Below are 61,791 nucleotides of genomic sequence, written 5' to 3'. Positions count from 1 at the left end.
AACCAGATGGGATGGTGTATCGCTGCAGAATGCTGTGGTAGCCATGCTGGTTAAGTGTGCCTTGAATTCTAAACAAATCACTGTCAGTGTCACCAGCAAAGCACCCCCACACCATCACACCTCCTCCTCCATGCTTCACTGTGGGAACCACACATGCAGAGATCATCCGTTCACCTACTCTGCGTCTCACAAAGACATGGCGCTTGGAACCAAAAATCAGACATTTGGATTCATCAGACCAAAGGACAGATTTCCACCAGTCTAATGTCCATTGCTCGTGTTTCTTGGCCCAAGCAAGTCTCTTCTTATTATTGGTGTCTTTAGTAGTGGTTTCTTTACAGCAATTCGACCATGAAGGCCTGATTCACGCAGTCTCCTCTGAACAGTTGATGTTGAAATGTGTCTGTTACTTGAACTCTGTGAAGCATTTATTTGGGCTGAAATTTCTGAGGCTGGTAACTCTCATAAACTTATCCTCTGCAGCAGAGGTAACACTGGGTCTTCCTTTCCTGTGGCGGTCCTCATGAGAGCCAGTTTCATCATAGCGCTTGATGGTTTTTGTGACTGCATTTGAAGAAATGTTCAAAATTGACTGACCTTCATGTCTTAAAGTAATGACGGACTGTCGTTTGATCTGTTCTTCTTCATTACTTTAAAGGAAAATGTATATTTTCTGTATACCAACCCTACCTTGTCAGAACACAACTGATTGGCTCAAACGCATTAAGAAGGAAAGAAATTCCACAAGTTAACTTTTAACAAGGCACATCTGTTAATTGAAATGCATTCCAGGTGACTACCTAATGAAGCTGGTTGAGAGAATGCCAAGAGTGTGCAAAGTTGTCATCAAGGCAAAGGGTGGCTACTTTGAAGAATCTCAAATACAACATATAATTTGATTTGTTTAACACGTTTTCGGTTACTACATGATTCCATGTGTTATTTCAGAGTTCTGATGTCTTCACTATTTTTCTACAATGTAGAAAATAGTTTTAAAAATAAGAAAAACCCTGAAATGAGTAGGTGTCCAAACTTTTGACTGTTACTGTAGTAGAAATGTACAGTAGTATTGAAAATTTACAGTAGCACTAATGTGAAGAAAATCCAGACATTGAACAGATGTGAGTGAATGATAACTACTGTATTGTACAGTTTTTAAGGAAGGTAGTGTGAGAGAGTGCTGAGAGGGGGCCTTCTTCCTCTCTGTGTTGCTTTAGTTTCCTTCTAGAAATTCTCCCCCTTTTTTTCTGGTCTCCACTAGCTTCTATAGCCACCACGTCAGATTCCAAAGCCACAAAGCCAAAATTGGAAAGATACATGATTTTTTTGGTCTTAATTTATGGTTAGGCATAAGGTTAGCAGTGTGGTTAAGGTTAGGATTAAGGTAAAAGTAATAATAATAATGTAAGATGATCAATTGTAGAAATGGGCAGGGTTTATGAACAAACCTTTTTTCTCTCGCTGGGAAACGAACGTCCTGTCTGTGTCGGGATATGGGGCCAAAATATAGCATTGGAAATATCTCGAGACAATACCTTAGTAACGCAACAAAGGATTATTATTGAGTGGTACTTTTGAACCTGCTCAAATGTCATCAAAGGGGAAGCAGCCAATTAAAACAAAGGCGGGATTTGAAATGTGTCCAATAGCTTTGTGTTTTTACACAGTGACGATAAAGTTAAAAATTAGAGTGGCAGCCACTGTAAATACAGATAAACAGTGAAATATGTTGTTTACAACAATTCAACTGTCATGTCTTCAGTGGTGCCACACCAACAATGGCATACAAGAGTTTACTGTATTATCCTGTAAATAGGATGTTATTTTGACAGATGTATACAAGTAGAGTATATACTTCTCAAGATGTTGTTAAACCAATCTTTCTTTCTTGTCATATTTTCCCAATAACACAACATTACTGAAGATTATTAACACGTTTTTCAATGCTATACTTAGATCTCCTGCTATTGAAGCAAATACAGATTTATTCAATGCCTTTAGAAAGTATTCACACCCCTTGACATTTTCCACATTCTGTTGTGTTACAGCCTGATTTTTAAATAGATTAAATTGAGATGTTGTGTCACTGGCCTACACACAATACCTCATAATGTCAAAATTGAATTGTTTTTAGACATGTTCACAAATGAATACAAAATATAAAGCTGAAATGTCTTGAGTCAATAAGTATTCAACCCCTTTGTTATGACAAGCCTAAATAAGTTCAGGAGTAAAAATTGCATAGACTCATTCTGTGTGCAATAATAGTGTTCAACATGATTTTAGAATGACTACCTCATCTCTGTACCCCACACATACAATTATCTGTAAGGTCCCTCAGTCGAGCAGTGAATTTCAAACACAGATTCAATCACAAAGACCAGGGAGGTTTTACAATGCCTCGCAAAGAAGGGCACCTATTGAAAGATACAAAATTACATTTTTTAAAAAGCTGACATTGAGCACAGTGAAGTAATTAATTACACTTTGGATGGTGTATCAATACACCCAGTCACAAATATACAGGCGTCCTTAACTCAGTTGCCGGAGAGGAAGGAAACCGCTTAGGGATTTTACCATGTGGCCAATGGTGACTTTAAAACAGTTAGAGTTTAATGGCCGGGATTAGAGAAAACTGAGGATGGATCAACAACATTGTAGTTACTCCACAATACTAACATAAATGACAGAGAGAAAAGGAAGCTTGTACAGAATCCAAATACTTCAAAACATGTATCCTGTTTGCAATAAGGAACTAAAGTAAAACTACAAAAAAATTGGCAAAGAAATTAACTTTATGTCCTGAATATAAAGCGTTATGTTTGGGGAAAATCCAACACAACACATCACTAAGTACCACTCTCTATATTCTCAAGCATAGTGGTGACTGCATCATGTTATGTGTGTGCCTGTCATTGGCAAAGACTAGGAAGTTTTTTTATAATAAAAATAAACGAAATAGAGTTAAGCACAGGCAAAAATCCTAGAGGAAAACCTAGTTCATTCTGCTTTCCAACAGACACTGGGAGACAAATTAACCTTTCAGCATGACAATAACCTACAACACAAGGCCAAATATACACTGGAGTTGCTTAATAACAAGATGACATTGAATGTTCCTGAGTGGCCTAGTTACCATTTTTACTTAAATTGGCTTGAAAATCTATGGGAAGACTTGAAAATTGTTGTTTAGCAACTTGACACAGCTAAAAAAATATATTAAAAGAATAATGTGCAAATATTGTACAATCCAGGTGTGCAAAGCTCTTAGAGGATTACCCAGAAAGACTCACAGCTGTAATCACTGCCAAATGTGATTCTAACATGTATTGACTCAGGGGTGTGAATACTTATTATATGAGACATGTATTTTTATTATCAATACATTAGCAAACATTTCTAAAAACATATTTTCACTTTGTCATTATGGGTTATTGTGTAGATGGGTGAGAATATTTTTTTTTCCACTTTAATAAATTTGGATTTCAGGCTGTAACACAACAAAAATGTGGAATAAGTCAAAGGGTATGAATACTTTCTGAAGGCACTGCTGCAGACTAGACTCCTGCTGGACAATTTCAATATTGCATGTGATGAAACTACATGCACATGATAAGTTGTTGCCAATATCCCTACTGGAGTTTTTGGTGTCTAAACTAAAATAACATAAAAACAACAGAAATGCGGTACATAGTATAAGGGAAGGCGTTTACTTTTTTTTTCATTATTTAACAGAAAAATGCACTTTGTAGGTTTACATTGGTGTCTAAGAGAACCAAATTAACTATCAATATTATGCATGTACACACCTGGCAAACAAGCAAACAGAAACAAGCACATTAAACAACTGTCAAAAATGTGTCACTTGAGTTTCACTACAAACTAAAGTACATTGGTCAAAGCTTCTATAGTTTATATATTTTAAATACAATTTTAAAAAAACATCCAAATTCATGCCACTATGACAATTTCTACTATTACTGAAAGCTTTTGCCTAAAATAAACAATTTTGAAAAAGACCTTTATATGGTTTGCTGGTTACATTGTTTATGGTCACATTTAAATCTGTGGTGCACAAAGTTTTGGACCAAAAAAAGCACCATGGAAAATCCTGATGTAAAAATTATAAAATAAAGGTTTACCTAGTCTCTATAGAAAACAAAATATCTATGTATTCTTCAATAGTTGGCTGTACATCAGCATACTTCAACTAAAATAAGCCAACGTACACTGTACCTTTTCCATTCAAAAACTTGTATAGAAAACACAAATAGCAAATCACATTTTCACACTTATATATTTGACAGGCTGGCATTTCCACATATTTAGCCCAGGAAGCAGGGTTGGGGTCAATTCAGAATTTCAGAATTTAATTCAATTCATCCCACGAATTGAAAATTGAATTCACCACACTCGACAGGAAGCAGAATTTGCAATGAATTTGAATTAAAGTAGAATTTAATTAAAAAACAATTCAAACTTAGATATGAAACATCAAGTCTCAGTCCTTTGACAAATATTTTGCCAGAAGCATCTGCCACCTCTTACTAAAGAATACAGATACCATTTCAAATATTTGCTTTATTATAACTCACAGATGTTTGTATTTTTGTCATGAGATGTTCTGAGTGGTTGAGCTAATGCATTCTGGAAAACATGTTTATTTTATCTAATAACATGTAAGTGAATTTGAATTATTATAGACAACCTTCACAATGATCTTACAATATTCCAAACCACTATAATTATGATAAACTCGTTGAAGGATAATGAGTTTTAAATATAGTATTGGTAACCATACATGTCAAAATAAACATGTGCATAATGACGTATGCAATAAATTATCCATTTGAATTTATTTATTTTCATTAAATTATACTTAATTTAATTCAAATTCTGCTTCCTGTGGGGTGTGGCCAATTCAAATTCAACAATGGAATTAAAACACCAATTCGCAACTTAATTCAGAATTTACCCCAATCCTGCCAGGAAGTGCTATATGATACAGATGATTTTGTTTTACAGTCACATATCTGTTAATCAACATTATGTAACAACATTACCTGGCACACTGATCTCTATAATATATTAGTGATTTTAAATATGTCATCTACAATTGTTTATTATTTTGTAACACGAAGAGTGATTATACTCAGTTATCATGAAATGCAACATTGAATGAAATGCAATTCCATATTTTACACTATGTTTTTTGGGATTGCAAGGCTGATTCTGCAGACCCACTGACGAAGAGGGAAGCACTGAGAAAAAGCGAATCACTCAAATTTTACACACACACACAACAACCACATAAGAACTAAGTACTTCCTCATCTCAGTGTGACCTTTTGGACTGCCTACAACACCTCATACTATCTAGAATCAACATCATTCCTCATTAAGGAGAAACTTTGTCAGAATATATGCATCATAAACTATTAAATGGGTGAGATAGGTGCGTGCAACTCTTGAGCTAATTTGAGCTAAGCACAGATTTCCAGTCTGAATACGATTGATAGTGATTACACATCCTGTCACCTCTAGTCCCACCCCTTGTAAGTTCAGTCTCTCAGCAGTAAGTACTCTTTGACCGACTCTGGTAAAGGCAGCTCTTTGACCGCAGTGGGGAGGAATCTCACCCCCAGGCTCTGTCTGACAGCACACCGTGACAGCGCGCGTAGCGTCGGTGCTTCAGCCACCATACTGGTCAGCTTGGCCAGGAGCTGGGGATCCTTACTGAGCTCCCTGGGTAAGGTACCATCTGCCCGGCGGATCTCAAACCTCCCCGCTGCCTTATAGAGCAGCTCCAGACACTCCTCCTCCTGCTCTGCCCCCAGGCCCCTGGCAAGTAGGGCCACCAGGCGAGAGATGGGTGTCTGGCCTTTTAGGTTAGTAACATGGACCTGGCCTCCATATTCTAACAGAACCCTCACACTCTCTAGGTTGCCTTTCATGGCGGCCCAGCTTAATGGAGTGTCATTGTTGTAGTCCCGTGCGTTGGGGCAGGCACTGCTCTCCAGCAGAGCCCTGACGCACTCAGGGTTGTCCTTGAAGGCCGCCCAGTGTAGCGGGGTGTCCTTGTTGCCGTCCAATGCATTGGGCTGGGCCCCGTACTCAAGGAGGAGTTCCACACAGCCCTCGTCCTTCTCTGCTGCGTAGTGCAGCGCTGTGCGGTTGTAGCCGTCCAGGGCATTCACCTGAGAAGACAGGTAGGGGATTCACAGAATACAATAAAACTTTGTTAGTCCATTTGAGAAAGGGAGAGAGAGCATGGTTTATTTTACAATTGGAGGCATTACATAGTAACAAATAGCAGCTATTATAGACCTAAGTTCACAGATAAGAGATTCACTATTATTTTCTGAGATTCAGGTGAAGGGGATTCAAGTGGGAGTAATCAAGAGCAGGTTAGATGTATCGATGCCTGCAGCATGTACAGTATAAAAATAATAAAAAAATATTACCTCAGGATGTTTAACTTCTTTTTTTTTTTTTACATTACAACATAACACCACTAGCTAAGCAAGTAGCTAAATCATTTCAAACAAAGTTCAAGTTGGATGAGTGAGAGTTAAAAACATGCCACCATACATACCTCTGCTCCTTTCTCCAACAACAACTCGACACAGTCGGCATCCGCCACCATACAGGCACAGTGCAAGGGCTTCAGAGTGCCGTGCATACGGTTCACGTCAGCTCCCTGAAGGTAGACATGCAATTGTGTCATTTTCAACAGTATGCAAAATATGAATAGATACCGATACCATACACAACAAGTCATATTCAACTGAATAACATCTCAAATTTGTGGCATAGTTAAAAGATAGCAATGAAACTACAAAACAGCGACACAATTAACAACGTGCAGAGAGAATGTGAGGTTGAGGGAGTTCTTTTACTACAAAGAAGTCAACTCTGACACAACAAATTAGATAAGTACAGTGGTGTTTGTGTTAACATTTCATCTCTACAGTTCAAAGATAAGCCAACCAGCCAACCTACCCTTCGAATAAGATCCTCCACATTGTCGTGTGGGAAAGAGCGAATGGCAGCAATGGTGCGGATGAGCCGCTCGGACAGGGAATATTTACTTTGAATAGATTGCATGATGTACCACATAGTAGAGCTCATGTGGAGCTGAGGAACATTGCACCCAGGCTGGGGTGCACTGACGCCACACGGTCTACAACACCTGGCTGGCCAAGTTGGAGTTAAAGATCTGAAAGAAAACACAATGTTGGTATTATGGTAAAGAATTAGAGGTGTTCACTTTGGAGAGACATGCTTGTTTTTATCTAGGTCTACAATATATTATAGGAAATCAATTACGTGCATGGGTATGGCAATACCCCTCTGGTGAATTTGTAAATGTGACGTTGACTGACATTGACATTATGTGCATCAAATAATAACAACTCTCTTTTGACACCTGCCACACAAACTGAATGGCTACTACTCTGTACACGACAGCTATAATTTCCCAACCTAGCAAAAGTGTTTTTAGTTTTACCTGTGCATCATTTGGCAAAAAGTAGAAACTTTGCAATTTAGCTTGTTAGGTTAAATGGTAACGTTAGCTAGCCTGTTAACCAGCTGTTGCAACACGTCAACTAGCAGCTAATGCTGGCTACTTAGTGGCCAACTACTAGTTAGCTAACTTACTTGCATTAGCTAAGTTACCATTATATACACAATCAAACTAAGCTATCTAGCAAAATTCTTAACCATAATTGCAGTTGCTAACCAAAACACAATTTAACTTAACTAAATGTCGCGACCTCAGCAGCAGTAACGTTAGCTAGCTAGCGTGCTAATCGGCTCGCTGTTTTCCACTCCAAATGACAGTTCACGCTAGCAAAGATGACCAGTATTATACATTTTATTGATTGTGAAGAATGTATCAAATATTTCCATAGTTTGATTTAAAATTCAAGTTGCATCGTTGGTATGTCGATATTTTGGGCCCTACATACCGTTTATGGTCCACAGTTTCAAGGAATGCGCTGTCCAAGCTTGACAAAAACAAGGAAACGGCAACGTCATTTAATTTGCTGCGAAAACATGCGACTGGGCTACGCCCACAAAATATCAGCGGTGGAAAAAGTACCCAATTGTCATACTAGACTAGAGTAAAAGTTAAGATAGTTTAACAGAAAATGACTCAAGCAAAAGTGAAAGTCACCCAGTAAAATACTACTTGAGTAAAAGTCTAAAAGTATTTGGTTTGAAATATATTTAAGTATCGAAAGTAAATGTAATTGCTAAAATATACTTAAGTAAAAGTATAAATCATTTTAAAATCCTTATATTAAGCAAAGCAGACGGCGCCATTTTCTGTTTAAAAAAAAAATGTATTTATGGATAGCCAGGGCAACACTCAGACATCATTTTCAAACGAAGCATGTGTGTTTAGTGAGTCCGCTAGATCAGAGGCAGGGGATGGACAGGGATGTTCTCTTGGTACCTGCGTGAATTGGACCATTTTCCTGTCCTGCTAAGTATTCAACATGTAACCAGTACTTTTGGTTTTCAGGAAAAATGTATGGAGTAAAAAGTACATAATTGTCTTTCGGAATGTAGTGAATAAAAGTAAAAGTTGTCAAAAATATAAATAGTAAAGTACAGATACCCCCCAAAACGACTTAAGTAGTACTTTTCTTTCAAGTATTTTTACTTGAAGTACTTTGCACCACTGTAAAATATACACAGGAATCTTCTCTGACTTAGAATTTTGTGTTTTTGTAATGTTATTCAGCATCTTACATGTGTTATTTTAATAGTAACAGACTTCATGTAGTGCTGGCATTTATCACATAGTAGCTATGCTTCCTCTCCAATAATGGGCATCAGATGGCTCCATTGCTCTCTCTGGGAAGCACTTTAAAGGTTGACTGCTTGGCAGTGCTATGTTAAATACCTTGTAGTGAAATGCAGCACAGGCAATGCCCATCAATGTGTGTGTGTATGTGTCAGATGTTAACATTGCGTGAGCCATGACATCTATCTATCTAGACACAAACGTAATATTTGCTGACAGATTGAATCATTACATACCTTCTCTATTCTTTCGTTTCCATTTCTGTTGAAGCTATAAACTCAGGGGCACTTCACTGTATAACCTTGCTTAATATGGTGCTTATCACAAAATTAGTAAAACATTTTGACAATTTTTTTTAGATGTAAGTGGTAATTTCAAAACTCTTACTACAAAACTGATAACACTTGTAATGCCCTGTAACAACAGTCAATGTAATAACACTGGTTAATGTAATAGCTTTTCTAAGTGTGATAACTTTTAAAATGTTTATGTAATAAAACCGGTTAATGTAATAACTTGCCGGATAACGTAATACACATGTTGAATGGATAATGTAATAACTTTTTCCACTTAATTTAAAACGTTATTATGTTATCTGGTGGTTATTATGTTATCAGGTGAGTAACAACATTTGTTATTAATAACCTAATTACTGCAACTAATCATATAATAACATACCAAAATCAATGTTTTTGTTTATTATTTCACTCATTTTAATGCACATACCACCCTCCACCAATTGCAATCACACATGCAAACCTATGTGTGTACTTATACACAAACACACTCACAATCACACATTGAAATGTACACATGTAACAGTTGTTAAAAGACTGTGAATTTCACCAGGTTCATATATTCATATTAGTCCAGGCAACATGTGAAAATTTAGTTTACTTTATCATAAAAGCATGAAACTTCGTACACTTGTATTTTGGGGCCAATGATGTATATAAACCCTGCATTGCTGACGATATGCATTGGCCATTGAGAGGTTTGAAGCCACAGGTCGGCCATATTGGCACTCCCCAGTAGGAGCAGTCTTCCATAGGAATGAATGAAGTTCTACAGTACTTCAGTTAAATGTTTTCTAAGGGTTAGGATCATTTTCCACCAACATACACAGAACATGGTTGCCATCTTCTCAGAATATAAGACATTAATGTTCTAGACACGTTTCATGGGAACGTTGCAAGAACATTCATGTGTTTAGTTTTCTGAGGGTTAAGAGAATATTCAATCAATGTGTATCAGTCATCAGGACGTCACCTGATGGTCCCAAACCACTGATCCATTCACAGCTCTTAGTTTTTTGGCAAGGTTAGGAACACACAAACACACACACACACTGTCACGCCCTGACCATAGAGAGCCCTTGGGTTTCTCTATGGTGCAATAGGTCAGAGCGTGACTAGGGGGTGTCGTTGCCTCTAATTGGGGATCATACTTAGTGTGGTCCTTTTCCCACCTGCATTTGTGTGGTTTTGTTTTGTTTTGGTTTAGTGCTATGTGCGCTACGAACTGCACGTTCGTTTATGCTTTGTTGAAGGTTCACTTTAATAAATATGTGGAACTCTACTCACGAGGCGCCTTGGTCCGCTCATTATGTATACAACGAACGTGACAGAATATCCCACCACTAAAGGACCAAGCAGCGTACCATGGAGGTAAAGGAGAGCTGGACAGGCGAGGAAATAATGGGTGGATGCGAGACCCTTCCTTGGCGGGAGTCACCAAGGAGTATAGAAGGACAGCGACGACGTCGGGGTCCGCGGCCACAGAAACCAATATATTTTTGGGGGAGGGGGGGGGGGGGGGGGGGGGCACAAGGGGCTGTCAGTCGAGCCGAGGAGAGAGCCAGAGACCGTCGATGGAGCTGTTGGATGAGGGAGATCAGAGAGAGATGTTGGTTAGGTGTATTCTGGCACTTCAGGCACTCGCCCTGCAGAGCGTGTAATCAGTCCGGTGCCTCCTGTGCCGGCTCCACGCACCAGGCCTCCAATGCGCCTCCCCAGCCCGGTACATCCTGTGCCGGCTCCCAGCTCCCCAGTCTGGAACTTCCAGCGACGGTTCACAGTCCGGAACTTCCAGCGACGGTTCACAGTCCGGAACTTCCAGCGACGGTTCACAGTCCGGAACTTCCAGCCACGGTTCACAGTCCGGAACTTCCAGCCACGGTTCACAGTCCGGAACTTCCAGCGACGGTTCACAGTCCGGAACTTCCAGCGACGGTTCACAGTCCGGAACTTCCAGCGACGGTTCACAGTCCGGAACTTCCAGCGACGGTTCACAGTCCGGAACTTCCAGCGACGGTTCACAGTCCGGAACTTCCAGCGACGGTTCACAGTCCGGAACTTCCAGCGACGGTTCACAGTCCGGAGCTTCCAGCGACGGTCCACCGTCCGGAGCTCCCAGCGAAGGTCCACCGTCCGGAGCTCCCAGCGACGGTCGACGGTCCGGATCTTCCAGCGACGGTCGGCAGTCTGGAGCTCCCAGCGACGGTCCGGAGCCTCCAGTGACGGTCGACGGTCCGGAGCCTCCAGCGACGGTCGAAGGTAGACATGCAGCCTTCCTCTGTAGGTAGCCTTCCTCTGTGCCGGTGCTCAGTCCAGGCACGGCGTTCAGCCCGGCTTCAAGGTCAGATCTGCGGTCTGAACGGGGGCTCCGCACCGGAGACGCCACCGACGCTAGTTGCCCACCCTAACCCTCCCCATCCAGGTTCAGGTTTTGCGGTCGGAGTCCACACCTTTGGAGGGGGTACTGTCACGCCCTGACCATAGAGAGCCCTTGGGGTTCTCTATGGTGCAATAGGTCAGAGCGTGACTAGGGGGTGTTCTAGTCTGAATTTCTATGTTGGTGTGAGTATGGTTCCCAATTGGAGGCAGCTGATGATCGTTGCCTCTAATTGGGGATCATATTTAGTGTGGTCCTTTTCCCACCTGCATTTGTGGGGTTTTGTTTTGGTTTAGTGCTATGTGCGCTACGAACTGCACTTTAGTTTATTCTTTGTTTGTTGAAGGTTCACTTTAATAAATATGTGGAACTCTACACACGCTGTGCCTTGGTCCGCTCATTATTTTATACGACGAACGTGACACACACACACAATGCTTTTAACTTGTATATTTGACACACGTTGACGTAAAAATTATTACATTGTGGATATATACAGTAATTATTATCCAACATTTCACAACCTCTCCGTCGTCTTCTTGAAATGCACTTTGAAGAAATTCTCAGCTCTGTTAAAAGTACACATAAGAAAAACGATTTTATTGATCACAGTGATTCAGGAGTAACTGTAAAATGTTTCACCCTGAAAAAGGCACAGTGATGCCGAAACATTGGTGTTTTACCCATTCAATTACTGGGAGTTTATATATAGAGTGTGCGACTCTCTTTATTTATTTTTCTATCTTACAGCTTATTCGCCGTTAGTCAGCATCTCTACACTAAATTATTTTTCTCTGGGTGTGCTCCAGCTTTATAAAAGTACACTTAAGAATAACTATTTTATTGATCATAGTGATTCAGGGGTAACATTAAAACAGGGTGAAATGTTCCCTGGCTAACCAAACGTATGGCTCCTGCCAAATGCCACGCCCACAAACGTTTCTTCTCCACGATGAGTCTGGATTTGAGTCCCTCCTAGATGATTTCTAGAAAGCAAACACATTCTAACCATTCTGATTGTCCCAGAAACCGATGGGTTGGGTCAGAGCCAGAACACACTTGGGTAAAGCGGCACATCGCCATTGGCTTTGATACTCTGATTGGTTAGAGATGATCCAATCGCTGATGACTTTGTTTTGTACAACACCCCTCATTTTGACGTCACCATAAATGACTTCAACGACGGCAGTCTCAGACTGAAGTATGTAGCGAACGATAGAGCAGAGAGCAAGTTAAATGCCCCACCAACGTTAGACCACTATACAGAAAGCCATAAAATTGGTGAATGAAAATCAAATCAATGATGGGTGATTACTCAGACTGGCAACTGACACAGGCATGGTGGTGTAGCAGAAAGATCGGAATGCTGTGAATCAAGAGATTGTGAGTTCAAATCACAGGGGACGACATGTTGAATAATAATGAATGTATATATGAGCATGCACAATGTAATCATGTATGTCAAAATGTGTCAAATATATACATTGAAAACACTATGTTAAAACAACTTTGTGTGTCCCTAACCTGGCCAACAGACAAAGAGCTGTGAACGTAACAGTGGTTCACCAAATCGGGCCTTGATGGGCTCAGCAAAAGTAACAAGGAGTGATGTGTGGCCAATTAGTGGGTGCAGCCGACACACCTTAACACACTTAACAAGATAGAGAGAGTTTTGTTGGCGTTGAGAACGGAATGTATATGTTTTTAAAAAACATTCTCTGAACGTTAGTAAAGTTTTCTGTTTTTTATGTATTTTTTACCGTTCTCTGAACAATCTGAGAACATGAGGAAACCTGTAGGAAATGTTATGCTGAAGTACTGAAATTGCCACAGAAGAACATTGTTTCTTAACCTTCTCTGAACTATTTGAGAACATTTGTATTTGTATTTATTAATGATCCACGTTAGCTGCTGCCAACAACATTAAGGCAGTTATAAACAATTTATTTTGTAATAAAATATTACATGACATTACAATTCATAACACTTTACCCAATACATTCAGTGTATTCCCTCAGGCCACTATTCCACTATCACATATTTCAATACAACATCAATGTGTACGTGTGTGTAGAGTGCTTGTCTTATCATGTGTATGTGTGTCTGTGCCTGTGTCTGTCTGTGTGTGTGTCTCTTCACAGTCCCTGCTTTTCCATAAGGTGTATTTTTGTTCTGTTTTTTAAATCTGATTCTACTGCTTGCATCAGTTACCTGATGTGGCCATGGCTCTATGTAGTACTGTGCATCTCCCATAGTCAGTTCTTGACTTGGGAATTGTGAAGAGACCTTTGGTGGCATGTCTTGGCATGGGTGTCCGAGCTGTGTGCTAATAGTTTAGACAGACACCTTTGTGCATTCAGAAAGTCAACACTTCTTACAAATACAAGTAGTGATGAAGTCAATCTCTCCTCCACTTTGAGCCATGAGAGATTGACATGCATATTATTAATATTAGCTCTCCGTGTACATTTAAGTGCCAGCCGAACTGCCCTGTTCTGAGCCAATTGTAATTTTCCGAGGTCCCTCTTTGTGGCACCTGACCACAAGACTGAACAGTAAAGGTGCGACAAAACTAGAGGACTTGCCTTGTTGATAGTGTTGTTAAAAAGGCAGAGCACCGTTTTATTATGGACAGATCTCCCCATCTTAGCTACTGTTGTATCAAGATGTTTTCACCATGACAATCCAGGGTTACTCCAAGCAGTTTAGTCACCTCAACTTGCTCAATTTCCACATTATTTATTACATGATTTAGTTGATGTTTAGGGTTTAGCGAATGATTTTTCCCAAACACAATGCTTTTAGTTTTTGAAATATTTAGGACTAACTTATTCCTTGCCACCAATTCTGAAACTAACTGCAGTTCTTTGTTAAGTGTTGCAGTGATTTCACTCTCTGTAGTAGCTGACCCATATAGTGTTGAGTCATCTGCATATACAGTGGGGCAAAAAAGTATTTAGTCAGCCACCAATTGTGCAAGTTCTCCCACTTAAAAAGATGAGAGGCCTGTAATTTTCATCATAGGTACACTTCAACTATGACAGACAAAATGAGAAAAGAAATTCCAGAAAATCACATTATAGGATTTTTTATGAATTGATTTGCAAATTATGGTGGAAAATAAGTATTTGGTCACCTACAAACAAGCAAGATTTCTGGCTCTCACAGACCTGTAACTTCTTCTTTAAGAGGCTCCTCTGTCCTCCACTCGTTACCTGTATTAATGGCACCTGTTTGAACTTGTTATCAGTATAAAACAACAAGACAGACAAAACCAAACGAAAAAGAAAAGGGATCGGTGGCAGCTAGTAGGGATCGGTGGCAGCTCGACGAACGCCGAGCACCGCCCACCGCCGCCCGAACAGGGAGAGGAACCACCTTTGGTGGAAGTCGTGACATTTGTGGAGTTTGTGACAGGAAATGGAATTCGTGACAGGAAATGGTTGTGAGATATGCTTCATGCATCGTGCATTTATCCCAAAAAAGAATGTGAGGCAACAAAATGTCAAACCAGTTGGAGAATGTTCCCAGAACATTACCAAAATTTTACCATGTTTGAACTTTTAGGAACGTTCTGGAACTTTTATGAACGTAAATATATTTATTTCGTTGTCAAGTTCTTTAAATGTGCTGAGAACATTCAAAAGCCAACTATCCTGCACCATTCCCAGAAAGTTGTATGCAAAATAACCATAGGAAAACCACGCTCTCACCAACCTCTAAGTTTCTCAGAATGTTATGTGTTAGCTGGGTATCCAGCACAAGCTACCTTTTTGGTTAACCACCTAACTGAGGAACTCAATTTAACCTTGTGCAACACCCTAGATGCAGTCGCACCCCTAAAAACAAAAAACATTTGCTCCCTGGTATACAGAAAATACCCGAGCTCTGAAGCGAGCTTCCAGAAAATTGGAATGGAAATGGCGCCACACCAAACTGGAAGTCTGCCGACTAGCTTGGAAAGACAGTACCGTGCAGTATCGAAGAGCCCTCACTGCTGCTCGATCATCCTATTTTTCCAACTTAATTGAGGAAAATTTGAGCAATCCAAAATGTATTTTTGATACTGTCGCAAAACTAACTACAGTGAGGGAAAAAAGTATTTGATCCCCTGCTGATTTTGTACGTTTGCCCACTGACAAAGAAATTATCAGTCTATAATTTTAATGGTAGGTTTATTTGAACAGTGAGAGACAGAATAACAACAAAAATATCCAGAAAAATGCATGTCAAAAATGTTATAAATTGATTTGCATTTTAATGAGGGAAATAAGTATTTGACCCCTTCTCAATCAAAAAGATTTCTGGCTCCCAGGTGTCTTTCATACAGGTAACGAACGGAGATTAGGAGCACACTCTTAAAGGGAGTGCTCCTAATCTCAGTTTCTTACCTGTATAAAAGATACCTGTCCACAGAAGCAATCAATCAATCAGATTCCAAACTCTCCACCATGGCCAAGACCAAAGAGCTCTCCAAGGATGTCAGGGACAAGATTGTAGACCTACACAAGGCTGGAATGGGCTACAAGACCATCGCCAAGCAGCTTGGTGAGAAGGTGACAACAGTTTCTGTGATTATTCGCAAATGGAAGAAACACAAAATAACTGTCAATCTCCCTCAGCCTGGGGCTCCATGCAAGATCTCACCTCGTGGAGTTGCAATGATCATGAGAACGGTGAGGAATCAGCCCAGAACTACACAGGAGGATCTTGTCAATGATCTCAAGGCAGCTGGGACCATAGTCATCAAGAAAGCAATTGATAACACACTATGCCGTGAAGGACTGAAATCCTGCAGCGCCCGCAAGGTCCCCCTGCTCAAGAAAGCACATATACATGCCCGTCTGAAGTTTGCCAATGAACATCTGAATGATTCAGAGGACAACTGGGTGAACGTGTTGTGGTCAGATGAGACCAACATGGAGTTCTTTGGCATCAACCCAACTTGCCGTGTTTGGAGGAGGAGGAATGCTGCCTATGACCCCAAGAAACCATCCCCACCGTCAAACATGGAGGTGGAAACATTATGCTTTGGGGGTGTTTTTCTGCTAAAGGGACAGGACAACTTCACCGCATCAAAGGGACGATGGACGGGGCCATGTACCGTCAAATCTTGGGTGAAAACCTCCTTCCCTCAGCCAGGGTATTGAAAATGGGTCGTGGATGGGTATTCCAGCATGACAATGACCCAAAACACACGGCCAAGGCAACAAAGGAGTGGCTCAAGAAGAAGCACATTAAGGTCCTGGAGTGGCCTAGCCAGTCTCCAGACCTTAATCCCATAGAAAATCTGTGGAGGGAGCTGAAGGTTCGAGTTGCCAAACGTCAGCCTCGAAACCTTAATGACTTGAAGAAGATCTGCAAAGAGGAGTGGGACAAAATCCCTCCTGAGATGTGTGCAAACCTGGTGGCCAACTACAAGAAACGTCTGACCTCTGTGATTGCCAACAAGGGTTTTGCCACCAAGTACTAAGTCATGTTTTGCAGAGGGGTCAAATACTTATTTCCCTCATTAAAATGCAAATCAATTCATAACATTTTTGACATGCGTTTTTCTGGATTTTTTTGTTGATATTCTGTCTCTCACTGTTCAAATAAACCTACCATTAAAATTATAGACTGATCATTTCTTTGTCAGTGGGCAAACGTACAAAATCAGCAGGGGATCAAATACTTTTTTCCCTCACTGTATAAAGCAGCATTCCCCAAGAGAGGATGGCTTTCACTTCAACAGTGATACATTCATGAACTTCTTTGAGGAAAAGATCATGATCATTAAAAAGCAAATTACGGACTCCTCTTTAAATCTGCGTATTCCTCCAAAGCTCAGTTGTCCTGAGTCTGCACAACTCTGCCAGGACCTAGGATCAAGGGAGACACTCAAGTGTTTTAGTACTATATTTTAGTACCTAGGTTTTAGTACCTAGGTTTCTTCCTAGGTCCTGGCCTTTCCAAGGAGTTTTTCCTAGCCACCGTGCTTCTACACCTGCATTGCTTGCTGTTTGGGGTTTTAGGCTGGGTTTCTGTATAGCACTTTGAGATATAAGCTGATGTAAGAAGGGCTTTATAAATACATTTGACTTGATCAATAAAATTTAAAAGAAGGGTCAGATCCTTAACAGGTTTTAACAAGTCCAGGCGATAACAGGGCAACACTGCTAAATCAAGCTTGGTTTCCAAGTTTCTAAACCATACCAAACCACAGTGGTGGAAAAAGTACCCAATTGTCATACACGAGTAAAGATACCTTAATAGAAAATGAGTCAAGTGAAAGTCTAAAAGTATTGTTTTTAAATATACTTAAGTATCAAAAGTAAATGTAATTGCTAAAATATACACCAGTATCAAAAGTTAAAGTATGAATCATTTGAAATTCATTATATTAAGCAAACCAGATGGCACCATTTTCTTGTTTTTTATTTATTTACTGATAGCCAAGGGTACACCCCAACACTCAGACATAATTTACGAACGAAGCAGGTGTGTTTTGAAGGTCTGCCAGATCAGAGCCATTAGGGATAATCAGGGATGTTCTCTTGACAAATGTGTGAATTGGACCATTTCCCTTTCCTGCTAAGCATTCAAAATGTAACAAGTACTTTTGGGTGTCATGGAGAATATAGAGTAAAAAGGACAGTATTATCATTAGAAATGTAGTAAAGTAAAATTTGGTCTGGGGTCACTAAGAAATGTCCTTGTTTTCCATGAAAACATACATGAAATGAGTTGCAAAATGAATAGGAAATATAGTCAAGACGTTGACAAGGTTGTAAATAATGATTTTTAATTGAAATAATAATTGTGTCCTTCAAACTTTGCATTCGTCAAAGAATCCTCCATTTGCAGCAATTACAGCCTTGCAGACCTTTGCCATAGTTGTCAATTTGTTGAGGTAATCTGAAGAGATTTCTCCCCATGCTTCCTGAAGCACCTCCCACAAATTGAATTGGCTTGATGAGCACTTCTTACGTACCATACGGTCAAGCTACTCCCACAACAGCTCAATAGGGTTGAGACCCGGTGACTGTGCTGGCCACTCCATTATAGAGAGAACACCAGCTGACTACTTCTTCCCTAAATAGTTCTTGCATAGTTTAGAGCTGTGCTTTGGGTCATGGTCCTGTTGTAGGAGGAAATTGGCTCCAATTAAGCGCCGTCCACAGGGTATGGCATGGCTTTGCAAAATGGAGTGATAGCCTTCCTTCTTCAAGTTCCATTTTACCCTGTACAAATATCCCACTTTACCACCACCAAAGCATTTCAGACCATCACATTGCCTCCACCATGCTTGACAGATGGCGTCAAGCACACCTCCAGCATCTTTTCATTTTTTCTGCGTCTCACAATGTTCTTCTTTGTGATCCGAACACCTCAGACTTACATTTGTCTGTCCATAACACTTTTTTACAATCTTCCTCTGTCCAGTGTCTACGTTCTTTTGCACATCTTAATCTCTTCTTTTTATTGGCCAGTCTGAGATATGGCTTTTTCTTTGCAACTCTGCCCAGAAGGCCAGCATCCTGGAGTCGCTTCTTCACTGTTCACGTTGAGACTGGTGTTTTGCGGGTACTATTTAATGAAACTGCCAGTTGAGGACTTGTGAGGCGTCTGTTTCTCAAACTAGACACTCTAATGTACTTGTCCTCTTGCTCAGTTGTGCACCGGGGCCTCCCACTCCTCTTTCTATTCTGCTTAGAGCCAGTTTGCGCTGTTCTGTGAAGGGAGTAGTACAGTTTCTTAGCAATTTCTCGCATGGAATAGCCTTCATTTCTCAGAATAAGAATAGACTGACAAGTTTCAAAAGAAAGTTCTTCGTTTCTGGTTTCGAGCCTATAATCGAACTAACAATTGCTGATGATCCAAATACTTAACTAGTCTAAAGAAGGCCAGTTTTATTGCTTCTTTAAATCAGTATGACAGTTTTCAGCTGTGCTAACATAATTATAAAATGGTGTTCTAATGATCAATTAGCATTTTAAAATGATAAAACTGGATAAGCTAACACAACGTGCCATTGGGACACAGGAGTGATGGTTGCTGATAATGACCCTCTGTACGCCTATGTAGATATTCCATAAAAACATCTGCCGTTTCCAGCTACAATAGTCATTTACAACATTAACAATGTCTACACTGTGTTTATAATCACTTTGATGTTATTTTAATGGACAAAAAATTGTGCTTTTCTTTCAAAAACAAGGACATTTCTAAGTGACCCCGAACTTCTGAACAGTAGTGTATAGTGAAGTAAAATACAGACACCCCAAATAACGACTTGAGTAAAAATACCTTAAAGTAGTACTTAAAAGTACTTTACACCACTGCCAAACCGTCTTTGGTATAATGTCCCCATAACATTTGAATTGAGGAAGTGAGATCATAATCATTAGGATATTTTAGCGAATCAGCCTTCAGCCCCCCAGCCTTTAGATGTGAGCTGAACATTGCACTTGAGATGCGTTTTAAAATATTTTCACGCCTATAAAAAAAACTCCAGGCTATCTTCATAACTGTCAATTTATTGAACAAAAATGTATAATTACAGAGGGCAGTTTGTAAAAAAAACTAATCCCGTCCGAATCGTCCTCTGGAATAACGGGCATTCTGGGGTAGTAATTATATAATCAAAGTTCTCTGGTAATACTAGTCCGAATAGGGCTAAAATAGGGCTAAAATCGGCCTGTGGTGGAAAGTGGCCAAACTACATCAGACCATGAGACATTTCGAAAATCGGTCTTCTCACGAAATCGTCTGTAGAGCCCGAACGATTTGGCCTACAAAACTAATATGGAAAGGGGAGACTCTCACGATGGTGTTCTCCGTTTTGCTCTACGACCCCCACAAGTGTCACGGGACTCGTCTGAAGGTAACCCATACAAACGAACGGAAGTATGGAGGAAGTTGTGTGCCAACAAAAATAAGGGGTTAAAGAGGTCTGCTATCTCTTAGTATTTCTAAGACAGACTCTTCAAAACCGTATTTTTTATGATTTATTTTTGACTGTCCTTTTTGCTATTTATGAATGTGTTATTCAATATGTTTCTATGTGCTATAGTAGTAAAGGCCAACCTCAATATTTTATCAAATATATGTTTTTAATTATGCCTAAAGCGTTTCGAAAAATAGCTAAATGATCCATGGTATGACCATTTTAAAACAATTCCAAATGCTAGTTTAGTACCCCCCCTGGCTTAGCCTTTAAGAGGTTCTGTCTCCCCTTCATCTACACTGACTGAGTGTCACAATCGTTTGCATAAACAGATCAAGTATGTTGAGTTCCACATAATTTATTGAAGTGAAACTTAGAAAAAACAAAACAATAAACGAAACGATAATGCAGTGCTAACAGGCAACTAAACATAAACAATATCCCATAACCCACAGGTGGAAAAAATGCTATTTAAGTATGATCCCCAATTAGAGACAACGATAACCAGCTGCCTCTAATTGGGAATCATACAAAACACCAACATAGAAAAATAAACCTAGAACCCCACATAAAAAATATAAACTAGAACAACCCCTAGTCACGCCCTGACCTACTCTACCATAGAAAATAAATGCTCTCTATGGTCAGGACGTGACACTGAGGTGGATTTACCGGGGACATGAGTAAGGGATCATAGTGTTCACCTGGTCAGTCTATGTCATGGAAAGAGCAGGTGTTCCTAATGCTTTGCACACTGTGTATAGCCTATCGGCTCTATAAAATCTGCGATGAAAAAGTCACTTTCAACGGTCTCCACCAAAAAACTACCAAATTAAACGTTGACTGGAAAGTAGGCCTACCTGGCAGAATGATATCTTGATGATTTGTATCAATCGGTTGCATTTGTTTTGCATACTCTGCTGTCACATGTGCAGTACAGAAACCTGACAGAAACACCGCTAGCCTAACACAAAAATACTGTGACTAAAACTTGGCTGGGACATGCTTTCAATGGTGCTCTCCAACATCTGACAATAATATAGTGGATTAAGGGGGTACTCTGACTGGAACTCAAACCCTGGTCCCTGTGACTGTCATTCCAAAATCATTATACTGTCACAATCCTTGCTATATGAGCCATGATTAGGGTGGCAGGTACCTAATGTTAAGAGCATTGGGCAAGTAACCAAAAGGTTGCTGGTTTGAATCTCCTAGCTATGTGAAAAATCTATGTTCCCTTGAGCAAGGCATTTAACCCTGATTGCTGCTATAAATTGCTCTGGATAAGAGTGTCTGCCGAAATACTTAAATGTAATAATACTATGCCTACCAAGTGGGTTAACCCTATTGGCACGATGCATAGGGTGTTTGCCTTTCACGCCAGGGACCCGGTTTCACTTCCTTGTCCTGCCTTTTGCTACATTGGTTTCAGAAGTGGGATGGCGGCCATCGAAAAGCACGGCTCGGACGTGCTAGGGGGCTGAGTTGTCGAAGCACAGGGATGCGCCTTGAAGTACAGAGGGTGCAGTGTAGCAAACCTTGCTATATGAGCCACATTACAATTACCAGCAAGTGGGTTAACCCTATTGGTACGATGCGTAGGGTATTTGCCTTTCACGCCAGTGACCCAAGTTGTATTCCCTGCCCCACCATTCGCTTCAATGCTAAAAGGCAAAATTATCTTGATGTCACTAGGTGTATCACAAAGATTTAGTATTATTGCAAGGGGTACAACTTTTACTGAACAAAACTATAAACCCAACATGCAACAATTTTAACTGAGTTACAATTCAAAAAAGTCAATTGAAATAAATTAGGCCCTAATCTACAGGATTTCACACAACTGGGCAGGGGTGCAGCCATGGGTAGTCCTGGAAGGGCATAGGCTTACCCACTGGGGAGCCAATTATAATTGATTTATCACCACAAAAGGGCATTAGACAGAAATTCTTCTCGGTGTCATCAGCTGTCCAGGTGGCTGGTCTCATACGATCCCGCAGGTGAAGAAGCCGGATGTGGAGGTCCTGGGCTGGCGTGGTCTGCAATTGCGAGGCCAGGTTGGACTTCCTGACAAATTCTATAAAATGACATTTGAGGCACCTTATGGTAGAGAAAAAAAACATTAAATTCTGGCAACAGCTCTGGTGGACATTCCTGCAGTCAGCAAGTTCCCTCAAAACCTGAGACATCAGTAGCATTTTGTGTGGCAAAATTGCACATTTTAAAGTGGACTTATTGTCCACTGCACTAGGTGCACCGGTATAATGATCATGCTGTTTAATCAGCTTTGTGATATGCCACACCTCTCAGGTGGCTGGATTATATTGGCAAAGGAGAAACTCACTGATAGGGATGTAAATAAATCTGTGCACATAATTTGAGAGAAACACGCTTTTTGTGCATATAGAACATTTCTGGGATTTATCAGCTCATGAAACCAACACTTTACATGCTGCGTTTATTTTTTGTTCAGTGTGCTTTGATGAAACAAAAAAAGGTCAGAACTCAAAAGCCAAATCAAAATAATTTATTTTTTGTGACATTTCATACAGTTTTAGAATTTAGTGTCTCAAACACTTAATTGATCCATTGCCATATTTCCTTGTTGCCACCCCAAACCAAAAATAAAAAAATGCCAACCATGAGAAAAAAGCAATTCCTGTAGATTTTCACAAGCCTGTCTACCTCAATGTCATTACCATATGCTTCTAAAATGATTTCACATTACTTAAACAGTAAGATTTTTTTTTTTTTAACAAGTGGATTTATTTCATTACACTAGATCACTAGCTGCTCAAAACTCATGAAATGGAGAGAAAAAAAAAAGCCTCGGTGATTGTTTAAATCATTTATAACTACATTACTAAACCCCAAGTCAATGCATCAAGTATTTCTCTCAGTTGAAATCTCAAACAATGTCAAATGCGTGATTCTTTGCCAATGTGATTTCACACACAACTTTGGGGAAACCAGCCTACCAAGATTGGGAAAAGCGTTGCACAGTAGGATTAAAATAAATAAAATGTAAAAAGCAAATAACGTTGTCCAGTAAGTCCAAACTGCAAATACCCAAGTCAAATTTCGGTCTTCGTTTTTATCAAATTTGAAAACAGCAAACTCACCCTAAAAAGCACAAAATCTGCAGTGGTGGATAAATGCCAGCCTCCCCTTTTCTGGAAGTTCAGCACTAGAACAAATACATTCTCCCACACACACCTCTAGTGAAGGGTTAATAATATGATATAGCATAGGCAACTACACCTCTACAGTTCTAATGTTCAGTTTAACTGGGACAAAGTTTTCCCAAAGGACTACATTACCTAGCAAACCTTGCCGAACGATTCAACTCTTGTGCGTCGCAAATGGCACCTTGTTCCCTATATAATGCACTACATTTGATCAGGGCCCTGGTCAAAAGTAGTGCACTTTATAGGTAATAGGGTGCCATTTGGGACACAACCAAAGCTTTTACCCTACCAAGTCAACTAGGATCGTAGGCAGCTGGCACATAGCACATAGAAATGGTCTGATATCGTTTAACCCCTTTACTTCGCTGCCAAATGTATTATATAAGCTAGCTAAATCACTCTCAGCTAACAGCATTCAGCCTACTTCTGAATGATATTGCTATACCATCATTTATTTATATTTACAATACACAGAATGTGTTGCTAAACCTGAATATCCTGCATTGATGCGGAGAAACCAACAAGATCTTGCCAAAACCATTCCGGTCAACTCATCAACCTAAGCACAGACAGTCAGGTTTGACTGCATCGACCTTAGCCTGGTCTCAGATCTGTTCGTGCCCTTGCCAACACCATTGCTGTCATTGTTAAGCCAAACATGACAATTACATAAGGAGTTAGGGCAAGAGAGACGAAACAGACTGGCACCCAGTCTACATCAACATATCTATTCCCTAGGTTTCCATAAAAATAGCCTAACTAAGCTACAATCCCATTGTGAATAGTAAGTTGTAAACAGAGAGCCTGACTGATTATCAGTATGTATGATCTGAATCCGTTAGAAGACGGGAAATCCAGACAAATCAGGAAATAAAGATAAAAATAGATGAAACAACTTCAAATAAACAGCATTGGACCAGGAGACTGCGATCTGCGAGTCGGACCGCGCGTTGCGCTGCTCCTACCCAGAATGGATTTCAACTTTTAAAAAAAATATTATAATAATTCACTCTTCCTTCTGCAAACAAGAGCCTTCCAGCTGTGGGCAAAAACCACCGACATAAAACTGTAGCTTGATTGTTACCGATCATTTTGTTGACCTTACAGATAACATAGTTGAGACAATAATTACCAAGCCTCAAATTATATATTTTTTATTTTCAATGAATAAACAGAGGATCATCTCTAACGGCCTAATTTCAGGTCATCGATTCTGATTCTAGAATGTTAGAATCACAATGAGCCGCTCGTTCGTTTCATGAAAATCAGTGCAACAGCAAACTGAACTGTAGCACTCTGTCCCAATCTGTTTGCTTAGCAGCAGTCAATGCATTAACAGACATCTTAATTAATCAACCCAGCTTGTCTACAGCCATTTATCCGTGCCAAACCTACGCTCACAAGAAAAAAATAATATGTCTCGTCGTCACTGTGTTGTTAGTGATATCTTTGTATGTGTACACGACATGTATGCATGTATGTTCTATTCTTTAGTGCATATGTTTCTTGCAGACCAACATCTATTCTTTAAAATCAAAAATGGTAGAGGGCCTTAATACAGGGCCCAAATGTCCCACCTCCCCTCAGTTAGAGAAGAAAATGAAACAGCCTCCAAAGAGAGCACATTGATTTTAAAATCATTGATTTTAAATTCCGTGAATACATTTGTTTACGAGGCCTAATTGAGATCTTTTTCCTTTTTAAAAATCACTGTGAAAGTTCACACTTCTTAAGCAGTTTCTTTTTTTGCCCTACTTTCTCCTGGATGTCCCCAGGCTTCCATTTTCATTTCATTGTCATTTCACAAAGCTTTTTTTCCTTTCTTTGGGACAATGCTCCAGGAGGCAGACAGGAGGAGGCGGCTACCGTTAAGATTGTTGCTTTTATATGCATTTCATTTTTTATATATTTATATCCATGTATATATTTCATACTTTTGTTTGTTTTCGTTATTCATATCGGAAGTTTTACTTTGGCGATACCGGGGGGATGTTCTGCTCTTTGCCAGTGTGTCGGGGGCCACCTTGGGGGGAGCTGCGGCAGGCTGGTTGGGGGCCCCGTCTCTGTTCACGGAACTTGAGGCCCCCGTAGCCTCCCTGTCTGGAGGGCCCGTTGCTGCGGTAGTAGCCTCCATCCCGGGAGTCACGGTGGTCACGATCACGGGGACGGGTCTCCTTGCACTCCCAGCCACCGTCCCTATCCTGGGCTTTGTCCTGCCGGTCTCCCCTGGGGCGGTCGCCCGAGCTGGTGGTAGAGCTGGAGCCTGGCTCCTCTACCTTATTGACGCGCAGCTCACGCAGAGGCTGGGCTGGCGTGGAAGGGGAAGCTGAGGCTGGGGGGGCCGGAGGGGGGGCTCGCTGGCACACCTCGGCATAGCTAAGCTTACGGGGCTCCTGAACAAGAGCCATAAAAAAGTAACAATGAGTTCAAAGGAACAGATGTAGATCTAAGAGTTCAGGTAGAGAATGGAAACCAATTACGTTTCATAAAATTAAGTGGCAATCCCAATGTAAAACAAAGCAATCATCTCTAAATAGCTAGATTAGAGGTACAGGATTATCTTTGGTGCCTCACCACTGATGCAGGGGTAGCGATGGTGGCTGGTGTGCTGGGTGTAGCTGGAGTGGAGGACACTGTGCTGGGTTGAGGCTTGGGGCCAGGCATAGCTGGCTGTGTGGAGGGGAGTCCGGATGGGTTGGCCGCACAGGGAGCAGGTGTGGGTGGGGTCACTTTAGGGGCTGGGGGCTCCGCTACCCTCTCCACCTTCTCCCACTTCTTCTCCTGATGGGGTACACTACAGAAGAACAAAAAGCAGGAAGGAAAGGAAAGCCCCATTCGACCCAAAGTTAGTTTTAATGTCATTATGAATGAAGCAGACCTTTGTATGCTTCTTTGAGCTCTATTTATTGATGATTCTAGTCAATTCAGCACAACTTCATTTGCAGATCACTAATTAACAAGGCAAGTCTCTAAAATTCACCTGTGACATTAGCTTTACAGCTCATTGACTGTAAATGAGCTAGCCATCACTAGCCAGTGATCTAGCAATTTCACTTAAAGATTGAAGAATTACCAGCTAACATACGAAAATGTATGCACTCACTAGTGTAAATCGCTTTGGATAAGAGCGTCTGCTAAATAAAATGTAAACAGACTTAACTTCTTTGGGATAGGGGGTGGTATTTTGACGTCAAAATGAAAAGCATGCCCAAAGTAAACTGCCTGCTACTCAGGCCCAGAAGCTAGGATATGCATATAATTGGTAGATTTGGATAGAAAACACTAAAGTTTCTAAAACAGTTAAAATAATGTCTGTGAGTATAACAGAACTAAAATGGCAGGCGAAAACCAGAGGACAAACCATTAAAAAAAATAAAATAAAAAAAAATCTTCCTACCACTGATTTTAATGGCTGGCACTTTTATAATAGGGCGAAATCGTGCCCGATTGCAGTTCCTAGGGCTTCCACTAGATGTCAGTCTTTAGAAAGAGTTTCAGGCTGGTTTTTGGAAAAATGCGCCAGAAATTGTAGATTTTCTAGGTGGCTCCCATTTTGGCTGTAGTGTTTCCAAGCGCGTTAATGAGAGCGGGTTCTTTGGTATTTTTCTCCGGTAAAGACAACGATTCTCAGTCTTACATTTTATAGTTTATTTGCGTATTAGGGTACCTAAGGTTTGATTATAAACGTTGATTGACTTGTTTGGATAAGTTTATTGGTAACGTTTGGGATTCATTTTGTATGCATTTTAAAGGAGGGAACCCGAGTAGATTATTGACTGAAGCGCGCCAGCTAAACTGAGTTTATGGATATAAAGGACATTATCGAACAAAAATACCATTTGTGATGCATCTGGGACCTTTTGGAGTGCCAACAGAAGAAGATCAAAGGTAAGGCATTTATTATATCGCTATTTCTGACTTTTTTGTCGCAACTCCCTGGTTGAAAAGGATTTGTTATGCATGTGTGTGCTGGGCGCTGTCCTCAGATAATCGCATTGTTTGCTTTCACCGCAAAGCCCTTTTGAAATTGACACGGCAGCTGGATTAACAACAAGTTAAGCTTTATTTTGATGTATTGCACTTGTGATTTCATGAAAGTTTAATATTTATAGTAAATTTAAATTCGGCGCTCTGCAATTTCACCGGAAGTTGTCGAAATGCGCTAGCATCCCACTGATCCGCAAGAAGTTAAGTCTCTATACACAATGAAAGAGTGATATTACACTCTAACCCTCTGAAAAAGAATGTACAGACTTCAGCCTATTTTCCCATACCTGGGGGCAGGTGCATGGATGGGGGTTCCGTGGGGGAGTGCAGCAGGTTTGGCTGCAAGCTGAGCAAGATTAGAGACACACACTGCCTCCTCATGTCCTGGGGCTGGGGTCGGGGCTGGGACTGGTTCGGCACCCACTTCCTTGCTCGATTCCTTGTTTGCTTGTTCCGGCGTCTGTAGAGAGTAAGTAAAGACTGAATTAAAGCATATGAGCAAAAAAAAACACCACCCAAACTAACTTGAGATCTGCATGTGAAACTCCAGTTTGTGATTGACGCAAAAGTCTGACTTGATCATATGCATCTCAAGTTAGGATTCTGTCCAAAATGAAGTGATAGGAGTGTGGTAGCAAGGCGTTAACCATAGGGTTTCTGTCTTAACCTTGTCTTTGTTCAGTCCTCGCACCACGTCTGACATCCTATTCTCCAGTAGGGGCTCTCCCTGTGTACTGGCCACACAGCCCGGCAGCGGGGGGAAGTTAGTAGCAGCCAGGTCAAACTTAGGGACCGGCACCTTTACCTCAGCCAGGGGTATGGGCCTCTGGAGGGGAAAACAAAGAGATAACATTTACATTTTGCACCATACAAACTCAAAATGTACATAATAACAAAATAAGCTTAAAAAACAAACAAAAAAGACATGCAAACAAGGAAAACAAGGCAGTCGAGTTGATAACCGGTTTGGTCCTGATTTATATCTATTATGCAAAATAAAAATAAGTCCACATAGTAACTATCATTCGTCTTGCAACGGTACCGTAATCCGCTCATCCTCTCTCCTCCTTCTTGTGCCTCTGTATGTAGTCCTTCTGTAATCGAGGACAGAAGATGTTATTAGAAGTGGTTCAGAAACTAGTACACAAGTGTTCTGTTAACTGACTTAACATTCTCCATATCAGACCTTCAGATCTCATAATCTTAGCGCTCATCGGGACAGGTGTGGAGGATCATAGCTTAGGGGAGAGGGAGAGCGTAGGTAGAGGACGAGGAGGAGAGAAGGGGAAAGACCCAAAGCCAGTCACACTCCACAGCCTGCTTTCCCCTCATGCGCATCAAGTTGTCATCACTAGGTCTGATGAGATGACCCGGAAGAAGAATTCACCACTTCAAAAACAGAATATCATTGTTCCATTAGGGGGATAATACCATCCCTGAGGACCTCAATGTGTTCTGTCATAATACCAGATCGAGATATATATTTTTTACTTTTACCCCTTTTTCGTGATATCCAAATTGGTAGTTACAGTCCTGTCCCGTCGCTGCAGCTCCCCTATGGACTCAGAAGAGGCGAAGGTCGAGAGCCATGCGTCCTCCGAAACACGACCCTGCCAAGCCACACTGCTTGCTTAACCCAGAAGCACCAATGTGTCAGAGGAAACACCGTCCAGCTGGCAACCGAAGTCAGCTTGCAAGCGCCTGGCCCACCACAAGGAGTTGCTAGATCGCGATGGAACAAGGAAATCCCGGCTGGCCAGACCCTCCCCTAACCCAGACGATGCTGGGCCAAATGTGTGTTCCGGTCACGGCCGGGTGTGACACAGCCTGGGATCGAACCTGCGTCTGTAGTGATGCCTCAAGTGTTGCGATGCAGTGCCTTAAACTGCTGCGCCAATCGAGAGGCCCCCCGAGAGACCTTTATGAATACAACAACAAAAAAGTTCTTAAGTGTCAGGCTCACCTTCCGCGTCCAGCCATGCTTCCGTCATCGTTGAGGTCCGAGGAGGTGGAGATGTGGGGGAAGGCTGAGGTCAGGTCTGGAGGTGTCTGGGTCTGCAGAGGTCCAGGGCCAGTGGTGGGGGGCTGGGGACTCCTCAGGCCAGTCAAGCTCTCCAGGGGAACAGGGGCCACTTCGCCTGGTCTCCCCACCTGGGGCTTCACGTGTGCCCTAATAAATACAACCCAGGGTTACAGAGGCTAATCTTGGCACAACTGGGACGTGGTGGGGATACAAATAGCATGCAGCATCTAGGCCTACATTTGATGATATATACGCCAACATGCAACGGATGTGCGAAGAAAACTAAAAGACAAATGTCGGCTGAAATTAACTTTGCATGAATATTACAAACACCGCACCCCCCTTTCAAGTCATGCATTTGTTTTTTCAAGCCCATGCTTAAAGAACTTCAGATATCAATCTTTGCACTTGTCAGGACAGGTGTGGAGATTCAGGGTTTTGGAGGGAGAGGAGTGGTTAGGGGTGAGCACAGGAGGAGAAACAGAGAGACCCATTCCCTCCAAAGACTGTATTCCCTCTATGCACATCAATGTGTCATCAGGTCCAACCAGTGTCAGGGTTATACATGACACAAGAGTACAAAAGAAGCAGCCAATCATTATGTCTGCCAACTACTGATCTTTAGAAATACATGAATTTGTTAAGTGGTGGACGCATTTCTCAATTTAAAAAAAACACCCTGCAAAGTTAACTTGGGTATCCGTACCAATTTTCCAGCTAAAATAAGGTTCTTATTCAGGTTGAAATGGCAGATTGCAAAGGAAAAGTTACCAGTCAATCATTTTTGGCTGACCAAATCTCCATTCCACATTACAGTAGCTAGCCGTCTTATTTATACAGTCATCATATGAAACAGATTAGGTCACAGGAATTTCCCTCACCTCTTAGTAAAGGACATTTATTTGGTAGCATGACTACATTACCAAAGTACAGCTGTACTACGGAAACATTTATAATGAAACTAAGAGATAAATGAAAAGAAATAAAATGGATGGTTAGTCAGGATGAGAGAAACGGTTAAATGACAAAATGGAGAGATAGCTAGATCACTGTGGATAGGAGCCAAGTCATAGTTAGAACTGTTATCTGAGCTATAGCCTATAAAACTGTTATTAACCAGTGGTGTAAAGTACTTCAGTAAAAATATTTAAAAGTACTACTTACGTAGTTTATTGGGATACCTGTACTTTACTAATTTATATTTTTGCCAACTACTTCACTACATACCTAAAGAAAATGTACTTTTTCCCTGACACCCAAAAGTAATCATTACATTTTGACAGGAAAAATGGGCCAATTCACACACTTATAAAGAGAACATCCATGCTGCCTCTGATCTGGAGGACTCACTAAACAAAACGCTTCATTTGTAAATGTTACAAATGCAGAGGCTTGCGGTGCAATTAAACTGAACTTCTTTACTTCGGATCAAAATGTTAATTCACTCATCCAATCCTCACACCTCCGTTCACGTACCTGATACATTCTTAAAGCAACAGTGACATTACTGCGTATTGGAGTGTTGGAGTGTGCCCCTGGCTATCCATCAATAAACAATACATTTTGCCATCTGCTTTGCTTAATATAAGGAATTTGAAATGGTTTATACCTTTACTTTTGATACCTAAGTACATTTTTGCAATGCCATTTACTTTTGACAAGTATATTTAAAACCAAATACTTTTACTCAAGTACTATTTTACTGGGTCTCACTTTAACGCGAGTCATTTTCTATTAAGCCAGCTTTTCTTTTACTCCACCAATTATTAACTCTTCTAAACATCTTGCAAACAGAAGCTGTCAAATGACTTAACAAATCCTATATGTCAATGTTAAAAGTATTAACTGAAATGCGCTGGCTGTCAGAGCTAAGACCAGTTATAGATTTAGTCATTTGGCTGTAGACTAGTATAGTAAGACATGGGATAATGCTCAACTGTTCAATCAAAATCAAATTTGATGTAGCATATTTAGCAGACGTTATTGCGGGTGTAGCGAAATGCTTGTGTTCCTAGCTCCAACAGTGTAGTAGTACCTAAACTGTTATAAACAGCTACGAACTGACAAAGCTGTCAGTGGTATTGCAAGAGATGGGGAAGCGATGAAGCTGATATACAGTATAATGGCTGTACCTGAAGGCATTTATTACATTCTTTCTTGAATAGAGGGGTACACTGCGGGGACAGACAGTAAGAGAACAGGTGGTGAATTCAAAACCTTACCTTGGACTGGTTCATTCAATAAGACTCATACACTATTAATATGGAAATGCAAAATCTGTGGTTTTATGTAAGGATATATACCATTAGGCTACGGCCACAGAGACGCATGGACAAGAAATACTTCGTATTTGCATTCATCAATTGCCTGTTTTTGTCAGTCAAAGGTTCAATCCAAGTAAACCATTTTCCCGACAAGCTGCATAAGTAAACAGGCGAAACTATTGTGCGTTTTTGAACGGATAATCTCAAATTGAAAAACCACTGGATCAATCCATAATTTCTGTGCGGCTGTAGCCTTATTCTACGAAGAAGGAAAAAAATGCCACAAAGTATTTACCAATTTTACTATGGTTTATCCACAAACTGGCATGTACGGGTTCAAAGCATTTTCACCCACAGAAAGACAACTTGAAACCACTCACGGCACTTCAGAGAGAATACAAGATCAACTTTCAACGTACCGGTTTCTGTTATAGGGCCGAGTCATATTAAGGGAGTTGTTGCCAGTTTTGTAGTGTCCAGTAGAACTGAATCCATTCACAAAGCCACTGTTGGGAAATGGTGCCTGGAGATGTGGGAAAAGGAGGAAGAATACTTCATTGTCAATATTCTTAAACTGAATTTTTCCTTTTTGTCTGATCAGCCCAAACCCGAGACACAGCGGGATTGGAAGCACATGGTCAGTCGCAGTGTAGTGCAGGAGAGTTAGTCATTACACAAGTTTCCACCTTACAAATCACATTTATACAGGTCACTGTTGAACAAGAAATATCAATAATATTTTGTAATTCTCCATTTCATTAATAGGAAGATATATCTTCTGTAGGATTTTCTCAATAAGACTAACCGAATTAAATTACAGTTGACAATTTACTAGGATAAAGTTTATAGTGTGCTGAAACTGATCAAATAATTTGAATATTATACATTTATACAACAGTTAACACCATAAAGATAGTATATTGAGTGTTGATGTTCACCAGAGGAGTCTCGAAGTAGGGTGTAGGAGAGGGTGTCCAGGTCTGTGGTACGATGCCGTAGAGAGGGTACTGCTGCTGAGGGCTGTACACGTGCTGCATGTACAGGTTAGGGTTGTACTGGGACTGGGTCTGGGCAGCGTACATGCTGCTGTCCATGCTACGGTAGCCATTCTTAGCAAAGAACGTGTTGATGGCTTTTATCCTCGCCTGGAAGTTAGGAAAAAAATATATATTAAAATAAAAAAAACTTGTGAAAATAAACTAAATGTGGGAATTTGTCTTTGGCTTCACAATATGATTGCGAAGGGAAGAGAGATTAATAAAGGGAAGTGACAGTCTTAAATTACAAGTGATTGATCGTGTTATGTAACTCACCATGATAGGTTTCCCCTGAAAAGTTTTCACCTCTTCTCTTAGATATCTGTGTGCCTGAACAGAGAGAAAGACAGACAGGCAAAAATTCCATAGGTATTCAACAAAATTGGGATTGATAACTGCTTACACCAATTAGAAGCCTGAATACTGCTTTATACACCAATCAGATCCAGCTTACCTGTTGAGCATCAGTGTCAGATTGGAATGTGATGTACCAGTTGTTGTTGTGCGCAAACTCCACACTAATCACTTTTGGACAGTTGTCATTTTTAAAGAGAGACTCCACTTCCTGAGGGGAACAAAAAAAAAAGATAAGAGTATGTGAGTTGTTGCTCAAATATAGCAAATGTGCCAGCATTTTTACTTGGGAGTACTACTAGCAATTCACCTTGTCACTTACAACAATACCACTGGCTACAAATATTGTTGTAACATGATTGCATATTGGTTATAAAGTGGGTAAAAAAAATTGTTTTATTTTAGTTGTAAGAGTAATGTAACCACAGCAGTAACATGGTAATATATTGGTTTTAACACAGTCGTCTGACCTCTACAGGTGTTGTCTCAGGAACCTCCCTCAGGATGATGATGCAGCGTTTGTGATTAGGACGCACTTTCTCTCCTTTCTCATCCACTTGTACCATTGGAGAGGCTGAGAACAAGAACAAACATCAGGGTCACAAATTACATCACTATCCATCTACATTACCAGTCAAAAGTTTGGACGCCTACTCATTCCAGGATTATTTTTTTTATTTTTACTGTTTTCTACATTGTAGAAGACAGCAACACTATGAACACACATGGAATCATGTAGTAACCAAAACAAGAATATTTGAGATTCTTCTAAGTAGCCACCCTTTGTCTTGATGACAGTTTGCACACTCTTGGCATTCTCTCAACCAGCTTCATGAGGTAGTCACCTGGAATGCATTTCAATTCAATTAACTGGCCCTTATGAGGACCACCAAAGGAAAGGAAGACCCAGAGTTACCTCTGCTGCAGAGGATAAGTTCATTAGAGTCACCACCCTCAAAAAATTGCAGCCCAAATAAATGCTTCACAGAGTTCAAGTAACAGACACATCTCAACATCAACTGTTCAGAGACGACTGCGTGAATCAGGCCTTCATGGTCAAATTGCTGCAAAGAAACCACTATTAAAGGACACCAATAAGAAGAGACTTGCTTGGGCCAAGAAACATGAGCAATGGACATTAGACCAGTGGAAAGCTGTCCTTTGGTCTGATGAGTACAAATTTGAGTTTTTTGGTTCCAACTGCCGTGTCTTTGTGAGACGCAGAGTAGGTGAATGGATGATCTCCGCATGTGTGGTTCCCACCGTGAACCATGGAGGAGGTGTGATGTGTGGGAGTGCTTTGCTGGTGACACTGTCAGTGATTTATTTAGAATTCAAGGCACACTTAACCAGCATGGCTACCACAGCATTCTGCAGTGAAACGCAATCTGGTTTGCGCTAAGTGGGACTATGATTTGTTTTTCAACAGGACAATGATCCAACACACCTCCTGGCTGTGAAAGGCCTATTTGACCAAGAAGGAGAGTGATGCAGTGCTGCATCAGATGACCTGGCCTCCACAATCACCCGACCTCAACCCAATTGAGATGGTTTGGGATGAGTTGGACTGCAGTGACGGAAATATGGCCAAACAAGTACTCAGCATATGTGGGAACTCCTTCAAGAGTGTTGGAAAAGCATTCCTCATGAAACTGGTTGAGGGAATGCCAAGAGTGTGCAAAGATGTCATCAAGGCAAAGGGTGGCTACTTTGAGGAATCTAAAATATATTTTGACTTGTTTAACACTTTTTTGGTTACTACATGATTCTATATGTGCAAATTCACAGTTGATGTCTTCACTATTATTCTACAATGTAGAAAATAGTAAAAATAAATAAAAAAACCCGGAATGAGTTGGTGTCCAAACTTCTGGTACTGTACATACAGTAACTATAATTGTATGGGTTATACCACTCCATTGTCCAAAAAGTATTGCCATTGGTGCGTAAAAAAACAAAAAAAGAAATGTATCAATACCATTCAATCACAAGTCCACTTGTTCCTAGACTGGTCACAGAGCTGTTTGTGCCGTCCCACATTGACCATAGGAGTTGGCAAGAAAACACAAACAGATTTGGGACCAGGGTACATGGTTCCACAAAAGTAGCAAAAATGACAAATAAAACAACGGTATAGTTCCTTACACCGGAGTATGTCCAGGATGAGCTCCATGTCAGTAGTGAGGGCCTTGATGCTCTCCATGCTGGCTATGGTCCATATGGGGACAAACTGGTCACTGTCCATCTGGGACATCAGGTACAGGTCCTTGGACAGGTTCTCCCTAGACATGAAATGAGGGTCAAAGGTTATTATCATAAAACATACATGGCGATCAAACATTCACATTTATCCTAAGGAATTAACTTAATATATAATCACATAGCCAAAGCCCCATCAGACTATGGTCATTCAGTAAGAGATAGTGTAGCAAAATGTTTTCAACTACAAAACTAATGTGTGCTTTTAATTGGACAAGTTCAGGTACTATCTCCCAGTTACAAACATAGGAACAATTACACTCACCTAGAGGTAGAAGACCTAACCTAGAACATGTGTACTCACCTTGAGAAGCAGAACTCCAGTTCTTTCTTGAGGGAGTCTCTCAGGTTCTCTGATGAGAGGGGCCTTTCCTCTGTCAGCTTGGTCTCCCCTGCAAACCAACATGTGTTTCATTAGCATGTGCTAAGGTAAGTCCGAAAAGACATCCGGAAAAGGTCTGTCGCAATAATGCATCTGTAAAAGTGTTATAATTTGTCAGTGAGAAACATGCAGCCTTGTGGCTATGATTGACTGATCTTAACCATTTTTATTGTATATGGTGAATTATGGGTAGTGTAGTTTAGTTAATTGTGCTACATACCTGATGTGCCGGTAGTGGTCTCAGTGGGGGTGAAGCCCAGGTCTGGGGGATCCATGCCGTTCACAGTGATCTCAGCTGCGGATGCTGCCGAGGAGCTGCTGTCCTCCAGGATAGTGAAACCAACACTGTACGGTTTACAACTGGGGGAGGACACAGACTCGGAATAACCTGGATGGGAGAGAGGGTACACCACGGGTGTCATTTATTGTTAGATTCTTCAGTTAATAGGATGTGTGATAATTGTAAGAACCTATTAGTAGCCTATTCGAAATTCCACTGCCGAAATGTCTGCACTTGGGTAGAAAGAGTGCAACAGGGGTCGTCATTTATTGTTAAACTCATAACTTTGTGAGAAATTGTAACATATACATTTTGTAAGCTAACGTGGATATTTTGACTGGCTATGTCTGTTGCTGCTGTGTCACTGCACCCTCTTGGCCCCACAGTTGTATAAAGAGAGTTCTCAATAACAATAGGCCTATAGATTTCAGTATATGTGGCATTGATGTCATGTATAGTACAGCATAGGTTGTGGTATGTTCCTTCTGTTGTCAGCCGTAATAGCCCATCAGAGACAAGTAAGGGTTATTTCATTGATGTGGTAGATAAGATGAGCTTTCCTGAATGTAAAAGCGCTTTGAGCATCTGGAAATGTGTTATGCATAGCCAATCAATGATTATAAATGACACCCGATGTACCCTCGCTCCCATCCAGGTTATTCCGAGTCTGTGTCCTCCCCCGGTTGTAAACCGTACAGTGCTGGGTATGGTGCTAAGTGTGTATGCAATCGAAAAAAGTATGCACTCACTTCACTCTAAGGTGCATTGGCTAAAAGATTCTGCTAAACGGCATACTTAATTATGTTGTTAAGTGTCGTTTCTCACCCTCAGTGACGTCAGCCGGGGGCCACTGTGCTCCGTCAGGAGGGACCTCAGCGGGGGCCACAGACACCTGCCACACCTTGGCATTGGGGTTCAGACCGGCGCCCTTGGAGGTGACCTTGGAACAGGGGGAGAGGAAATGCACTTGAAAATGTACAGTATCATACACTTCAGGGTTGAAAAACAATAACATTTGGATTTTTTTAATGCAACTTCAGTTTACTTTCTAAACAGACTAAATCAAAATGGAATTAATCCCAATCCTGACATACTTCTATTGTCTCCCTTTTTCATTCTGCCTGAGGAACACTCATCAAGTCGAAATGTGTTGCGGTAACGCGTCCTGATGTATTGTCACTCTAGGCTGATCTGCTCTGTAAATTATTTGCAAATAGTTCATTAAAATTGGTGCCATCATACAGGCCACCTCTGTCTTTATTTCTTGCCATGTCAAATACAGTGCAATTTTCTTGCCCATCCTAAAACAAGGGAATTACACTCAGCATAACATTTGCGTTTTGATTGTGCACACAACCACACAAAAGACAAAAAATATACTTGTCTGCGCTTCTCACACTAGGTAGACTTGTTTTAGGTAAGGGTTTCCCAGACTCAGTCCGGGGGCAGTGCTCCACGTTTTTCTCCCAGTTTATTTTTGAATCTTTAAAACTGCCCTGTGTAGTCAAACACTTAATTTTCCTGTGATTTAGAGCTGGATATATCTATCTCCACACTGAAAAGGCCACTTGAAATGTGAGCCTGTTGTGGTGGGAAGGAATTTTGGCCTGCTGTAAATTAGTTAATACACCAATAAGAGAGTCCCAAACATCTCTCAATAACATATTGTTTTTAGTTTCCGCTCCACACTCTGTCCGAGCTAAATTATTGCTTGAAAAATTCAGTGGTGTAAAGTACTTAAGTAGTTTTTGGGGATATCTATACTTCACTACTTATATTGACAACTTTTACTTCAATACATTCCTAAAGAAAATATACTTTTAACACCATACATTTTCCATGACACCCAAAAGTACTCGTTACATTTTGAATGGCTAGCAGGACAAGAAAAATGTCAAATTCACGCACTTATCAAGAGGACATCCCTGGTCATCCCTTCTGCCTCTGATCTGGCAGACTCACTAAACACACATGCTAAATATGTCTGAGTGTTGGAGCGTGCCGCTGGTTCTACCTAAATAAATAAAAAACATGAAAATGGTGCCGTCTGGTTTGCTTAATATAAGGAATTTGAAATGATTTATACGTTTCCGTTTGATGCTTAAGTATATTTTAGCAATTGTATTTTATTTTGAAAAATAAGTACATTTAAAACCAAATATATTTTGACTTTTACTCAAGTACTGTTTTACTGGGTGACTCACTTTTACTTGAGTAATTTTCTATTAGGGTATCTTTACTGTTACTCAAGTATGACAATTGGGTACTTTTTCCACCACTAGAAAAATGACTCTACTAAGAAGCCATTTGACCATTTTAATTAAAAATATTCACAGTAAGGTACAGAAATGATTTGATATTGAGATAAAGGTCCAATGCAGAAGTTAATTGTTCATGTAAATACCATGTAATGTGAACATGAATTGTAATTACCCTGTAGTAACATTGGATAACCCCCTAATGTAAATCTAAAAGAAATGTTAATCGTATTCAGGAGAATAATTTGGCAAAAATATATATAACATCAATCTTGATACAAATGTATCAAACGCCTCAAGGATGTATTACATTTACATTTAAGTCATTTAGCAGACGCTCTTATCCAGAGAGACTTACAAATTGGTGCATTCACCTTATGATATCCAGTGGAACAACCACTTTACAATAGTGCATCTAACTATTACATTCGTTTCCATGAGCACAACATCCACATAAAAACGAAAACAGAAAGATTCATAAGCAAGTAGGTAACTAAGCTATTGGGAACCAAATTGAATTCGTGGTCGCTTTATACATTTTATTTTCAGTACAACCACTGATTGATAAATTACTATGATCAAGAATGCCAAAGCAAGCATGGCGCGCTGTCCCCATCCACTATTAACCTTAGTCATTTGCAACTCGCGAGCGTGTTGTCTACATTGTATCAAATAAAGTTGCTTACCTCGAGAATAACAATTTTGTTGTACTTTATGGATAAACGTTTAAAAGCCAAGGATCTTCTATTGCGAACAAGAGTGAGAAGCAGAACTTGAGATACTTCACAGTAGTTATATATATATAAAAAAGACTACCCGTAAAGTCGATTGTTTTCTAAAAATCAACATGCGGTTCTCATTGAACTCCACCTACATCCTTAGCAGATGGACCCACATGACATGTATCCGCAGACCTCGCGCTCTCTTCTGTATGCTTTACCGCCAACCGAAACCCAGAATCGCTGTTGGCAGGCAGCACTGTCAATCTCAAACACAAGCGATACACATAATGATATTTTGTTGCTGCTGCTACCCCTGCTACTGAGCCCTTAACCATTCCTGATGATACTTGAGGCACGTGCCACGTTCTCTCGCCCCCGCCCCCATGTTCTAAAATATAATATAGGAATTCGGAAATTAGTATTCTTCACAAGAGCATCTTGTCCGGTCTAGGGAGGATCCCCAGTTACATGACACCATTTTAAAAACGGGTGTGCATGGGCTTTTGAGGCGTGGCACTAATCCAAAAAGGTGTAGCTAGCGCTACATTTGAGTAATTCAGCAGACGCTCTTATCCAGAGCGACTAATAGAAGCAATTATGGTTAAGTGCCTTGCTCAAAGGAACACCGAATTATTTTTCACCTTATCGGCTCGGTTACTGGCCCAATGCTCTTAACTGCTAGGCTACATGCCGCCCCAGAGCTGTCAGTTACGTTGACTGGATATGACAGACAAAATATGTCAGACTTAGTATGTCAGCTACATGTATCATTAAAGCAACAATGACACAAATAAAAACAATACTTTGAAAACAGATTTATACTACGGCCCATAGCTGGACAAACTACAGCATAAATAAGTAAATACTTAGCTAATGAATGGCCATGCTAGCCACGTACTTAAACATTGTAACATACATATGAAGCATTTGATATTGGTCGTCATCTTGTTTCACCTTTGAGTCCACAGAGCTAGCTTTAGATAATAGTAAAATCTGCCACAACGTTACCACTGGGGGGGTCGTACCTAGTCACCACCTGCTACAAAATGATCCACCCTTCTCGTACTAGTCTAACTGTTCCTCCTGGCAAGAGCAGCTGTCACATCTCAGTATACTTTGTGGTTTTAAAATAATTTGATATATTAAGGAGCACACCTTACACGGTGCACAATACGTCTGACAGTCCCTTTGTCTGGCAAAGCAACTCGAATTAATCTGTAGCAACATACTTGCTGTGCTAGCTTGCTGCTGCCTGGTTGTATCTCGTTACTGTAGCCACAGTTTCTATATAGTCATCTGACACCGACTGTGCTGCATAGGCCAGGTATTTGCAACGCATGTTAGCTAGCTAGGTAACGTTGATTCGGCGAATTTGCTTGCTGGTTTGGCTGCTTAGTTTGACAGCATCGGTGCGCCTGCCCGCCGTCTCCAATTGATAGTCTACTAAATAACATTACAGTTGTCACTGCATAATGATTACTAGGCAAACTACCAAATTAGCTAGCTAGGCTGCTACTGCTAACTAGGTTAGCAAATTAAATGGCTGCCAAAGTAGATGGCTGAACTAAGCTTCAGATAACGTTTGGCTAGCTAGCCAACGTTAGCTGGCTAACTAAGTTACTCATTATTACTTTGTTTGCAAAATAAGATAATGGAAAATATTGTTTGCAACGTTGATTTACCCTGGCAAACCAACTGTTTGGTGTAATGAACGACAGCAAATAAATCAGTCAGCCAAACATATGGCAACATACCTAGCTAACGTGAACTATAAATAACCTCAACCAAGTTCTCGATATGAATCGGATTGGTAGTTAGCAGAAATCATTGCAAATGTAGGTAATATTATCGGCCTCAAGAGCCTATGAATGATGACCCTATTTGGAAAGGCAGTGGCAGGCAACAAATCATGGTGGTAGGAATGGGACTTAGGACGAGATGGGGATGGTGTGTTGTGTGTAGGCTAGGCGACGTTAGCTTAGCTAGTTAGTAAGAGTAGAGGCCGCAACTCACCATGCCGCCTGACCCTCCCCCGATCCCAAGTGGTGTGTCGTCCTCCACACAGGTCTTCGGTCCCGGATCACCCTCCTCCTGCAGCAGCCGCGGCTCTCCACCCTGGTCCGAACTCATCGGCCGCTCCTGGCTCACGACTCCCCCGTCGTTTTCCTCCCAACCCCCCGGCCTGCTTGCCACTCCTAGTCTCTCAAAATACTGGTTTTACTGTCTACAATCAGTCTGCTTATCTCGTGCTAGACTTGTTTAGCCAACACCTAAAGCTAACTAACTAGACAGGGTTAGCAAGTAAGCTATCCTACTTAGCTAGCTAGCCGGGTTGAATCAACGTGTAAGAACCAAACTCGCACGACAATATACTACAGACGAAAACTATGCCAGATCATGAACCTACTTATACCACCTTTGTCACTAATGTTTCTTCCCACACATTTTTACAAGCGTCAAAGGCGAATTCTTACCCGGGCAACCGAAGCGGACACTAGGGACACGCACCCTGCACGCACCTTTCTAAGAGCAGGCAGAGGCAGACATTAGTGAAGTCCGCCACTGTCCCAACTCACATTGCGAGTTCGAAATGACCTTTGGAACTTTGGTGGTACTTTCCGTTTCCGGTTGACAAACTTAAAAACAAACAGCTTGGTCAGGCAGGGGTGTCTTAAAAAAAAAAAAGCTTTCCCTTTATTGTACAATATTTTAGTACGTTTGATCCAAGAAGGGCAATACTTACCAATGCAACTGAGGTGCAGTTTTTGATAATTATTTGCTTATAATAGCGTTTCTAAACCAGGGCTCCAACCTTGGCCATGGAGAGCTAACGTTTTACCGTCCTGTACGTTTTCGCTCCAACGGTAATCTAGCGCATCTGATTCTAATAATTAGCTTGTTGATTAGCTGAATCAGGTTAGTTACAACTGGGGTTGAATTGAAAACCTACAGGAGGGTAATCTCTCCAGGAACATGGTTGGAGAGCCCTGTTCTCAACCTTTATACTTTACTCTATTGGTAGGCTGATGAATCAGACAGGCTGATTCTGGTAGGCTATATACACAGCCTGAAATTAATGACTGCAAAATCGTCAAAGTTTTCTTTAAAGCCAAAATGTTTAATACAATTACATTTGAATTTACTCTCCTGGTAGTCTGGTGTGTTGGTCTTACAGTTGGGTGAAATTTGAGACCAAATATCCACAGGAAAATATTGTTAACCTGTCTTTTTAGGGTGCTGGTACTGAAGTTGAAATTTCTATCACCTGGCACTTGTGCAAAACCATGTAAATACCTTCTGACTTCAGTTAGTATGCATGCATTGTGTTGGCCTACACATGTTTGCTGATGACCGAATGGCACGAGCACAAGATGGACGTACATGCACGCAATGCATACTAACAGAAGTCAGCAGGTGTTTACATGGATGGCAAGGCAATGAAGAGACCTCGAGAGGACCCATAATCAACAATAGAATCATGATTATTCGCCTTTATTATCGCCTTTATATATTATCGCCTTCACTCACTCGTGTGAGTGAAAGGAAGTCACTCTTGAGTGGACAGAACTTTTAGTCGAGCCAAGCGGCATGTGGTCGAAGATGGCGGATGAGTGTGAGTCTGATCCGAAGAATGTACTTTATATTGGGTTATGGCTGGGTCGTGTCGCCGGGGAACTTGGAGGTACTGTGGAAAAAGAAGATAAAGAGCTTAAAGAAAGCAGATGTTGAGTTTGAATCCGATGAAGCGAGCAATAACAAGGGATATGGTGTGTTGAGGAAGATTGGTGTTAAGTACAGAGTGAGCTGTACTCCAGACCGAGTTCTGGAGGTGAAATGGAAGAGAATGAGGGAGAATTACTGGAGGTGGCAGGTGTGGTGAAGATATTGGAGCCTAAGCCTCGCTCCAATGGATAAAGATGCATTTGGTCCAGTGGGAGTGACATTTTTGGGAAAAGTTTTTGTCAGACCCATATGTGATTTCATGGTGGGTGGGAAAAGGAGTTGGGTGCAGTTGAATCGGTGAAGGTAACCTGAAGTGGTCTTGTGATGATTGTGTTTTTTCCCCTCCGAGGGGGCGGACGCTCCGCACCACACAAATGGGGAAAAGAGATGTTACTTGCTTTGCTCCCAAGAATAGGGCACCAATGAAAGGAGTGATTACTGGGGTAGAGGTAGAGGTGAAGATGGAGCAGTGGGAAATTCCTGGTGTCTGTGACGCCTGCCGTTTGGTGAGACGCAGACCCGGTGGCAAGCGTGGTGAAACAGATGAGGCACTCTATTTCAAATATTATTTGTCACATGCTTCGTAGACAACAGGTGTAGATTAACAGTGAAATAGTTCATTACAGGTCCATTTTCAACAATGCATAGTTAAGGATAAGTTAAGAAATAAAATAAAACATTGAAATAGTGAAACAGCGAATAACGAATCAAAATAACAAGTAGAAATATTATGGCTATATATAGGGAGTAGAAAACAACATGGCTATATACAGGTAGTACCGGTGCCGAGTCTGTGCTGTACATATAAACTCAGCAAAAAAAGAAACATCCCTTTTTCAGGACCCTGTCTTTCAAAGATAATTCGTAAAAATCCAACTCCACAGATATTCATTGTAAAGGGTTTAAACACTGTTTCTTAGGGATAGGCGTCCCGTCAACGGGGCAATTGTAAATCATGCAGCGATGTGGAAATATCATTAAGACAATAACAGCTTAAAGAAGGTAGGCAATTAAGGTCACAGTTATGAAAACTTAGGACACTAAAGAGGCCTTTCTACTGACTCTAAAAAACACTAAAAGAAACTAAATGTTTCTGCTCAAAATGTTCTAATCAGCGAATATGAGCAAACTAGAATAAAGATTATCACGAGCACTCACCTCAATTTAGCTAACATTTTCCCAGTCTAATTGTTACCAAATATCCAAACTGAGATTCAGTGAAAACCAACATCTGACATTGATTCATCAAGAGGAGTCCCTCCACACTTCTCGCAAAAAGAGCGCAATGGGGCAGTCACAATCAAAACAGTGATGAAATGAACACACAAGACTGACTTTAAACAATTTGGGAAGTGCATGTATTTTTTATTACTATTTGGTGGGCTGCTCCAATTGACCTGTTGGAGAACCCTGATATAGACATACATCAGAGGCGGCTGGTGGGAGGAGCTATAGGAGGACTGCTCATTGTAGTGGCTGGAATAGAAAAAAGGGAATGGAGTCAAACATGTGGTTTCCATATATTTGTGTTTGATACTGTTCCATTAATTCCATTCCAGTCATTACAATGAGCCCATCCTCCTATAGCTCCTCCCACCAGCCCTCCACTGACATACATGTAACTTAGTACAATTACTCTTCCTCCTCGTGTTTCGTGGGAGGAGATGCCTTCTTCATCAGTGGCGCGGGCATCGACACCCTCTTATTGATAACATGCTCCATGTGGGCATGCTCAGATGTGTCCAGGCTGATGTTGTATTTAGCAAGGATCTTCATGATTGGCCTCAGTTTCAGCCACCACGATGTTTTGGGGATGCGGTGCCTGGACAGGACAGCAGAGGGGGGTAGAGAAGCCTTAATAGGAATGTTATGGTTATGATTTCGGCCCTGTCCAGGAACAACCACTTGCCCTTACCCCTAGACACTTGTGGATATCTGAAAGGATTGGATAGCAATATGGTGATAACAGGTGCTAGGGTTCATTTCTGGAAAAGGCCAATATAAAAAGTGGTCCTTTGTAGCTCAGTTGGTACGGCATGGCGCTTGTAATGCCACAGTAGTGGGTTCAATTCCCAGGACCACCCATATTTAAAATGGATGCACACATGACTAAGTCATTTAGGATAAAAGTGTCTGCTAAATGGCAAATATTATATTATTATAGAATAATCAGCAACTGTCACTTTCAAGATTTTATTTTTGAAAATATGTATATGATTTAAAGGATCTTACACAAAGTCTGTCTGTTCCTTCAGCTCAGCAAGAGGCTGGAAGGTCAGTGCTCTCTTCTTCATGCCCAGCACACAGGCAGAGTCTGGGGTGTTAGCGAAGATACGGCCTGGAGAACAGAAGAAGAAGATTAACTGTCACAGAGACAGAGATTTAAAACCAAGTATATGAATTTGTGAGGTAAAAGCAGTGGTAATCTCACGTAACAGAGGATGGTATCGTAGCGTCTGTCTGGCAGATTTTATACATCACTAATCATTTGGACAAATCACGATTTCACAGGCTTTCGGAAGAGGGGACATTTGGCCCATAGACTTGCCTGAAATATGCAGCGAGAGGGGGGTGGAGCTACCATCCTGCTTCAGCTCCTCATTCTAGTAAATTTTCTAAGACGTCTGCCCCCATAACTTAATCAAGCATCTGACGCAATTATGCAAGATTTTAGTTCTGGGTTTCCGAGATTAAACCAAGGGATACAACGGACACAAAATGTACCATCAATGGACACATTTATTTTTTACGTCCTATCTTCTATGTATGTGTACATTACAATTGCCACTAAGACACATGGGCTATTTGGAGACATCCCACAGCCTGTCTGTCTTACCGTGTCTATAGACCTCCTTGAGTTTCTCTGTTATCCACAAAACAGCCTTGGAACCCATCTTGGTGCCAAAGTTCCTGTCGAAAGGTGTTGGGGTGCCGCCCTGGGGAGAGGGAAGGTTCTATTACTGCATCTGAAGTCGACCTGCTGTATGTTCTGGTAAAGCTATAATATTAGGGACACTCTTCTACTACTTCTAATAGGGTGCCATTTGGGGATGCAGCCTTGTCACTGTTCACAGACCTGTTGCATGTGTCCCAGAACGTTCTTGCGGCAGTCAAAGATGCCCTTGCCCTCCTCAGAGTAGAGGGCGAAGATAAAGTCGGTGGTGTAGTTGGCATTGCAGTTCTCATTCCTGACACACAGAGGAATAATCAAAAGGTGTACAGATGAGATCTAAACATGAATGTAATGTGTATATACACTGTTGAAGTGGCATGGCAGTTTGGGGTTTTGGAAAAGGTACAAGCATGGTAGATAATGAAATGAATGAATGCTTGAATGAACCCCACCTGAGAATCAAACCTCTCTTCACGTCTGTCTTCATCTTCTGCACGAGATGCTCTACATTCATCTGTAAACCAGAGCCAGTGTGTCAGCACAAATTTGTACCATGTAAACTATATAGAGGCCAGTTTGTACCATGTATACTTTTACATAAAGGAGAAACTTAAGCCTAGTCCTGGACTAGAAAGCATGTTCAATGACGATTCTCCACTGACAGCGCCTCTCCAGGAATAGTGTCCATGACTAAGAGAGAGAGAGAGAGAAGCTGCAAGAAAGTGTGTGTCCTGCTTCAGCTCACCTCCAGGTCCCTAATACCAAATTTGTCCTCATAGATGTATGCAGCATCAGCCCCAGCAGCCAGACCTGCCATGGTAGCCAGGTAACCACAGTACCCTCCTGCGGTCTCAACGATGAACACACGACGCTTGGTGCCTGCTGCTGACTGCTTGATCCTGTCACAGGTCTGAGGGGACAGGGAATAGAGAGGAGACGGGGTAAGAGGGGGAGACTGACAGTTTTACAGCATCAGAGTATGTGAGCTGAGCGGAGCTGGAGCGGAGCGAGGAGTGGAGCTTGCCCAATTTGTAACTGGAGCGTGGAGCCTTCTCGCCAGCTCCAATTTCGCTCCAAGTAGCGCTCACTTCACGAGCTCAAGGTATGCCCGTGCCAGCATTAATTCGTAGTCTGCTTGTGTGCTGCTATAGCCTCTTGCTTTATCTACTGTCATGGAGTTCGCAAAATATTTTCATAAAGAAACTGATAAAATACACAAAGTGACTTACAAAGAAGAGGACCAAGAGCAAGAGAGGGAGTGTGGTGATGTAGAGTCCACAACTGAATAATCATTGTGGAATCTGAAAAGACATGTGTACTGAAAACATGATGGTGTACTTACTACGCGCACATGCTAAAAGAAAGGAACGAGGCCGGTAGATAACTAAGTGTGTCATTGTCATCCTCCGAAACACAACCCAACCAAGCCGCACTGAACAATGCACATCCAACCCAGCCGCACCAATGTGTCGCTAAACACCGTGCACTGCGCCCGGCCCGCCACAGGAGTCACTAGTGCGCTATGAGACAAGGATATCCCTGCCGAACAAACCCTCCCTAACGACGCTGGGCCAATTGTGCGCCGCCCAATGGGCCTTCCCGGTCGCGGCCGGCTGCGACAGAGCCTGGGCACGAACCCAGAATATCTGGTGGCACAGCTAGCACTGCGGTGCTGACTGAGGTGATGGTGTTGATGTATTACAGTACTGACCGAGGTGATGGTGTTGATGTATTACAGTACTGACCGAGGCGATGGTGTTGATGTATTACAGTACTGACCGAGGTGATGGTGTTGATGTATTACAGTACTGACCGAGGCGATGGTGTTGATGTATTACAGTACTGACCGAGGTGATGGTGTTGATGTATTACAGTACTGACCGAGGTGATGGTGTTGAGGGCTGTGTCAGCTCCGATACTGAAGTCTGAGCCGGGGACGTTGTTGGAGACAGTGGCGGGGATGACCACCATGGGAATGCACAGCTCTTCATACTTATCTCTGCCCTGCACCAGCTCCAGACCACCCATATACGCCTGGGAGAGGGGACAGGAGGAGAGAGGAGAGGAGAGGAAAAAGGGGAGGGAAGGAGAGGCGAGAGGAGGGAGAAGAGCAGCAGGGGTTACACTACTGAGGTACCGGGCTTATGTGTCTTTTGTAGTTACATGTGAGATTCCACATAGACATTACATTTACATTTTAATCATTTATCAAATTCTCTTATCCAGGATGACTTACCTACTTTTAGAACATTTACTTGTGATTGTAAGACAACCACACATTAAAGAAGACATGCATGTGATGAGATAATCTTCTGAGTCTTACCTCGAACCCTCCAATAATCACCAGAGAGTGGATATTGAACTTAGCGATAGTCAAGCTGATTTCCTCAATGTACTCAGAAGGAAGGACTCTTCAAATAAAGGACGATTTAGTTAGTTGTGTGAAATATCAGTGATTTACCGCATCACTGCCCCAAAAATTATTTTACGTGTGCCCCTCAGTTCCACTCCTGCTGACAACACAAACTATTACACTGTATTCATCCTGCATCCTAATAATCATTCTGAGTAGTACCTCTTGGTGCCCAACTCAGAGCCCCCCTTTCCAGTCCAGCCTGACACTCCAGTCCAGGTGATAGGCTCGATCTGTGGAAGACAACAAAGTCAAGGGGTCAAGGGATTGAGGTTTCCAGATTCACTGGACAAGAGTTACTGTACCAGGCAGAGGAGGCTGCTGGGAGGAGATATAGGAGGACGGGCTCATTGTAATGGCTAGAATGGAATACATGAAACGGATATGTTTGATACCGTCCTCCTATAGCTCCTCCTACCAGCCTCTTCTGGTACCAGGCCACTTATTCTATATTTAGATTAGAGATGACCTGGATCTGTACTCACAAAGCATCCAAGAGTGTTGATCTAGGATCAGTTGAGCCTTTTAGATGTTGCATGGACAAAAGGGACCTGATCCTAGATCAGCACTCCTACTCTGAGACGCTTTATGAATATGGGCCCTGATAAAAGGAGCAGTGTTGGCTGAGAGGAATGGGCTCTGCCTAGTACGCAATGTGTAGTGCGTAGGGTGTATATACCTTTCCTTGAGCGAGACCCTCGAACCCGTCATGAACGGCCAACATGTTGTGTCCCTGAATGATGCCGATCCTCACTGCAGAACGCACAGCAGCATTCATACCAGCACATGGAGCACCAATGTTTACTATAGCCACGTTAATGTTGCTCTGAAGAGGAGGAGAGGAGAGGTGACACGAAGAAAATGGTGACACATTTTTGTCAGTGCTAGAGTCTTAATTTAACAAAACTCATGTGTTCATTGTGAAGCTGTTGTTCCCCACCTTGGTATCTGGAGGGTTGATGTGGGCCAGCATCTTGTATGTGTTCCAGTTGTTTTCAAAGCTCCTGGACACAGCCAACAAAACAGTGATGTGTTAGTAGACTGTGATAAAGTTCATATGTGGCATCTGACTGATTAGTTTCAATAATAGTGAAGCCATTGTAAGAGTGGTAAAAGTAGGGTAGTGTTCTTACTTTCCTCTGAGCTTGATAGCATCCTCCCATCTCTTCTCAGCCATGGCAGTAGTCACATCCTTAGTCTGGGGGGGGGGGGGGGGGGGGAGCGATCATTAATGCAAATTTACATAGAAGTTGAATCATCTGGCATCTCACTCCATGTCATTGTTTTTTTCTGCCATATAATAATCAAAACCCTTTAGTAGTCAATTAAATTCTTGTTGAAATGACAGCAAAAGTGCTCAGATCTATGATGAACCCGTTTGAATGGCACACATACAACAGTTGATGTGGCTTAGTGACTGATACTGACCACTTGGACACACTCCATGAGGGGCAGCCTGACGGCCTGGTTACCGGACAGACTGACCACACAGGCCGGGGTCTCTGGAGTGGCCTCTAACAGGGCCATCACAGCCTCCACACCCATCCTGCTGCCCTGGGGGAGAACACACACCAGGGTTAGACACACACATCACGGTCAAACACAATCACGACACACCATAGCTAGATACACACAAAGACACACCAACAGAGCCATGACCACTTCCACACCCATCCTGCTGCCATGGGGAGGAGGGAGAACACATCACACATTTAGACATGCTCATACGCACAGTGACAGAGACAGAGAGACCTACCAGGATTCTGTCGAAGGCTGAGGGAGTGCCGCCTCTCTGCACGTGTCCCAGGACAGTGGTACGGGTGTCAAAGCCCAAATTCTTCTCCACCAGCTACAAATGTAAGAAGCACACATAAAGAGCAGTTAGCAATCGGCAGTTTAACCGTATTCAACACTGAGGTATTATTTGAGAAATCGGCCCTATTGTGGGCAAAGATATGCTGACACATTGTTCTGTCAGTTTTATAGTCTTTTAAGTAATTTAATGTGTTAATTGTGTAGCCGTTGTCCCCCCTTGGTATCTGGAGGGTTGTTGTGGGTTAGCATCTTGTGTGTCTTCCAGTTGTCAAATTGATCATCAAATTTGCTGACGACATTAGTGGTAGGCCTGATTACCAACAACAATGAGACAGCCTACAGGGGAGGAGGTTAGAGCCCTAGCGGAGTGGTACCAGGAAAAGCCATCCACATCGACAGGGCCCGCAGTGGAGAGGGTCAAAAGCGTCAAGTTCCTTGGCGTGCACATCACTGAGGACCTGAACACTCTTAGTTGTTGCAGAAATGGACCCAATATGTTGTTTATTTTCTGCATCTATGTAAACATTTTAATAAAAAACATTGTTTTACAGTTAGGAATTTTTCTTAACGTTAAGGATCCCAATTTCGTTCAAACGTTTCAACAGTCACACACCTAGCCCTTCACAAACTTTGACAGATGCACCTTTGAGAGCATTCTGTCGGGCTGCAACACCGCCTGGTATGGCAACTGCACCACCTTCATGGCTCTCTAGAGGGTGGTGCGGTCAGCCAAACACATCCTCGGGGGCACGCTGCCTGGCCAAAAGGACCTCAGCCACTCAAGCCACGGTATGTTCACTCTGCTACCACCTAGCAGACAGAGACGGTCCAGGTGCATCAGAGCCGGGACGAGAGACTGAGAAACTGCTTCTATACCAGGCCATCAGACTGTTGCACAGCCATCACTAGCTGGCTACCTGCCAGACACTCAGCCCTGCACCGTGAGACTAATGCCTCATGTATAGAGCTCGTCACATCATATTCTGTTTATATACTGTTGTTTACTCACTGTGTATGTACAGTGCATTCGGAAAGTATTAACTTTTTCCACATTTTGTTACGTTACAGCCTTATTCTAAAATGGATGATTTTTTTTTTATCCTAATCAATCTACACACACACACCCCATAAAGATAAAGTGAAAACAGATTTGACATTTTTGCACATTTATTAAAAATAAAAACAGAAATACCTTTTTTACATGAGTATTCAGAACCTTTACTATGAGACTCAAAATTGAGCTCAGGTGCATCCTGTTTCCATTGATCATCCTTGAGATGTTTCTACTTGATTGGAGTCCATGTGTGGTAAATTCAGTTGATTGGACATGATTTGGAAAGGCACACACCTGTTTCTAAAAGGTCCCATAGTTGACAGTGCATGTCAGAGAAAAAACCAAGCCAGTAGGTCAAAGGAATTGTCTGTAGAGCTCCGAGACAGGATTGTGTCGAGGCACAGATCTGGGGAAGGGTACCAAAACATTTCTGTTTTGGTAACGGAGAAAAGTACAGAGAGATCCCTGATAAAAACCTGCTCCAGAGTGCTCAGGACCTCAGACTGGGGCGAAGGTTCATCTTTCAACAGGACAACGACCTTAAGCACACAGTCAAGACAACACAGGAGTGGCTTCTGGACAAGTCTCTGAATGTTATTGAGTGGCCCAGCCAGAGCCCAGACTTGAACATGATCGAACATCTCTGTTGTGTCATGACTCTCCTGGTCGAGGATCCAAGGCCTCAGATCAGCTTGGCAAATGGCCGACAGATAGCCGGTGGGGGGGGGGCTTGGCCAGTTTTATGACACTTTCACACCCTGTCGTAAATCAAGTGAGAAAGAACTCTCCTTCTGGCTCTCTAGTAGCAAGATTGGAATGACTTTGTTAGAGAGAAGATTTTGCCGCCAAAACTATAACACCCAAAGAGTGAAATTTGGAACATTATAAAGATACGAATGTTAAGATTAGATCCCTACGGACCAAAGAATAATCCTGTCATATTGCTTTCCAAACTATACAACAAAAATTCTGGGATTGAGAAGGAACCAAGCTATGAGGGGTGGCCAGTCCTCTTCTGGCTGTGCCGGGTGGAGATTATAACAGAACATGGCCAAGATGTTCAAATGTTCATAGATGACCAGCAGGGTCAAATAATAATAATCACAGGTGTTGTCGAGGGTGCAACAGGTCAGCACCTCAGGAGTAAATGTCAGTTGGCTTTTCATAGCCGATCATTCAGAGTAACTCTACCGCTCCTGCTGTCTCTAGAGAGTTGAAAACAGCAGGTCTGGGACAGGTAACACATCCGGTGAACAGGTCAGGGTTCCATAGCCGCAGGCAGAACAGTTGAAACTGGAGCAGCAGCAACTGTTCTCATCCTAATACTATTACTGTACGTACCATTTCCTTTTCCAAATTATATACCGTCTATACACATCACGTATTTATATTCTGGATTCTCACACATGCTGACTCTAATATATCTCCGTGGAATGTTATTTCTTGATATCTTGTTTAGATTCTTTTTGTTTTGTGGGAATTGTATTGTATTTGCAAGACATTCTACTGCACTGTTGGAGCTAGTAACATAAGTATTTCGCTGCAGCTGTTAAAAACATATGAAAATCTGTGTACGTGACCGATTATCTTTGATTTGAAGTAACCTCGTCCCCAGAGAGTGAGCCGGTGGGTGGATGAAGCAACGCTAAAAGAGGTCCTAAAAAAGCAAGCAAACAAACTCATTTCAACTGCGAGATATAGTAATATGAGGGAGAGCTTGCCTTCTTGATGTCTTCAGAGCTAATGGGGTTTCCATCTCGGTCCATAGCTCCCTCAGCCACAATAATCACATTCAGACGAGATCCTCTGGCTCTTTGCTGTCAGAGACCAAAGACACAAGATGTCAGCTGATGATTAGGTACCAACGATGGAAACCGATGAGTGGGATTAGAAATTATGTTGTAATGTGGTGTGTTTAAAATGTAATTCCAAATGGATAAAGGAATCTTTCAGGTCAGAAGTTAATCTGTCTGGGCATGTAAACCTACATCAGCCAGTCTTCTGCACAGATGCCCCTGCCATCCCTCATCTGGGGGCATCTCTGGGATGAACACCCAGTCAGCACCGCAGGCTAGAGCAGTCACTAGGGCCAGGTAGCCACAGTGTCTACCCATCACCTCCAGAATGAAGGTCCTCTGGTGACTGAGGAGAACAAAATAATAACCATCTTTGTTATAAACCAGGTTCAGAGGAGAAAACTGAAACAGGATGTGTGAGCGACATAGTGCGGAGTGATTAACCAAAATGTATTTATTTTTTGTTATTAAACAACTGACAGACATAAAAAGAAAACTTTTTGAACACCTACTCATTCAAAAGGTTTTTCTTTATTTTTACTATTTTCCACATTGGAGAATAATAGTGAAGACATCAAAACTATGAAATAATACATATTGAATCATGTAGTAATCAAAAAAGTGTAAAACAAAATATATTTTATATTTGAGATTTTTCAAATAGCCACCCTTTTCCTTGATGACAGCTTTGCACACTCTTGGCATTCTCTCGACCAGCTTCATGAGGTAGTCACCTGGAATGCATTTCAATTAACAGATGTGCCTTGTTAAAAGATAATTTGTGGAATTTCTTTGCTTCTTAATGCGTTTGAGCCAATCAGTTGTGTTGTGACAAGGTAGGGGTGGTATACAGAAGATAGCCCTATTTGGTAAAAGACCAAGTCCATATTATGGCAGGAACAGCTCAAATAAGCAAAGAAAAACGACAGTCCATCATTACTTTAAGACATGAATGTCAGTCAATACGGAAAACTTCAAGAACTTTGAAAGTTTCTTCAAGTGCAGTCGCATAAACCATCAAGCGCTATGATGAAACTGTCTCTCAAGAGGACCGCCACATGAATTTCAAAACCCAGAGTTACCTCTGCTGCAGAGGAAAAGTTCAGTAGAGTTACCAGCCTCAGAAATTGCAGCCCAAATAAATGTTTCACAGAGTTCAAGTAACAGACACATCTCCACATCAAATGTTCACAGGAGACTGTGTGAAACAGGCCTTCATGGTCGAATTCCTGCAAAGAAACCACTACTAAAGGACACCAATAATAAGAAGAGACTTGCTTGGGCCAATAAACACGACCAATGGACATTTGTCATTTATTTAGAATTCAAGGCACACTTAACCAGCATGGCTACCACTGCATTCTGCAGCGATACGCCATCCCATCTGGTTTGCGCTTAGTGGGACTATGATTTGTTTTTCAACAGGACAATGACCCAACACACACCTACAGGCTGTGTAAGGGCTATTTTACCAAGAAGGAGTGTGATGGAGCGCTGCATCAGATGACCTGGTCTCTACAATCACCAGACCTCAACCCAATTGAGATGGTTTGGGATGAGTCGGACTGCAGAGTGAAGGAAAAGTAGCCAACAAGTGCTCAGCATATGTGGGAACTCCTTCAAGACAGGTGAAGCTGGTTGATAGAATGCCAAGAGTGTGCAAAGCTGTCATCAAGGCAAAGGGTGGCTATTTGAAGAACATCAAATATAAAATATGCTTTGTTTAACACTTTTTTGGTTACTATATGATTCCATATGTCCATATGTTATTTCATAGTTTTGATGTCTTCACTATTATTCTACAATTTAGAAAATAAAGAAAAACCCTTGAGTGAGTAGTTGTTCTAAAACTTTTGACCTGTAGTGTTGGTTCAAGTACTTGAATTCCATTTAGTTCAGTTTTTTTTTTTGTGAGCCCAACGGTGTCGTTTGCTCTAGAGAGAAATCAAATCATTCACGAAAGAAATCAAGTCAAGAACTATGTGAGATGCTGGGCTGAAGGGAGTTGTAGTTTCCATTAAGCAAATATTCAACCTAGTTCAGTGCAGAAACATGTTAATTAACTACAATAACCCTAATCCATTGCCCCCGTTCCCGGCTTGAACAGAGATGGATACACTCATATGCCTACTAAATTAGGTTAGATACACACAGACCGCATGCGAGAGGAATGTACACAACAGAACAATGAGAGGGATAGAGACAGTTCGTGAAAGTATGCCTTGGCTTATCTACTTTGAATAACAGGTCAAATTATTTAGTCAGACAGCTCTGCAGCATAAATAGGATGACTAAAAACAGTACAGAGATAACGTTAGATGGATGTCTGGCTGGCTGGCTGGCTGCTACTGCCTTAGCAGAGATGAGATGATGACTATAAGGAATACAAAAAATTAAGTAATCAAATAAAAACTAAGTAATATACACAACTGAAATATTTCATTATTTCATAGTAATTTCCTCTTTTTCTATTGATTTATACCCAATGGACCTAACAGAGACAATGGGATATTTTCTATGTTTTAGCAATTGAAAAAGCTCTAAAATCATTTTAATGTCATTTTATCATAATGCATTTAGTGTTTAAAAAAATGATTGAAACAGAAATAAAAAACCATGATTATTTTTTAAATAATCCAACTGAAACCGAACCAACCTTTAAAAAGCACTAATCACTCAGCACTAGATTGTGCATGCGTGTGTGTCAGGCTGCCGTTTATGTCCAAGTTGTTACTGACAGTAATTAAACCCATCAACTGTGTGTGTGTCTGCTTGTGTTGTGTACGCACAGTTGCAAATTTTCGTGACAGTGATGACCTCTCCTCACCTCTGTGCGGTAGTGGTGATGGCATCCACCACCTCTATGATGCGGTGCAGAGCAGAGTCAGTCCCGATGGTCATGTCTGTCCCACAGAAGTCATTGTCGATAGAACCCACCATGCCTACGATGTTCAGGTGGGACGATTTCCGGGCCTCGTCATCTGTAATTTTACCTGGAGAGCAACCATGGTAACAAAGTAGTCAGTCATACACTGTCAGTCATATTCAGCAGCCGTTCCACCAATGTAACCAGACCTGGGCTTAAATAGTCTGAAGTTTACATACACCTTAGCCAAATACATTTAAACTCAGTTTCACAATTCCTGACATTTAATCCTAGTAAAAATTCCCTGTCTTAGGTCAGTTAGGATCACCACTTTATTTTAAGAATGTAAAATGTCAGAATAATAGTAGAGAGAATTATTTATTTCAGCTTTTATTTCTTTCATCACATTCCCAGTGGGTCAGAAGTTTACATGCACTCAATTAGTATTTGGTATCATTGCCTTTAAATTGTTTAACTTGGGTCAAACGTTTAGGGTAGCCTTCCACAAGCTTCCCACAATAAGTTGGGTGAATTTTCCCCCATTCCTCCTGACAGAGCTGGTGTAACGGAGTCAGGTTTGTAGGCCTCCTTGCTCGCACACACGTTTTCAGTTCTGACCACACATTTTCTATAGGATGAGGTCAGGGCTTTGTGATGGCCACTCCAATACCTTGACTTTGTAGTCCTTAAGCCATTTTTCCACAACTTTGGAAGTATGCTTGTGGTCATTGTCCATTTGGAAGACCCATTTGCAACCAAGCTTTAACTTCCTGACTGATGTCTTGAGATGTTACTTCCAATATATCCACATAATTTTCCTACCTCATGATGCCATCTATTTTGTGAAGTGCACCAGTCCCTCCTGCAGCAAAGCACCCCCACAACATGCTGCTGCCACCCCCGTGCTTCATGGTTGGGATGGTGTTCGTTGGCTTGCAAGCCTCCCCCTTTTTCCTCCAAATATAACAATGGTTATTATGGCCAAACAGTTCTATTTTTGTTTCATCAGACCAGAGGACATTTCTCCAAAAAGTACGATCTTTGTCCCCATGTGCAGTTGCAAACCGTAGTCTGGATTTTTTATGGCGGTTTTAGAGCAGTGGCTTCTTCCTTTCTGAGCGGCCTTTCAGGTTATGTCAATACAGGACTCGTTTTACTGTGGATATAGATTATTTTGTACCTGTTTCCTCCAGCATCTTCACAAGGTCCTTTGCTGATGTTCTGGGATTGATTTGCACTTTTCGCACCAAAGTACGTTCATCTCTAGGAGACAGAACTCGTCTCATTCCTGAGCGGTATGACGGCTGCGTGGTCCCATGGTGTTTATACTTGCGTACTATTGTTTGTACAGATGAACGTGGTACCTTCAGGCATTTGGAAATGGCTCCCAAGGATGAACCAGACTTGTGGGGGTCTAAAAATTTTTTTCTGAGGTCTTGGCTGATTTCTTTAGATTTTCCCATGATGTCAAGCGAAGAGGCACTGAGTTTGAAGGTAGGTCTTGAAATACATCCACAGGTACACCTCCAATTGACTCAAATTATGTCAATTAGCCCATCAGAAGCTTCTAAAGCCATGATGTCATTTTCTGGAATTTTCCAAGCTGTTTAAAGGCACAGTCAACTTAGTGTATGTAAACTTCTGACCCACTAGAATTGTGATACAGTGAATTATAAGTGAAATAATCTGTCTGTAAACAATTACTTGTGTCATGCACAAAGTAGATGTCCTAACCGACTTGCCAAAACTATAGTTTGTTAACAAGAAATTTGTGAGTGGTTGAAAAACAAGTTTTAATGACTCCAACCTAAGTGTATGTAAACTTCCGACTTCAACTGTATGTTTTCTTTCAAATACTTTTTTTGTGCTTGACTGAGTTTTCCTGGCACCATGGAACCAATGGAATAGCCTAAAAAGTGCAAACTTGCCAATCTGGCACTCCAGGCAGACTCAATCAAACGATCAAAGAATTTTGGAAGAAAACAAATACTATTTGAACCAATGTCTGCAATACACTCAAAGTTCTTAGGGCTTTCCTATGGTTCCCAGGGTTCGGGGGCTCAGCCTTACCGGCTTTGACCAGGTCGACCAGCAGAGTGGCCCACTCCTTCCTGAACTGGTTAGCTCCGGTCAAGCTACCGTCACCCCCAATCACACACAGGTTGGTGATGCCCAGCTTGACCAGGTTCAGGGCAGCCTTCATGCGGCCCTCCCTGGCTCTGAAGTCCATGCAGCGGGCACTGCCGATGACCGTGCCACCCTGGTAGAGAGAGACTCATAGAATTAGAAGAAGTAATGAACAAAGTTGTGGACCCGAATTTGGTGGAGGCTGTTAAAAATCATTGAAGACCCAGATGGCCGAAACAACAGTGTTTTTAACTATTCTAAACGTGAAACGTGATTTATAGTGATGCATGTGAATCTTGCATCTCATCTACAGCTCAACTCTAGGCCAGTTTGAGCACTGAGAATATGTCAGGCTATCATTAAAGAGAGGCAGCTCCGTAATCACACCCTGCTGGGATCTTTCCATGGTGTCTGGCCACATCCAAACTCAACTTAAAACACCCTGTGTACGTGGAGGTCAGCTTGTATTACTGGAGCCGACCCCTGCTCTCCCTTAGTTACAGTAGACATCATCTATCCATCTATGAACACTTTTGGTTGTGTGTTTGTATCCGTCTCTAATATTAAAATAAACCAGTACTCTTGGTTTCTTGTCATTCATTTACTGTAATACCCTCTCTAGACAATGACAGCTTATGACAGGTGTGTACTGTATTGGCATCAGTGCTTGTGAGTGTGTGATAACAGGACTCACCAGTTGCAGCATCATGGACACACTCTCCCAGGTGGCCAGTTTGATGTTGTCTCCTCCGTCCACCAGACCCTGGTAACCCTGCACACATCATCAACACAAATACAAACTCCATTATCTTCTGAAATGGGAGACAACACCATGCTACTGCAGCCACACGACTTCTCTCTCAATGTGGGTTGTGATAGAATCCATTTTGGGGGGAAATTCTTAAAACTTCAGTCAGATAAATCACAATGGTAATCAGGATAGAATGGATAGTAGAGGACTCTGTGGGTGGTCAGCAATGATAGGCAACACATTAGCAAGTGAATAAACTTGGATAACAGAACTGTGATTCTATGATACTACTGTATGACTTTACCTCATGAACAAAGTAGACCTTGGCTCCGGTGTAGATACCAACTCTGACTGTGGCCCTCACGGCCGCGTTCATACCTGATAGTCACAGATAGACAGACAAACAGGATTGACTGAAGGCTTATACATGCTTATAACAAGTTATAAAGTCTTACACCTGCAGGCTTTCAGTAAAGTGCAATGCACAATAACGAGCAGCTTGTCAAAGCCAAACTGTGACGTACACAGGGCCACATCTCACAGTGGCAGTACAGTAGTTATGGCGTAAAACAACCCGTTTAACGAATACTAACATTAAGACTAAATCAAGTTTACATTTGGGTTTCAGCATTGTCATCAAACACATTAATATGACTTTTATAGCCCCTACGTCCCTTGATACCCATATATCGATGCTTTATACACATATATTTTATGTGTATCAACCATTGACATATGGGTATCAAGTCCCTTGACATTTGTGTTTTGTGCTCAGAGTATTTTGGCTACAACGTCCGGCTGACACATCCAAAATGGCTCATAAACTTATTTTCAGAATTGGAATAGAGAGGTGTCATGTCTGTAAACAGATCTGTAGACTGTACTCTATCTTCTCTCCATGTTCAGAACACTAAAAGGCCAAGATGTGTGGGTGCGTGTTGTGATTGGTTGGTTGGTAGACAAGCATGGTACGGGACCGTCTCTTGTTACAGTAGAGCAGCTGAGAGAAGAGCGTGGCCATAGCCTCCATACCATGACGTTCCACAAAAAAGGTCAGAGGGTCTAAAATTAACACCAAATTAGAGGGGGAGTCGGACGGGGAATAGGCGGGAGATAACAGTGGCTTAGAGAAAAGGTTACGGGACACATTTGGAATCATCTATCTAGCAATGGTTTTAATTGTATTTATTTTTTTACCTTTATTTAACTAGGCAAGTCAGTTAAAGAACAAATTCTTATTTACAATGATGATACAACAGCTAGACAAACATCAGTCATAATATATATTGTTTAATAGCCACTACACCCTATACCTAGCCGCACTGGCAATGTATCTTGCAACAACTTAGTTGAGATCTGTCCAAATAAATATCATGTAATGGTATTTACTGGTGGGCCAGCTAAGGTATTCTGTGAATTTAAACTATAAACACAGTCAGCATTACTGAAATGTAGTTATATGACATTGCCAGTAAACTACAGTCTCATTTTACTCTACTTTTTTTGTCTCTCAACAATCATGGAGTAGTACACAAATTTGAAGCATAAGTTATGCAACTTCAAGATAAGAAGTATACCCTGCTAGGGAAAGATGCAGGTCAACAATGTTTGTGTAGATATTGCCAATTTGAGATCCTGGTCAAGTTGGGTAGTTAAGTTATCTGTATCGGGTGTCAGCCTAAAAAGTCCCGTGGCTCTAAGGGTACAGGAAAGCTATCACGCTGTACTCATCACATCGTCCTCACTGCCCTGACCACCACAAACCTAAAAGCTAAAGACATTCATCAACTCCTGACAACTGACCTCTGGGACTAAGTGACCATGAAGACACATAATTCCAGAATCTAACTGGCATAACTGATCGCTCAGTCGCCCAACCCTTCTTTGGCTGCTTTTAGCTTGCTTTGAATGTTCTTCAGAGATAACTCCAGCCCTAACTCAATAATTCAACTCGGGGTGTTGAGTTAATATAAACTGGGATGATTTGATTTCACCTACAGAGCTGGAGGTCCTCACAGTCAAACCCAGACTATTGCAGTACTAACACTGACACACACCACATACAAAAACCTAGACACAGTTACAGGCACACAAAGTTACAGGCACACACACACACACACACACTGTCTCTCTGACGTCACACACACTTCTTACCTTGGGCATCACCACCAGACGTCAGCACGGCTATAGACCGGCCGATGCCCATCTTGGTTGGATCCATGCTTGTATGTGACATGGTGTCCACAGGGCTCCACACCAACTAGGTGGTGGCACTAAGGAAGGAAAGGGATAGATTGGCTGCTACCCTGTTTCTCAAGAGAGAATGGTAAGGTCACTGGCTTTATAAAGGACACTGCCCTATAGCCCTGCCCCCGAATCTCTCACACACACACACACACAGTCTTGTATTATTGACCGTGTGGGGACCCACAATTCAGTCGCATTCAAAATCCTATTTTCCCTCACCCCTAACCTATTCCTAACTCTAGCTCCTAACCCTAATTCTAACTTCAACCCTCTAGAAATAACATTTGACCTTGCGGGGACTAAAAATGTCTCCAATTGGTCAATTTCTGTTTGTTTACTATTCTGGTCCCCACAAGTATAGTTAAACACATCCACACACACACACACACCTCATGACTGAACTAAATATACATCACAGTGACTGTCACCTCCTAGAGGGCACAGTAACAGAACATATGATAGAATGTAGGATACATTTAAAACATGCTTGAGGGATTAAAATATGAACATTTAAAACTGTAATAAATTATAATACATTATAATCATATAATTTATCTCTGAGACCAGAGACCTTGAAGGGCCCCTGTGTTCCAAAGAAATAACAAATGCGACTCCACCCACATCAGGATACTGCTAGTAGACTGCATGTCTTATGTTTTGATACACCCAGCACCGATGATATGAGAGAACCATGATAACATAGAAACTGTAAGTCACCATTAGGTCAGAATTGACATTGATATGCGTAAGCCTGGTCCCAAAGTGACAACAATGGCCATAGCCTAGGAGTTGGCAAGACACACAAACAGATCTGGGACCAGGCTAGGCAAGCCCACCTACATGAATGTGGCAATCAAAAGACACTGGCCACAGATAGTGTGCTGGGTCATCTCTACCCCCTGTCTACGTGTCCTTTAATTAACCTGCTGTTTC

General features: G+C 41.6%; 3 protein-coding genes across 6 annotated transcripts; all 3 read right to left on the bottom strand.

Moving 5' to 3' along the window:
• Positions 1-3,689: 3,689 nt before the first annotated feature.
• On the bottom strand, positions 3,690-8,111 carry LOC139542143 (ankyrin repeat and SOCS box protein 8-like). Its single transcript, XM_071347228.1, has 4 exons — positions 7,973-8,111; positions 7,002-7,218; positions 6,595-6,699; positions 3,690-6,196 (listed from the first exon to the last, which is right to left on the bottom strand). Exons 2-4 carry the CDS (start codon positions 7,128-7,130, stop codon positions 5,561-5,563), a joined length of 870 nt encoding a protein of 289 aa, XP_071203329.1. The 5' UTR covers positions 7,131-7,218; positions 7,973-8,111; the 3' UTR covers positions 3,690-5,560.
• A 16,634-nt stretch (positions 8,112-24,745) lies between these two features.
• LOC139542141 (la-related protein 4-like) lies at positions 24,746-41,742 on the bottom strand. 3 transcript variants are annotated; one of them, XM_071347223.1, is made up of 17 exons: positions 41,187-41,448; positions 37,019-37,133; positions 36,134-36,301; positions 35,836-35,923; positions 35,418-35,554; positions 33,743-33,846; positions 33,373-33,483; positions 33,195-33,248; positions 32,820-33,026; positions 32,301-32,404; positions 31,750-31,791; positions 29,558-29,764; positions 28,637-28,688; positions 28,262-28,420; positions 27,882-28,054; positions 26,182-26,401; positions 24,746-26,000 (listed from the first exon to the last, which is right to left on the bottom strand). In XM_071347223.1, exons 1-17 carry the CDS (start codon positions 41,301-41,303, stop codon positions 25,575-25,577), a joined length of 2,484 nt encoding a protein of 827 aa, XP_071203324.1. In that variant the 5' UTR covers positions 41,304-41,448; the 3' UTR covers positions 24,746-25,574. The 3 variants fall into 3 exon arrangements, with proteins under 3 accessions (XP_071203324.1, XP_071203326.1, XP_071203325.1); XM_071347225.1 differs by lacking the exon at positions 41,187-41,448 and adding an exon at positions 39,138-39,267; XM_071347224.1 differs by lacking the exon at positions 31,750-31,791 and having other exon boundaries at positions 41,187-41,742.
• A 2,498-nt stretch (positions 41,743-44,240) lies between these two features.
• On the bottom strand, positions 44,241-60,946 carry LOC139542142 (ATP-dependent 6-phosphofructokinase, muscle type-like). 2 transcript variants are annotated; one of them, XM_071347227.1, is made up of 22 exons: positions 60,766-60,946; positions 58,916-58,989; positions 58,555-58,632; positions 57,804-57,993; positions 55,695-55,860; positions 53,060-53,213; positions 52,793-52,888; positions 49,959-50,051; positions 49,631-49,756; positions 49,336-49,400; positions 49,143-49,206; positions 48,882-49,028; positions 48,365-48,435; positions 48,113-48,200; positions 47,671-47,823; positions 46,535-46,699; positions 46,242-46,303; positions 45,973-46,084; positions 45,733-45,832; positions 45,129-45,234; positions 44,513-44,718; positions 44,241-44,372 (listed from the first exon to the last, which is right to left on the bottom strand). In XM_071347227.1, exons 1-21 carry the CDS (start codon positions 60,845-60,847, stop codon positions 44,529-44,531), a joined length of 2,382 nt encoding a protein of 793 aa, XP_071203328.1. In that variant the 5' UTR covers positions 60,848-60,946; the 3' UTR covers positions 44,241-44,372; positions 44,513-44,528. The 2 variants fall into 2 exon arrangements, with proteins under 2 accessions (XP_071203328.1, XP_071203327.1); XM_071347226.1 differs by having other exon boundaries at positions 44,241-44,718.
• Between the last annotated feature and the right edge of the window lie 845 nt (positions 60,947-61,791).

This window comes from Salvelinus alpinus, chromosome 17, assembly GCF_045679555.1.
Source record: "Salvelinus alpinus chromosome 17, SLU_Salpinus.1, whole genome shotgun sequence".
NCBI classification, from domain to species: domain Eukaryota; kingdom Metazoa; phylum Chordata; class Actinopteri; order Salmoniformes; family Salmonidae; genus Salvelinus; species Salvelinus alpinus.
The sequence above is the reverse complement of the archived record's forward strand: the minus strand, read 5'-3'. Positions and strand labels throughout refer to the sequence as shown.

Coding starts and splice junctions, on each gene's coding strand:
- LOC139542143 (XM_071347228.1), bottom strand. CDS start 7,130: ATGAGCTCTACTATGTGGTACATCATGCAATCTATTCAAAGTAAATAT. Junction 6,700..7,001: donor TGGAGGATCTTATTCGAAGG/GTAGGTTGGCTG, acceptor GTCTACCTTCAG/GGAGCTGACGTGAACCGTAT. Junction 6,197..6,594: donor TGTTGGAGAAAGGAGCAGAG/GTATGTATGGTG, acceptor CTGTCTTCTCAG/GTGAATGCCCTGGACGGCTA.
- LOC139542141 (XM_071347223.1), bottom strand. CDS start 41,303: ATGAGTTCGGACCAGGGTGGAGAGCCGCGGCTGCTGCAGGAGGAGGGT. Junction 37,134..41,186: donor GGGGAGGGTCAGGCGGCATG/GTGAGTTGCGGC, acceptor CCCTGTTCCAAG/GTCACCTCCAAGGGCGCCGG. Junction 29,765..31,749: donor AATGTAATAAATGCCTTCAG/GTACAGCCATTA, acceptor TGTATTTATTAG/GGCACACGTGAAGCCCCAGG.
- LOC139542142 (XM_071347226.1), bottom strand. CDS start 60,847: ATGTCACATACAAGCATGGATCCAACCAAGATGGGCATCGGCCGGTCT. Junction 52,889..53,059: donor TGTGCAGAAGACTGGCTGAT/GTAGGTTTACAT, acceptor GGTCTCTGACAG/CAAAGAGCCAGAGGATCTCG. Junction 47,824..48,112: donor TGATTATTGGAGGGTTCGAG/GTAAGACTCAGA, acceptor CCCCTCTCCCAG/GCGTATATGGGTGGTCTGGA.